The sequence below is a fragment of the Lygodium microphyllum genome, chromosome 18 (assembly GCF_053477565.2).
Source record: "Lygodium microphyllum isolate KBCC chromosome 18, Lygodium_microphyllum_v1.1.10, whole genome shotgun sequence".
Classification (NCBI taxonomy): domain Eukaryota; kingdom Viridiplantae; phylum Streptophyta; class Polypodiopsida; order Schizaeales; family Lygodiaceae; genus Lygodium; species Lygodium microphyllum.
The window spans coordinates 84286410-84358498 of NC_141152.1; the positions used below are offsets into that span (position 1 = coordinate 84286410).

The window sequence follows — 72089 nt, forward strand, 5'->3', positions numbered from 1 at the left end:
TGTCAGGAGTTGCCGACCAATGTGGGCTGTCAAGCCTGACGCGCAAAAATTTACAGCACTCGATTTGGACACCGGACGGGGAAATGGCTGGGAAATGGCCAACAAATGGGCAAGATTTGAAAAGATGGACTTCTTTTTTGCCAAATGGTCATGACCTTTGGGGGGGTTGTAGCATTTTAATGTAACATGCAAATCTTGGGCATCAAGATGAGGAAGAAAACGTGGGGAGATGGCGCCTGCATCATGCCGAAAAATGCACCCATTTGTTGATGATGCATCCTCCTCCCTGTGAGCAACCTACCTGATGGACATTGGGCCTTGATTCCCTCCTGTATGTTGATGCTATCGCTGCCCTTTGCTCGCGCAATGATGGCCTAGATGAAGATTTCTGATTTTATTCTTTCTCTCTCCTCCCTCTCTCTCCCTTAAGGGGCTGTTCTTATGTGGAAGAAGACAATGAGGAATGGTGGAGGAAAGCTTGTCCGGATGAGACCGGATTGCTTTCGAATGGATGAAGACTTGAAGAGTGCTGTTCTTGAAGATGCTGAGCATTAAATGCATGCTGGAAATTTGTCCCGTAATCAAGACCAAGAAATCGAGACCTGAAAATAAGCGGTAATGCTATTTTTATGAAGAAAAATGATCTTTTTATGCTATTTGCTTTATGAAATCTTGTTCATATGGGATGAAAGTTCATTATGACATTGTTTCCCATGAGTTTCAACTGTTTGCAATCTGAAAATCAGTAAATATAAGGCTACATGGCTAGAATTAATGTTAAAATACATGAAAAACACGCGTTTTAAGGGTAAAATTGGGTTTTTTGCTATATAAATGAGAGATATGATATGTCACACCAATTAAATCTGAGTTTTTGCTATCAATGAACCTAAGGGCCACAATCCACAATCAATTTTTATTTTCAGTCATTATTTATCAAAGGAAAATAGGAAAAATATACCTAAAAATGAAAAAAATAGGTTTAAAAGTAGAAAAAAATTAAAAACGGACTGAGAAAAATTAGAAAAAATTATATCTATGTTTGTGCAATGTATAACGATGGCAAAGCACGAGGTTGGCCTCGATTTGTCCCCGTTTCTATGTTTCGTATGTATTTATCGTTCTTTTAAAAGGGAAAAATACATAGAAACCCTATCTAACCAATCAATGATACAAAATGCTAAGAGTTAGATGAAGAGGGGCTGAAACACTTAAAGATAAAGAAAGATTTGATTTATGCATTACACTTGGCATATAGGAAAGGGTGTAAATAAAGAGGATGGTAGCATGAGCATATGGCTCGGTGCCTCCTTTCAACGCAGCATGTATTAGTGAAATTCATGGAAAAGAATGTTTTATGCACTATGTGCGATGCTGATTTTTCTTTTGTTTGAGCACATAGACATACACGATTTGCATTAAGCATAATAATTAAAAGGTATAAAAAAAAACCTCTTGGATGCATGACACATGTCCTCCTTAGGTTGAGACCAACGATGAGCGTGAGAGGATGTCCTAAGCTGTAGGTTAGTCATTGGGTCCTAAGGGGAGAAGTATAGTGATGAATGGTACATCCTGGAATGTACAATATTGGTACCTTGAGAGGAGTTTGTGCTCGTGTGTCTTATATGTTTAGCAGCGCATCAAAGGGTCAATCCCTGCGATGTAGGAGAGCTGCAGTGGGGCTCCAACTATTAATCGGTGGAGTGCCTCCTATGTGTGTGTGATGAGGCGTTATGCCTAGTACTTCGGGATCTCCCTCTGAGGAGTTTTAGAGAAATGTTGGACTATAAACTATAAATGCAAGAATTAAGCTTTAGGGCAGTTTGTCCTTTAGCCTTAGATTGACGCTCCTGGTCCGCGAGGCCGTGAGGGTGTTTGTGTATCATGAGCATGAGGTCCAACTAGTGCTATAGCCAGTGCCGGCCCATTTCAGGTCCCATCAGTGGTTTGTCTGCCGGGAGCCGCTTTAAGTGGAGGTTTTCGGATCTAGGGTTTCTAGGGACCAAAAGAAAGTTGGTTTATGTCCTCTGACAAGGACAGTCAAGTCGAAATCCAAAAAGCAGAACGTGCTGAGAGGGCTAGGTGGTGGTTAGAGATAGTAAGTCATTATTCTCCTCAAAGGAGTAGCCCAGTACATATAAGAAGCAGTGGTCTTAGTCACCCAACTGCTCCACATATTCCGTTAGGTGCAGGAGGAAGAGTAAGTTCTTCCTCTCCTCCACCAAGTCTACCCACTTCAAGTGGGGGGGTGAATTCACCCGTTCAAGCTCCTATTGTTAATCCGATTGTTACCATGGCACAACCCATTGCAATTCCTGCAGGGACGCCGGACTTACCAGCCTTAGGAGTTCCCTTGCCCATTTTTAACGGGTTAGCGGAAGAGGAAGCAGAATTTCACATTTGTGAATTTCAAAGATTGATGTTCAATTATCGTATCCAAGACGAGGGACATCTCATGATGTTCTTCAATATGACGTTAAAAGGAAGGGTTGTGGTATGGTATCACAGCATAGAGTCTGGAACCATAACCACCATTGATCAATTCTATGCATCTTTCCGAGTGAAATATGCCCCTGAAAGAGGTGGCCAATATTGGTTGCGGGTCTTGAATGTAACGCGCCAAGACCCTCATGAGAATGTGAAAGCATATGCCAAGAAGTTGAAGGAAGTATTTCATAAGTTACAAACTTACATTCCCATTCCGTCGGCTACTCAATTGCAATATTTTTTGCATGGGTTAAACTTTAATATCCAAGTACAATTGAGCAGTGTGGCCTTGGCAGATATAGACACCGCTGTTACGCGGGCAGAGGTAGTAGAAGCACGATTACAAACGGCCTACTCCTCTCGAATGAATGTTAATGTGGGTTTAGTACCTGGCGGCAATCCATCATTGACGAATGGAAGTCAAGGGATGCCTATGACTAACCCTAATGGGAGGGGGAGCGTGGTTCAGAATGTACCTTTACTGCCAGCTCCTCACAGTGTGACTATGCCTATGGCAAGTCATTTGTCTCCACCAAATGTTGAAGGCCAAGTTTCGAATTCTAACGTTGTTCCTATGGGTCAACAGCCAATGCCAAATCAGATTGTTAGGCCAATGGAACGACGGGTCGACGATTGAGGCTACGAGCCGAGTGCATCTAATATCCTTGGCGAAGTCAAGGATATGATGAAGCATTATATCGATATGATTTCTGAACAATATCGACAAATAGCCATCGACATTAATTTCTTGAAGAAGCAACAAAATCTGATAGGGAGTCGACGCCCTGAAGAGGGTGGACCCTCTAGATTCAGTTGTAAATGGTGTGGTGGACAACACTTCCCCAGAAACTGTCCAAATGTGAAATGTGACATTTGTGGGAAGTCAGGCCATTTAGCTGCTACCTGTTGGAGTAAGATTAGTTCTCTCCAACAAGGGAGTAAACAGCCAGGTCCTATGAATCATAGAGTGCAAGGAAATAACTTGCAACAGAATGATGCACCCAGGCAAATATTGCAGAGGGAAAAAACAGCTATAGAAGAGTTGCCACAAGGCAATGGAGTCAGCCTTATTGAGGCTGTACGAGTCAATGATGCTGAAACCTCTAACTTAAGAGCTGTGATAAGAGGCCAAAAGGCTAAAGAGGTTGACAAAGATAATACAAAACTGGTTGAGGCAAACCCTAAACAAGGGGATAAGGGGACGCAAGTCCATAGTCCTAGCATGGAAGGGGGACCGCTAAGGCCGGTTGACAGAAAAGATGACCCTAAGAAGGATGAGGAAGTGCCAATAAAGATGGCAATAGCCAAAAAAGAAGCACCAAAACCAGTCCAAATATCAAAAAAGAGGATGGTTTGGCGGGAAAAGAGAGCTTTGGCTACTTATCATGACTTTGATTTAGCAAGTTCTCTTTGTGAAGTCAAACCAGATGTGAACCTCTTGCGATTGATCAAATTATCTCCAGGAGTACGTAAGGAATTTAAGAAGATCCTGCGTATTGGATATATTGTAGAACCCTTGGGCATAGCACGAGTAGGGGAAGATTGGTTTGACCATGTTGAAAAGAATTGCCCCAGGGTTCCAACTTATGTGGATGGAATATTGGTGGAACATGCTATTGTAAACACTGGATCCTCCGTCAATATCATGAGTTCTGAGTTGATGGAGAGGTTGGGTCTAGGCATCCAGAAAGATATCTCCACCCTTCTGAGAATGGCTAATGATAGTCTAAGACAACCAAAAGGTTGTGTTACTAAGGTCCATGTTACAGTTGCGAGTGTAGAATGCTTCTTGGACTTTAGGGTGATAAGATTTGCAGGACATCCTAACTATCGAGTTTTGCTAGGTAGGCCTTGGATCTTACGAACAGATTGTCAAGTCGATATACCCGCCGGTTGAGTGGTTCTAGGTAGAGGTGCTAATCGAGTAATAGTCGATGCTTACCTTGAGTCTCCTCAAAGTGAGAGAGCTCCTTTATCTTCTACTGAATTAGAGACAGTAGACGATCCATCTGGTAGTGAGACATCATCCAGTGATGAATCTAAAGAGGGGTCCACTACATAGGATATTTATCAGATAACTCTAAATGAGCCGATAGAGCTGCAAGATAGGATAAGAGATGCGGATGTGATTGAGTTGGACCTTGGCATGCCAAATGATTCGTGGCCAATTAAAGTAGGTTCCATGCTCAGTTCAGCAGAAAGGGAGGACTATGTGTCATTGATTCAAGAATTCTGTGATATCTTTGCTTGGAGTTATGATGAGCTGAGAGGTATTCCTCCCAGCCTGGCTGTTCATACTATTTCTGTAAAAGAGGGTAGTCATCCTATGTGTTAGAAAGTAAGGCGTATGCCTTTTGAATTGAGGGATGGGCTGTTTGAGGAGTTACAGAAGTTAAGGAAAGCTAGTTTAATATTTTCTGTACAACACGCAGAATGGTGTTCACCAGTTGTTATCAAGAAGAAGAAAAACAACCAGATCTGATTATGTGTGGATTTTAGAGAGCTGAATAAGCAGATGGTTAAGGATTACTACCCGTTGCCATTTATTGACTAGATTTTGGATCAATTAGCGGGTAGGGAAATATATTCGTTTATGGATTGCTTTGCAGGATATAACCAGATGGCAATTGCAGAAGAGGACAAGTTGAAAATGACTTTCATTACTATCTTTGGTACTTTTGTGTACCATGTGATGGCCTTTGGTTTGTGCAATGCATCTGGATCATGGCAACGAACAGCAGACAAGACCTTTCGTGACATTTCCCCAGATAAGTTGAAAGTGTTTATTGATGACCTGGGGGCAACCACTGTAAGGGAAAGGATGTTGGTTATTTTAAGAAAGTGTTTTGAATGCTACAAACAATTTTGTATCGCTCTTAACCCATGGAAGTGTGTCTTTGGAGTACCTTATGGGCTATTGCTAGGCCATGTGGTCAGTTCAGTAGGGATAGCAACTGACCCTGAAAAGATCAAGGTCGTAGTTGCTATGAGTCCACTACGCACCCCAAAAGAGGTTCATAGCTTTCTGTCATCGATAGGGTACTATTGGAGATTCATAAATGCATTGGCAGAAAGGACATTGCCATTAACGAACTTATTATCCTTTAGCTGTCTATTTGAATGGAGCAACCCTTGTAAGGTAGCTTTTGAGGATGTGAAACAGGAGCTAGTAAAAGCACCAGTTTTAAAAGCACCTAAAAGAGGTGAGATGTTCTATATATTTTCAGCAGCCACCATGCATAGTATCAGCTGTTGTTTAGCCCAAATTTGGGAGGACAAGTGGTATCATCCGATAGCTTTTGCTAGTCGAAAATTGGGCATTTCAGAGATCAATTATACCTATATGGAGAAGTTGTGTCTTGCGATGATCTTTGGGACTAAGAAATTCAGGCACTACATCCTCTATGAAAAGGTAGTGTTCTATACGAAGGCGGAAGGGCTTCGATTGCTTATGAACAAACTGCAACCGCATGATCGTTTGGCAAAGTAAGCCACCAAGGTTGCAGGGTATTGTGGAATGCCTTGTGGATTTCGGGGAGCCGAAAGGGACTTTGGCTGAAGGGAGTGATATTGAGAAAATGTTTAAAATTGATACAGCCTCTATCCCATCTTGGTATGCTGCTATTACGCACTATTTATCAACAGGAGAGACTGGAGCTAGTCTATCAAATTCTGAAAATAGAAAAATCAAATAACAGGCTTTGATGTTTTCCTTGATCGTCGCAGGGACATTATATCGGCAGGGTGTTGATGATATCTATCGCCGATGTATGATGTCTGATGAGGTTCCTTTCATCTTGGAAGAGTGCCATGACTCTGCATGTGGAGGGCACTTTGCAGGATGGTTGAGGACATAGAAAGCTTTAAGAGCTGGATATTGGTGGCCGTCCATCTTCCAAGATTCCTTTGAGTATGTGAAGTAATGTGATACCTGTCAAAGACATGACAGTAGAGAGAATAGGAAACACCCACTCACGCCTATTATGGCTATCCTTCCATTTGAGAAGTGGGGCATTGACTTTGTGGGTCCTATCACCCCATTGTCTACTACTCAGAAGAGATACATTATAGTAGCCACATTGATTATTTTACAAAATGGTCAGAAGCGCGGGCGGCGAGGTAGGACAATGCAAAAGAGACTGCAAGTTTCCTTTTAGAGCAAGTTATCTGCCATTTCGGAACACCAAAGGAATTAGTGTTAGATCGTGGAACTCATTTTTTGAATAAAGTGATGAAAAGCTTGACTGAAGCTTGGCAAATAAAGCACAACAAAATGACCCCCTATAATCTGCAAGCAAATGGGCAAGTTGAAAGTACTAATAAACAGCTTGTGGGGATCTTGTCTAAAATAGTCTCTGAGAAGAAACGAGACAGGGACAGGAAGTTATATGTGGCAGTACGGGCGTACAATACAACGTTCAAGCGAGCTACTGGCCATACTCCATTCAAATTGGTTTATGGGAAAGAGTGTGTGTTACCCCTTGAAATTGAGCTGCCAACCATACGGTTTGCAATTAACCACTCTTTGGGAGATGAGGATTCCCTTTTTGAACGTTTCACGACCATAGCCCACCTGGATGAATTGAAGTTGCAGAGCTTATTACACCAAGAGGTAGCTAAACGTCGGATGAAGCAGTTGCATGACCTAAGAAATATACCTTTAAAAAATGGCAATTAGTCCTCTATTACGATGCGCGTAGGGAGCTGTTTCCAGGGAAGCTGGAACCTAAATGGGATGGTCCCTACAAGATTGTAAGGTTAGGGAAAAATAGGTATACGGCTCTATTAGCTTATCTACAGGGCATCGAGTTTAAAAATAAGTTTAATCTTAATAAGATTAAACCTTATTATTTCTAAGTATGCTAATACAAAGAAAATGCATTGCATGTCCATGCTGGGGATGATTTGAGACCTACAAAAGAGCTTAAAGCCAGTTGATGGGTCAGTTAATCCCTTATTTGGAGCACCCATATCTGGAGGAGAGATACCATCAGGGGAAACTTATCTGGTGGAGTAAAGGATACAAAGTGATTGAGCAAGATGACAGAACCTTTGTGTGGGAGATCAAAGTCTTCTACCATCACTGTTTACGACTGTTGACGAGTATCCCTGTTGAGTTCAATGAAGAAGGTGGGATGGAGCCGTCAGTTCATCCTCTCAACATGCTAAACTTTGATTACCATAATTACGAATAGAGGAGTTTGTGATGGCGGGCTGTGTAAACCCATTGTGGACGTACACATTATATTTTGACGGAACGTTCAGGGGCCCTAATAAAAAAGGGAGTATGGGAGTAGTAATCTGAGATCCCCGACGTAGAGTTACGATGAAGTTAGCTGCTTATCTCGGGGTAGGATTCACTAACAATATGGCGGAGTATAAAGCCTTGATTATGGGACTGCATATTGCCAAGCAAGATGGTATAAGTCGGTTGTTAGTAAAAGGGGATTCCCAGTTGATCTTGAATCAGCTAGATGGGACATACACAGTGCGGAATCCCATTCTCTGTATGTATCATCAGACTGACATGACCCTACTTGAAGAGTTTGAGAGTGTCTTTTCAGCCAATTCCACGTTACTGGAATCAGTTTGCGGATTCACTGGTCAATCTTGCTTATGAGGAAGACCTCTTCTTCCATTGTGGTCCTAGTTTGGATATTGTTATCAATGATGAAATAGGACCCAGTCGCTTGCGGGGAATGTTATCAAAGCATGCAATATATGGCAGACGATGGTTGATATGGGTGATGCAAAGAGTAGCCGAGACCAATCTACCGTTGTTATCTTGGACCCATAGGCTGATTAGACAACATATTATGCGTACACCTCTTGTTATATATACAGGAGGGATGGGTCATAACCTTATGCATTTAGTTTAGGGCTGTGAGCCCGTTTTTCCTCCTTGGAAAGGGGCATGTTATTGTACATTTGTGCTATTTCAGGGAGGGATGTGTAGGTGCTATTCTGCTTTATCTCGTTAGGCCAAGAGGGCCCGTTTTGCGAGGTTTTGAATGTTTTATTTCATTAGGCCAAGAGGGCCAATTGTTTGTTTAGTGCAGGTACGGTTAATGGTTTCTTGTTTTAGTTTTGTGCTAGACAGGTTTGGAAGAAGAGCTTGGAAGGAGCCTTTTGTTGCGCGAAAGCTTCTTATGGCCCTATCCAGGTGATATCTCTCCTTTATGAGTACCGTGTTTTATGCTATATATGTCTTTGTACTTGTTAAGGGGTTTTTCTTGTCTTGTTGGGGACCAGAAACCAAGGCATGAAGTCCGAGGTTTAGGTTCAGTATGTCTGAGGGAGGTTTGAGTAGTCGTTGCCTCCTGTAAAGACATTGCCACGCATTGAAAGACCTGTTTCAGAAAGTAGTTCTAGTGACCCTGTTCTACTAGCCTGCTAGGCAGCTGTTTTAGGAGTTCTTGTTAGTTGTGAGGCGTTAGAGAAGCCTGCCAGAAGAAAAATAATGATGATAGAAGGAAAAGAAACCCTGAATATCTTGAGAGAAAATAAAAATATATAGAGGTGTGTAAAAAGGGGTTCTAACCCCTATAAAAATAGAAAAGAAAAGAAAGGAAAATTTATAAGCAGTTAATCATCGCCTTACGAAGGCCTGGTAGGTTCCTAGGGATGAGTCAGACCCAGGGCCGATGCCTTATCTTCTTAGGGGTGGCATATTGCTGGAAAAGAAGAAATTAAGGAAGGTTGGAGCAAAAATAAAAGTGAGCGTCAGAAAAGGATTAAGTGTCGCCTTGCGAGGGCTTGGTAGGTTCTTGGGTACCGAGACAGGACCTGAGGCCGATGCCCTGTTCTCCTTGGGTCACTACGCTCAGCTCCCTCCTTTTTATATGCCCAAGCATGGAATAAAAACCCTAGAAGAGGAAATATGCTAAAAGAAAATACTTCTTGATCAGCCTATAGGAGTCCTCGCCTAGTAGGAGCTCCTGGCTGTGTTGTCCTTAGTTAAGTAGGTAGTTCAGACCACCACTTAGAGCAACCTCTTTGATAGTTCGTTTTAGTTTGGCCGTGTTGAAGCAGTCGATTAGTGACTAGCTTCGGACCTTCTATCAGATTATGCTAGGCCTACTCCTTGTGGATTTCATGCCTTGGTTCTGTCAGGGGGTAGGGTGAGCATTGTGCTGTGTTTAATATGTATCTATTTTGTATCAGCTTGATGCTTCCTTTGGTTGTTTTGTGCAAATCTATTGTGGGATTTGACGAGCTGAGTCGCCCTATCCCGTGGTCGCCAATGAGAGTAGAGTTTTGATGCCGATAAGTGCTTAAAAATAGCTAAAAATTACGAATATCAAGGGAAAAATATTCAACGTCGAAGGTGGCGGCTCCAACTAGGATGATTTTAAGCACCAAGTGAAATACGACTCTTAAAAGGCGCTCGAGTGACACTTGTTGATTTTTGATATTTTTTTAGACTACCATGCGGGTTGTCAAGATTTTTCGGCCAATGCGGGATGTCAAGCCAAACGCACAAAAATTTATAGCACTCGATTTGGACACCGGACAGGAAAATGGCCAACAAATGGGCAAGATTTGAAAAGATGGACTTCTTTTTGGCCAAATGGTCATGACCTTTGGGGGGGTTCTAGCATTTTAACATAACATGCAAATCGTGGGCATCAAGATGAGGAAGAAAACGTGGGGAGATGGCGCCTGCATCACGCTGAAAAATGCGCCCATTTGTTGATGATGCATCCTTCTGCCTTTGAGCAACCTACCTGATGGACATTGGGCCTTGATTCCCTCTTGGATATGTTGATGCTATCGCCACCCTTCGCTCGCGCAATGATGGCCTGGATGAAGATCTGTTCTTGTGTGGAAGAAGACAATGAGGAATGGTGGAGGAAAGCTTGTCCGGATGAGACTGGATTGCTTCCGAATGGATGAAGACTTAAAGAGTGCTATTCTTGAAGATGCTGAGCATTAAATGTATGTTGGAAATTAGTCCTGTAATCAAGATAGGAAACCAAGACCTGAAAATAAGCAGTAATGCTATTTTTATGAAGAAAAATGATCTTTTTATACTATTTGCTTTATGAAATCTTGTTCATATGGGATGAAAGTTCATTATGACATTGTTTACCATGAGTTTCAACTATTTGCAACCTGAAAATCAGTAAATATAAGGCTACATGGCCAGAATTAATGTTAAAATACATGAAAAACACGCGTTTTAAGGGTAAAATTGGGTTTTTTGCTATATAAATGAGAGATATGATATGTCACACCAATTAAATCTGAGTTTTTGCTATCAATGAACCTAAGGGCCACAGTCCACAATCAATTTTTATTTTCAATCATTATTTATCAAAGGAAAATAGAAAAAATATACATAAAAATGAAAAAAATTGGTTTAATATTAGAAAAAAATAAAAAACGGACTGAGAAAAATTAGAAAAAATTATATCTATGTTTGTGCAATGTATAACGATGGCAAAGCACGAGGTTGGCCTCGATTTGTCCCCGTTTCTATGTTTCGTATGTATTTATCGTTCTTTTAAAAGGAAAAAATACATAGAAACCCTATCTAACCAATCAATGATACAAAATGCTAAGAGTTAGATGAAGAGGGGCTGAAACACTTAAAGATAAAGAAAGATTTGATTTATGCATTACACTTGGCATATAGGAAACGGTTTAAATAAAGAGGATGGTAGCATGAGCATATGGCTCGGTGCCTCCTTTCAACGCAGCACGTATTAGTGAAATTCATGGAAAAGAATGTTTCATGCACTATGCACGATGCTGATTTTTCTTTTGTTTGAGCATATAGCCATACACGATTTGCATTAAGTATAATAATTAAAAGGTATTAGAAAAATCCTCTTGGATGCATGGTACCTGTCCTCCTTAGGTTGAGACCAACGATGAGCGTGAGAGGATGTCCTAAGCTGTAGGTTAGTCGTTGGGTCCTAAGGGGAGAAGTGTAGTGAGGAATGGTACATCCTGGAATGTAAAATATTGGTACCTTGAGAGGAGTTTGTGATTGTGTGTGTTATATGTTTAGCAGCGCATCAAAGGGCTAATCCCTGCAATATAGTAGAGCTGCAGTGGGGCTCCGACTATTAGTCAGTGGAGTGCCTCCTATGTGTGTGTGACGAGGCGTTATGCCTATGTACTTCGGGATCTCCCTCTGAGGAGTTTTAGGGAAATGTTGGACTATAAACTATAAACGCAGGAATTAAGCTTTAGGGCAGTTTGTCCTTCAGCCTAGATTGACGCTCCTGTTCAGCGAGGCCGTGAGGGTGTTTGTGTGTCATGAGCATGAGGTCCGACTAGTGCTATAGCCAGTGTCAGCCCATTTCAGGTCCCATCAAATGGATTTCCTTGCCTGTTATAACTGATCCAAAATCTGATCAATAAATGGTAATGGATAGTAATTCTTAACTGTTTGCTCATTAAGCTCTCTAAAATATACACAAAGCCGAATATGATTGTTTTTTTTCTTTCTAATAACAAATGGTGAACACCATTCTCTGTGTTGAACCAGAAATATCCAGGCAGCTTTTTGTAGTTTTGTCAATTCTTCGAATAGGCCATCCCTTAATTTGAAAGGCATATGCCTTACTTTCTGTTGCATAGAGGGTGGCTACCTTCCTTTAAGGGGATAGTATGAACATCTAGGCTGGGAGGAACGCCACTTAGCTCGTCATAACTCCAAGCAAAGATATGAAAAATTCCTAAATCAAGGACACATAGTCCTTCCTTTCTTCCAAACTGATGATGGAAGACCCTAATTAAATTGGCCATGAATCATTCATTGTACCAAGGACTAGCTCAATTACATCGGCACCCCTTATCCTCTCCTAAGCTTCTATTGGCTCATTCAAGGTTACTTAGTAGATATCCTCTGTATAGTGGACCCCTCATTGGATTCGTCATTGGACAACGACTCACTATAGAAGATGGAGCATCTAATGTGTCTAACTCTGACAAGGATAAAGGAACTCTCTCACTTTGAGGAGATTCAAGGTAGACATCTACTACTACACGTCTAGCACCTCTATTAAAGATCAACTGACCAGCGGGTATATCAACATGACAATCTACTTGCAAGATCCATGGCCTGCATAGCAATACTTGATAGCTAGGTTGGCCTGCAAACCTAATGACCCTAAAGTCCAAGATGCATTCCACATTGGCAACTGTCACATGGACTTTAGTAATGCAACCTTCACGTTGTCTTAAACTATCATCAGCCATTCGGAGAATCATGGAGGCATATTTTCTTATTTCTAATCCGAACCTCTCCATCAATTCCAAACTCATAATGTTGATAGAGGAACCTGTGCCCACAATAGCGTGATCCACTAGTATTCCATCAACATATGTTGTTACCCTCGAACAATGCTTTTTAGTATGTTCAAACCAATCATCTCCTACTCACGCTATTCCCAAGAGCTCAACGATATACTCAGTGCAAAGAATCATGAGGTTTACATGATTAACCGGCTGGAGAGAACTAATCTTTCTCCAACAGGTACTAGCCAAGTGGCTAGACTTTCCCACATATGTCACATTTAACATTTGGAAAATTCCTAGGGAAATATTGGCTACCACACCACTTAACAATTGAATCTTGAGGGGCCACTCTCTTCAGGGCATCAACCCCTTATCAAATTTTGCTGCTTCTTAAGGAAATTAACATTGACTGACTATTTGCCTGTATTGTTAGCTAATCATGTCAGTATAGTGCTTCATCATATCCTTAACTTTGCCAAGGACATTCGAGGCACTTGACTCATAGCCACAATTATCTAGTTGTTCCACTAGACTAACTGCTTGATTAGGAATTGGCTACTAATTTCCTAGAACAACGGTAGGATTTATCGTTTGGCTTTCAACATTTGGTGGAGCCATCTGACTAGCCATAGGCATAGTCACACTAGGAGGAGCTGGCAACATGGATACATTTTGAATCACACTTCCTCTCCCATTAGGAGGACTCATGAGTATTCCTTGACTACCATTCGTCAATGCCAAAGTATTTCCAAAACCTAGACTCAGATTCCAGTTTTCCTTAAAGGTATAGGCCTCTTGTAGTCGTGATTCTACCTCCTCTGCTCTTGTAATAGCCATATCAATGTCAACAAGAGCAACACTACTCAACTGCACTTGAATGTTAAAGTCTAGGCCATTTAAAAAGTACTACAACAACTGAGCAGTAGATGAAATGGAAATATAGGTTTGCAAGTTACAAAATACTTCCTTCAATTTCTTGGCATACTCATGAACATTCTTGTGAGGTTCTTGACGTGTTAAATTGGGGAGACGTAGCTATACTGACCTCCCCTTTCAGGGAAAAACTCTCTTTGAAAGGCCGCAAAGAAGTCAATCATAGTTATGGTTCCAACTTTTAGGCTGTGATACCATACTGTTGCTTGTCCTTTCAAAGTCATATTAAAGAACATCATCAAGTGCCCTTCATCTTAAATTCGACAGTTAAACATTAACTATTGGAATTCATTGATATGAAGTTCCATATCTTCCTCTACTAACCTATTAAAAATGGGTAGAGGAAATCCTAAGGCTGGCAAGTCCAACATTCATGTTGGGATTGCAATGGGTTGCGCCATGGTAACAACCACTTGGCATACACTAATAAACTGGTCCCTATTGACCAAGATTAAAAAACCGTTACTTATTAGCGGCTCTTGGAAAGTGCACCACCTTTCGCATCCTAAAATGGGATGACACTGGCTCTAAGGCACTATTCGGTCTCTCTACTACTCACCTAAAGCCACTCCACACAGCCTCGTGGCAACCAAGAGCATCTAAGAACTTTGCATTTTTAGTCCAACGAATAATTATTTTCCCACTGCTTAGAGGGAGTCCCTAAACATGTTGGTATTATATAGCACGTAGCACACACACATGGAGCACCCCTAAGTTTATCACCGTGGCTCCACTGTGGCTCTCATACACCTTAGGGATTGGCCCCAAGATGTGTCGTGAACATTAAGCACATTCGAAAAAAAGTCCACTCTTTCAGTTAAACGATCCAAGAGATGATAAATAAATCTCACCAAATAACTCCCAAGGAACCGAATATCTAGCTCTATGGCGTGGGATACCTCACACTCTCAGCGTTGGTCATCACTCATACAACCATGTGCTATCCATCCACGATATGATACCATATGGTGCATCAATGAAAGTGTGTATATGACCATCGTGCTCAAACAAATCTATTCTTTGAAAATCAACAATGTGAAAGTACGGAGACAATTCTTTTCATGATTTTTTTTTCCTACAACAGTGCTTTGTTGCTTAGGGCTAGTACCGAGCTTCCTCGTGCTAGTCCCTTAAATTTTTAGACTACCACGAACTCTATATGATATGCACCATGAAACATCAGCATCTAACGTAATTTATCCAATCAATAACCCCCTACTCGCTACTGTTTAAAATTTTGCATGCGTTGATAGGTATAAGGCGTGGTTTTTAATGAATTTTTCCTTATTGAAAGTGATAAAAACTCACTCTAACAAAGTGATAGGTTTGAACTCAAGCTAAACCTCATGCTTCAGCCCTATCATACATTCACACATATAAATCTTATTTTTTCTTATTTTTTTATGCGAAAAATATAAAATTTTCTATTTATTTATAGAAAATTACCAATAATTAACTGATTTTTTTGATATAGATTGATTTCTCTTATGGAAATTTATTTACTTAGCATGCTTCATTCCATGGGAACTGTAAATGCACACCAAAAATAAAAAACCGCATATTTTCCCTTAAACCGCCTAGTCTCGGGTTTTGCATGTTTTGCATAAAATTATTATACGACTGGTCAATCAGAGTATGGCCAATCAAATAAAATCATTGCTAACCATTTCAAACAACAATTGATCATCATAAAACAATAAAATCTACCTTTTTCTCATAAGACCGCTCATTATGATGCATGTTTTTCGAACTTGAAGGTCCGTTGACACTCTTTCACAGTCAGTGATGGTCCATCCAACCTCGATTCATGTCTCTTTCCACTCCCACATCATCACATGATAAAAACGCCCATCTCAGCCCATCCCCCTCTCTTTTACATTGATCCATGAGAACAAACCACAAGAGGAGAGAGGAGAGAGGAGAGAGAAAGACTAAAATCAGATCTTGCTATAGAATGCATCATTTTCAATCATTTCTAAAGCGATGGAGGGCGAAGAATTGATGCATCTTACTACCATGAGGATTTCTGACACGATCAACAACATGAAAATTGATTTTTTAATCATGAAAGGGGGCGTCGCTTCCCCCCCCCCCCCCTGTCCCCCCTACATTTTGCAAATCGTGGCTTTTCATGCCACAAGCTTAAGCTAAGCTTAAAGCCGTGTTTTAAAAAAAACAGGTTTAGTATTTTTGTGTTCATACAGTGGTTTTTTCACTTTTGGAAGGGCAACTGAGCTCGGATTCAAGATCCGTTTAGACGATTGGCTTCGTGACATAGAAATCTATAAAATCGGCCACCATGATGCACTTTTTAGCTCCCAAATCATATAGTTGTTTCATAATGCCAAACCTTGCAGGATTAAATGGGGGGTCTCCGATCAACGAACCGAGACTTGCGTTGGGTTCTTGGCATCAAAGTCCATCTAGGAAAACTCCAATTCATTGATTTGCAATTGTTTCATTTTGCATGAAATTTTGGTCTTTGACAGCCTCCGAGACTCTTTTTCACTTCAAAACTTCAAAAATAGCCTTTAAAATCCGCTCTCTCAGTACCATTAGCAAGTGTTACATTAAATATTGCAATTTCCACAAGGGGACTCTCCCAAGGTTGCAGCACTGCATGGTTGAGACCACTTATACTTCCACTTGTATCCACTATTCCTTTCCTAAGTTGTATCTTTAGATGCTACTGGAAGCACTATATGCATTTCACTTCCCTCCCAGAATGCATTAATCTATAAGAGACCAACCCTAGCGAAGGTATCACACTTGGAATGTGGGTGTCATTATCTACCTCCCTTGGTGATGTCATTCTCTCTTGCAACCCATGCCTTAAATGTACTCCACAACCCTCAGTTTTGTCTCATTCACTGCCCCAACAGCAATGACACGTGTGTTGATAGAATGACTTCTAGTAGTCTTGCATCAACCTCATTGGTTGTATTCCTCCTAGGTAATTGAGTGTCCATCTCTAGGTCTAGTTGTAACAAGATGGGTTCCTTTGGATGGATGTGAGGTTCCTATCCTTGACTAGTTGCTGATAGTATGTAAGTTGGGGAGGAGGGTGGCTCTACACTAGACATCTCTTGATCCTCATAATCTGGTATTGATTATCCAATGTGCACTTAAGCTTCTTCAACCCATTTTGTCACCTTCTCTATGATCTCCATTTGGTGTCTTGGGTTAGCGTATTCTTGTATCTTAGCACTTCCCTTCTTCTCATTTTTTAGAGCAAAGGTTTTAGGTTTTGCATCAAGCACTTTCCTCCTTAATGCTAGTGTTGTAGCACTGTCACTCTTCATATTAATCTTCCCTTTTGCTCTTTTCTTTTTCTTCTTTTTGTTCTTCTTGCCAATGGAAAAAACACCCACATTGTTAGGCCCTAGTCCTAGCCTGTTTGGCTTTTACCCTAATCATCACATTAAGTGGTATGGGCTTGGCATCATCATCAAGAGCCTCAATCCCAAAATAGTCCTAAGGGCACTGATGGTATGCTTGAGCCACTTTTTGATTGCTTTCTCCTAGGAAAATCTATATACAAGTGTGTGACACCACACTTAGGGCATTGCAACTCGGCTTTATCTTTGTTAGCTCATTCTTTCTCATGGCATCGAGAGGAGATGTGTCCAAGGTGACCACAATTCCAACACATCACTGATTCTTGAGACTACATTCCTTCAGATCCTCATCCTCTTTCTTTGCCCAATGCCATCACCGAGATGGACCTATAGTCTATAAGGACCGGGTTTCCCTCTTCATTGTATGAGATGTAAGGGTTCACATAAGGCTCCTCCTTGTGTTGTTCCTCTACATAATGCACAAGAGCATCACTCTACAGTAAGGTTATGATTGGTGCTGGGGGTCTAGGTATGATGGTTGGGTTGGTGCAACTAGCCTTTAATCACCGGGATGGACCTATAGTCCATAAGGACCGGGTTTCCCTCTTCATTGTATGAGATGTAAGGGTTCACATAAGGCTCCTCCTTGTGTTGTTCCTCTACATAATGCACAAGAGCATCACTCTACAGTAAGGTTATGATTGGTGCTGGGGGTCTAGGTATGATGGTTGGGTTGGTGCAACTAGCCTTTAATCGTTAGGTGCAGGTAGAGCTAATGGGGCTCCTTGACCAACTTGGTATTGATTATTCATTGAGTACTATGGTTGGTAAGGTTGTTGGTATGAAAAGTGTCAAGGCAATCTACAATGGGTAGCTTCATGCCCGTACCTACCACAATTAGCATGTGTCTTAGATCTTGGTTCTGGGCATTCTACTAGCAAATGGTTACCTTTTCAATGCATGCACTAGATGTTGGTTCTAATAGGACTTCGCAAGAAGGCATCTTGAAGTTTTGACAATTTCTAGCTTGATGTTAGATATCTCTTGAGAGAAATCCACTCCCTTGCCCTTATCCTATGATTCAAATATTGCTTGCTCACTATGAATGGTGGATCTTTCAATATGAATAGTCACGATTATTGTCGAATATGTGGCTCTGTTGCTCCTTTCCTTAATGAGATCATAAACTCTTATGGCTTCATCAAATAAATTTTCCAATACATTTCTCTACAACCTCAAATTACTAGCTAGAGTTTTATAAAACTCTTCATTTTTTATCCCATTAATGAATACAGTTGACACATCCCTAGGCATAGGGATGTGTCAACTGTATCTCATTAAAACTCTTCATTTTTTATCCCATTAATGAATACAGTTGACACATCCCTAGGCATAGGTGTCTTTTAGGTTTTGGGATCCTCTTGTAGAGACTCCTTACATGGATAATGTAGTCTCAATTTTCCTCTTTATCTTTTTGGCTCACATTCATGAACTTGATGATTAGGTTATCAAAGTATCCTCTTTTTGAGAAATGTTTGATAAACAAGTTCTTAAGAGTGTTAAAGTTGTTATTTTCAGTGTTATCTAGGCTTGTAAACAATGTTCTACCCTTTTCCCCTAGACATAGCTTAAATGAGTGTGCTCTCTTGTCAACATCCATGACGTTGTTTGCCTCATGGACTTGTTCGAACTACTCAATGAAGTTATAAGGGTCGTTCCCAACCATATAGTTGTCAACTTGTTTGGTGACCATTGGTATTTTTGTTTGACTCCTAGATCTTGGTGCTACTCCTAATCCAGTCAAGAGTGGTGGCTAGAGCAACATTATCCTTTTCTATTGACATTCAATCCAATAGGCACTTGAGAAGAATCTTGGAGGGACTAAGAGTGGCATTGAATGCCTTAGCATCCTCTACATCCTCCCTAGTTGTTGTCCCTTTAGCTAGGTCCAAGATTCACTGGATCTGATTCAACTCAATTTCTTTCCTTCATTTCTCAAGTCTCTAGTTTTGTGTGAATTGGGCTATTTGCTTTACAAGGTCTTTCCCTAGTCTCATTTTGGCTTCAACATCTACCAAGATTCACTGGATCTTATTCAACTCAATTTCTTTCCTTCATTTTGTTGAGATTCAAGCTCATTAGTCTTCTGTCAGTTGTTTACCTTAGTGAATAAGGTTAAGTCACATTGACTTAACCATGGTTAGATCTAGGTCATTTTGATCCTTAGTGTGTATGGTACATAGTTGACTTTGGAGACTATGTGTATTAATGATGGAATGGAATGAACTGACAAGGAGCATGTCTGCTACCCTTGAAGCTTTAGCCTGTGTCTTGGTCCATTTCTCTCTCTCAGAATCTTAATACATTTGTCGAGTCTCTAGTTTTTGTGTGAATTGGGCTATTTGCTTTACAAGGTCTTTCCCCAGTCTCATTTTGGCTTCAACATCTACCAAGATGTCTAATATTGGTCTTCTTGAATGTTTTATTCTCTTGATCATAGAAGGTGGGATCAACTATTGGGACATCCATGGGGAATTCAATAGCATCTAATTCTATTCATTCAGCTTGAGAACCTAACCTTGACATGGTAGCGGGTTGTTATTGGTTGATAGTGCCTAAATAAGGCTAATGATCTCTGACAAAGAAGTGGGGGTTCCAATTGAAATCTCTAGGGAGAGACAATTCTCTCTTCATTTTGGTTTAGAAGTTTTTGAGGCTACAACACTTGGAGTGCTATGGTTGGGTTGCCTTCATAACCATTGTTAGTTGTACAAGCACCAATGCTCTAATTCTTAGGGTATGGTTGAAAATTGTGCTTTCTTATAAGCACCTTTTGCATGTTGTCCTTGGTCTTGTTGTTTCCCTCTCAATATTATTCCTTGCAAGTACTTGAGTGTTTCTCTCGTACAATTTTTAGTCACAATGTTTTGATGAGTATAACATTGTGGCAATCTAATCACTCTAATGTCACAATGGTTAGGGTAATACTCGATGAACAACCTTATAGAAAATTTTGAATAGGTCTATAACTATTGTAAAGAAGCCACCTATTCCAATGGTCAATGTGTTGGAGGTAAAGGCGGCTATGCCTAGTCGTCCGTGTATTAGTTACACTGACAGTACCCACATACCAACACACCTGTACACTACAGGTGTTGGCGGGCACGCATCACTGTCACTTCATTCTTTATTCTTTCAGTGACATTTGAATAAAGGGAAGGCTGATCACACACTGTGACTATTGGAGTTCCCACATCTTTTGTGTGTGTATGTAGCTGGTACGACACAGAGTGCAGGGAAACCTGGCTCCGTCTTCAACAGGACGCCAAGCACGGGGAATACACACGCATAAACAGGCACGCTTGATCTTCCGTCGTCTAGTGCGACGGAAGAAACGAGCCTACCTCTCCAAAGTGGAACACGAATTCTACCAACTATTCTTAGGACAGGACAGCAGAGAGGCATGGAAGGCGTTTCAAGAACCCCGAGCCCAAACGCCCATCACCTCCCCAGACACTTGACACGCATATGCAACCTCATTATACCAAGTACCCAAGCAGCCCTAGCTACCCCGGCCCCCAGGGAGCAGACCCAGATCATCCACATTCTTCAGCACGGGGCGGGTTCGAGATGCCATTGATAGAATCCAAAATGGCCGTGCCCAAGACCACGAAGGCTTGGTAGCAGAGCATTTGACCCATGCCAGAGACATACTGGCACCTCTCCTAGCACACATGTTCAGCAGAGCCCTATGCGAAGGCTTCCCTGCCAACTGGTCAGCCAACACCATAATACCTATCCTGAAGATCGGAGACCCCATGGTTCCCACGAACTACCAAACAGTCATGGTTGGCCATGTACTAGCCAAGCTCTATGGATCCATACTGGACCACGAGCTGAGCAAGTGGGCAGAGCAACACCAACATCGGGCGGCAGGACAAGCAGGGTTTAGGAGGGGTTTCTGCATCCTTGACCATATCCTCACACTGAGAGCCATCATAGAGGAGGGCAGAGCACATGGAAGATGGGTGTACTGCTGCTTCGTGGACTTCCGCAAGGCCTTTGACACAGTCCCACGAGCCAGGCTCACGCAGAGACTACAAGAATTGGAGGTCCCAACCGAAATGCGATGGGGGATACTGGCACTATACGAATCGGTAATGGGCCAAGTCCAGGCATCAGGAGGGCTGTCAAAGGAGATAACCAGCACCATCGGAGTCAAGCAGGGATGCCCACTCTCACCCACCCTATTTGGCCTCTACATTGATGAGATCTCAGAGTACATAAATAGATTGGGTGAGGAGGGATCGAGCCTGGGAGGGACACTGATACCCATCTTACTATATGCAAACGACATAGTCCTCATCTCCAGCACACCTGAAGGGCTACAACGCCAACTAGACGCACTACAGACCTTTTGCCAAGACAAAGACCTAACGATGAACCTGGGGAAAACCAAGGTCATGGTGTTCAACACGTCAACCCAATGGCTCCGACGGTCGGTACCCCCCTTCACATACGACGGAGAGGCCGTGGACGTAGTCCAAAGATACGTCTATTTGGGGACTACATTCTCTGGACCGAGATTTACCCTGAGAAAAGCAACATAAGATAAACTAACCCGAGGCTATGCAGCCCTCGGGTCAATGGAGAACCAATGTGCCCGCATACAATTCTAGGAACCCCGGACAAAGCTCTGGCTTTTTGACACCTTGGTCACACCATCCCTCCTGTATGGGGCTCCCATATGGGGGTCCAGTCTCTACCACACGTGGAGGGCCCCACAGGACCAACCACACTGCCTAAGGAGGAGGCCACCTATAAGGGATGGGAGAAGATGGAGAGACCCTTAATACTTATGATCTCACGGATGATCTGAAGCAAGCCCTCCGTACCACACGAGGTCATCCACATAGAGCTGGGGGCACCGCCCCTCGTGGCTGAGGCCCTCTTCTAGACCGTGACCTTCTTGCACCGAATATGGGACCTGCCCTGGCACCGGTACCCCAGACTCGCCCTGGAGTCATCCAAACAGCTAGCAACACAAGGGGACACTGAGTACTGGTATGCCCGAACAGAGACTTGGCTACGGCTCCATGGCCTGCACATGGACCACCTCCCCCCACTACAATACAGCCTAGACTGTCCACACCTGGGGCTCAGCCGAGAGGAGGTGAATCGCATCATCAGAATGGATATCATCCAGACAGACACAGCCAGGACATGGGTGACCCCCACGTTGGAACTAGGAACCAAGAAGGCTTTCTACCGAAAGCACTTCTTGCACATCTCCCCGGATGGCTTCATCACTCACCCAAGCTACATGGACACACACCTGTCTCACGGGGTCTGAAGTGCCATCGGACAGATCCGCACGTCCTCACACCAGCTACGGGTCGAAATGGGCAAATACGGGGCGAACCCTCTCCCCCAAGAAGACCGAATCTGTCAGCTGTGCCATCTCGAGCCAAAGACAGAGGAACACTATATATGTAGATGCCCAGTGTACTACGAAATCTGGGGACACTTCCACTGCCTATTCAGTGAAGGATTCGGACCACTCTCTAAGGTGATGGAATTCAAAGACCAGAGATGCTTGGGGCTCTTTCTACTGGAAATACGACGCCACAGCGACCATCTCCTACGAACCACGGAGCAAAGACAAGGAGCCACCAACCAACACACACTCAATGAATTCTACCAAATACCAGCTATCCTCCCCACCACCGAGCCCCCACCAGCCCAATTGGCCTCCCGACCCCGGGGGACCACCTTAGAAATAGCCACAGCGAGAGGCAAAGCCCGGTGCCCACGCCCCGCCGGCCCCCGTCCCCGCAGAAGACACATGTCGAAGATACAAGGGATACTACGCCACCATCGGAGGGCCTTGCCCCGCCGCTTTAGTCTCTCCATGTTACATGCGGGACATCCTAGGATGAACACTCTAGGAGTAGTTCCACACCGCACTGGGAGTACCTCTAGATTGTATCTAGTCTAGATATCATTTTGTACCTACTCAATGTAGTTCAACATAGCATAAACGTTAGCTTCACTGGGACTTTTGAAATCTCCCAGACATTTTGGTCTCATAGGCCAACTTGGCCTATTGTAGACGTTAATATAACTTTCTTCTTCTTCTTCTCTCTCTCTCTCTCTCTCTCTCTCTCTCTCTCTCTCTCTCTCTCTCTCTCTCTCTCTCTCTCTCTCTCTCTCTCTCTCTCTCTCTCTCTCTCTCTCTCTCTCTCTCTCTCTCTCTCTCTCTCTCTCTCTCTCTCTCTCTCTCTCTCTCGCTCTCGCTCTTGCTCCTTTCACCATAAGTCTTGCATCCACTCCATGCTTCCACTTTAGGATTCATACCCTTAAACTAGTATTAGAGCTATCTTTCTTGAGAGCTTGGCCCCAACCCAACATTGCCTCACCTTGCATTCGAAGGTTTCTTCATTGGTGGTAGTCATGGCTTCTCATTTGAAGGTATGCTTTTGATACTCTGTATCTTCTAGGCTACTTCCAGTTGCATTGGATCTCTTCGAAGCATTCCTTGGAAACCCTTGGAGCTTGCCTTGCCCTCCATGTTCCTCAGCACACCCTACAGCACCCCCAAGACACAAGCTGTGTGATTTGCGTATGGCCTGATCTCCTGCTTTTCAAAAGTTGTTGGCACTCTTGGCAATGTTGGTGATCATTGGCAACACCTTCTGGCACTTGTATTCGACACTGGCCATCAATCTTGAGCTCTACATTCACTATCATTGATGTTTACAATTTTGGGACAACCTGCCCTAAGTTCTACAATGCCTCTACATGCATGTGATGCTTCTATTGATGCCCATTGGTATTGGATCACTTGTGGATGTTATGTCAATGCATTGGAGATCACTTTGGGCTGATGAAAGCACTTCATTTGCTTAGTTGGACATAGATTTGTTGTTGTTTATAACATAACTGAAGCTTATTTTATCAGTGAAACCATATGCATGTTGCTCCCGAGTGCTTAGTGACTACTTGGGTTGATATACTAATGCTTATGGTTCATGTTACATGCTTGGTTATGCTCCCGGATTGCTTTTGAGCTAAGATTAGAGCTTTGAATCTTGACATTGACTATCATTCACTATTATGTATGGTTCTTTGATGCTATAGTAAGAGCTTTACAAGTTACTTGGATCTGATGCTTTTTTATATATACTACTTGGATCTTGGATGCATGGATGTCTTTCACATGATGTTTTGAGCTTTTTTTTGCTCATATGGCATTCAACTTTTTTTCTAGTGGGAGCCACTACTCAACACTTGGATATTGCATTGAGTATTTGGTTACACTATTGAACTTGAGGGTCTTACATTGAGACCATGGAAATTGATGATATATACATGCTCTCATCATGCTTTATGTACACAAATGATGCTAAGTGGGCTGATTTGACTTTACTTTTGGGCCGGCACCTATCTCTGTCATGATGTTATCAGTGATGTATGTGTACTGAGCTTCTGTTACATTGATTAGTTCATTGTGCCTTTGGTTGGTCTCTTCTGTTACCCATGAGACCCACTCTATACATGATGGTTATGCCTATGGGATGTATCTCAGTTTGACACACTGATTCTTTGATAGTTCTTGGTACCCGTCACATATTCACTCACTGCTAGTTGAAGCTATTCCCTGGTAATTGTAGTTTGTCTTATATTAGTGATGGCCCCTCTTTGGCATTGATTTTTTACTTATGTAATTTATTTTTAGCTTGTTGTAATTGTAGTGTTTGCATTGTTTATGCAAGCAATCACCTTCATTTGATAGTTCTTTGCATTGACTTTGTGGACAATTCATTACTTCATAAGTTGATTTGGCAATGGTTTTACCACTATTTGCAATAATTACAACAGCCTACTTTGATAGTTTGTGCACTTTTTGGCCTTCATTATGGCTAGTGGCTCGAGTGATAGTGCTATATTTAATATTGACAAGTTGAATGGCACCAACTACAACTATTGGAAGGCCCAAATCTAGCAAGTTTTAGTCTAAAAAAGTTAGGCCTTTGAAATATAAAGGTGTCAAGCCTAAACTTATTGATGTAGAGGATTGGACTAAATTAGCTAAGCTGTGTAAGTCCACCGTAATATTATCCCTCTCTAACCATGTGTCCTATAATGTTGTCCCTAACCAGGTGTCCATAATATTATCCGTCTCTAACCAGGAGTCCTATAATGTTGTCTTTAATGGGCATTCCACATGGGAATTATGGGAAAAGATTTGCTATGTTTATGACAAGCAAAGCTTTGCTTCTCAGATGTATTGGCCAAAGCAACTCAAAGACCTTCGCATGGAGGGCACTTCTATGTCAACTCACTTAAATGAGTTTCATTCCATTATTAGTCCTTTGTCTTTGCAGCAAATTGAATTTGAGGACACTCTTCTTTCCTTGTTTCTCTTAGTTACACTACATGAATCATGGGATACATTTTGTATTGCTATGTGTGCCAACATAGCTACCAATGGGTTACAATTGTAGGATATAGAGGGTGCACTCTTGATTGAAGGTTAACAAAAAGAATATCGATGCTTCCCACACCTCTCATGCTTTGATAGTTAGAGGAAATAATGGTAGGAGCAATAATGACCAATGTGGGAGAGACTCTCAACAGTCTCACTCTCAGTCACGTGGTGGACAACCTCGCAATAAGTCCCATGGTGATAAGTCATCATTGATTTATCATTAATGTGGGAAAGCAAGGCATATTCGGTCACATTGCCATAAGATGTATGAGGACGAGTGTAAGGAAAATCAAAAGGGTAAAGTACAGGACAAAAATAATGATCGTAGCATTATCCCTAGCAAGTCAGGCGTTAAGATTGAAGAGATTAATATTGTGCAAATTGATTTTGACGATGATTTCATACTTGCATATCCTTCTCTTAGTACTTCACAACTAACTAATGCTTTGTCGGGTTATATTTAGTGTTGGCTGATAGATTTTGGGGCCTCCTTTCATGTGAACCCTCATAGAGAGTGATTTCACTACTATCGTAGTTTGACTGAATCTATCCATTTGGGTAATGACATAGCACTAGAGGTTAGTATTAGTGATGTCCAACTGCAGTTTGGTTCAAGTTGTATGCTTACTCTTCATGATATATATCATGTACTGTCTTTCACGAAGTGCCTTATCTATCTTGGCACTTTGGATTATACAAGTTATGTGGTTTCTTTTGGTGATTCCTCGTGGAAGATTATCTGTGGGAATCTTGCCATTGCACATGGTGCTAAGTCCAACACTCTCTATCCTTTGTTTGCATCTAGGTTAGCTGACCATATTTTGGCAGTGGATACAGTTCCACATGTATCTCTTTGGCATCATCGCCTTGGACATATGTTCTTGAAAGGAATAAAATGCTTACTTATTTACAATATCTTTTATCCTTTGGCTATAACTGCTTTGAGTCTTGTAATCATTATTTATATGACAAGCAAACACATAATTCATCATGGAAGATTGCTGGTGGGAATCTTGTCATGGCACGTGGTGCTAAGTTCAACACTCTCTATCCCTTGCTTGTATCTGGGTTAGTTGACTATGTTTTGGCAATGGATGCAATTCCACATGTATCTCTTTGGTATTATCACCTTGGGCATATGTTCTTGAAAGGACTAAAAATACTTACTCGTTTACAATATGTTCTTGACTATAAGTGCTTTGAGTCTTATAATAATTGTTTATATAATAAGAAAATATGTAATATGCATAAAAAGTCTAGTATGATATGCATGGGTGAGCCATTGGCTCTCATTCATTCGAACATATATGGTCCCATGCCCTACAAGTCATTAGGTGGTGCAAAGTATTTCATTACCTTCAGCTATGACTACTCTGGGCATATCCTATCGAGAAAAAATCAAAAGTCCTAGCTACATTTCAACGTTGACTTGCTTTGATTGAGAACCAATTTGGGTATAGTTTGAAGTGCCTAAGATCTAATAATGGGGGTGAGTATGTCTCTAAAGCCTTTAAACAATTTTGTGACTAGAGAGATATTAAATGTCAATTGACCACCTTGTACATCCCACCCCAAAATGGTATAGCTAAACACATGAATATGACAATTCAAGAGTGAGTTTGCAATATGCTTAGCCAAGTAAGCTTACCATAGCATTTTTAGAGTGAGAAAGTTACTACTATTGTACACTTGATAAATCAGTTCTAGTGTATTACTCTTGACTGTCAGGTTATAGAGGAGGTATGGTTTGGAGAACCTCGCTCATATACTCATTTGCGTATCTTTGGTTCTAATGTTGATTCAATAGTTGACACAACAAGAACAACTCTCTCTATTCATTTGGAACTTTAAATATATATGGGTTTTCTTAGATGGATACCCTTTTGCCTCTCTTGTCCATATACAATGCTCGACTTATGTGGCACCACCATCTTCAATACAAATTGTTAAAGAGTTTGATACTCAAATATTCAAAAAATGCTTGAAAAAATAAAACTAATCAAAATTTATGTGACACTGTCTTCATATATCCTTGTGATGTATGCATCAATATATATGTTTGCTATTTGTGCTTCTAGTCCTTTCTTTTTGCTCTATAGCATTTTTTATTGTTTTGTCAGTGCTTTGCAAACTTGGTAGCAAATAGCCATTTTAATGAGTACCTAAGTAATGATAGCCTCAGTCTCCTTTTGATAATCACATCTACAACGAAGCTCTTGGCATAGCCTTTAACGTAGTATTAAACAGTTATTGTTATAGAGAACTTTACAAGAGACAAGTTAGTGGCACCATCCTCATGTCTACTTGCCAATGCATGCATCAACATTCTTGTTTGCTTCTAGTCCTTTCTTTTTGCCCTTACTTATTGCTATTGTACATTTGTTTCTCCTTAGCTTCATTCTCTATTGTTTTTTCATTGAACTAAAGACTTGGTAACAAATGGCTATTATAATGACTACATAATTAGTCATAGCCTCATACTTATCATTTCACATCTAGAGAGATGTTCTTAGCATAACCTTTACCATAATATTAAATAATTTTTGTTATAGAGAGCTTTATAAGAGGCAAGTCATTTGAATATCATCATCATGTGGATGTTTGATTGTGCAATGTGGAGATTCAACATCCTTGCATGAATGGCCATTAAGTTGGAGCAAAATGCATGTGGATGTTTGATTGTGCAATGTGGAGATTCAACATCCTTGCATGAATGCATGAATGGCCATTAAGTTGGAGCAAAGTGAGTATGTCTACTTTTAGCAAAATCTATCTACCCATAAAGTTAGATAGCATTTGCAAAAAGATATCTACATAGACTTATCTCCCATCTCTATTTTTAGCATGTCACCTTCCTTCATTGTAATCATACTTTGACGAGAGCTTTTATTCCTCACATATGTATCCTCCCAGAGTTACAAAGGATGTGCACTCTTGCAATGCTAACATGTGTCAAGTGACAAAATGTAGCACAAGGGCCATTCACAACCTATCAAGATACTTATGGCAATGTTATGTTGGTTCTTCTCATAATTTTGAGCACATAAGTACATTTTCAATTTTAATTGTGGCCTACATTTCAACTTACTTGTGTTTAAGCTTCTTCGCCATGCATACCTTTGTCATCCAATTACAAGAGTCATAGCTTGAAGATGCTAAGTTGTTGTGTAATACAATAACATTACAAATGAGGATCACATTGAGATAATACATTAGCATGGGTTGATTTACAAGGAGAAGCAAGGCACTTGAATCATATACCCTCATCGATAAAAACAAACCAAGGTAGCCGAGAAGCAAGGCACTTGAATCATATACCCTCATCGATAAAAACAAACCAAGGTAGCCAATTGCCATGAAACAAAAAGACTCAACATCTTGCTTTTCCATATGGCATCTATGAGATAGATTCCATTGTTACGCCTACACTATTGATCCAATGAAGGATCTCCCCATCTCTCACCTAAACTACCCATTTTATTAGCAAATCTAATCACATATTTGCAATTATGCAACAATTCATTAGTTGTCTTAACTACATAATTTTAAAATCTATACGAGCTGAGATCATGTCTTCCCATTTAAATTCTTCTATATCCCCTTGGTAATTTTAAAATCTATACGAGCTAAGATCATGTCTTCCCATTTAAATTCTTCTATACCCCCTTGGTCAATTTTGCTTGGTGCATCCAATGTGTGATTATCATCGAGTATTGGAGTTCGACATGTCAAATTTAAGATGGCATCATGAATGTCTTCCATGCAAAAAACCATACTAATCTCTATGATTATCACTGACCATCGAATATTGGAGTTTGACATGCCAAATTTAAAATGGAAGCATGAATGTCTTCCATGCAAAAAACCATACTAATCTCTATGAATTTAAACCTTTTAAGGCAACTGCCTTTGCAATCTCCTTGTAGCATACATTTAACATTTAGGGCCTCAAGCCATGTAACATTAGGTAATAGGCTGAGGCCAAGCTTAAGTCTTAAGGTAAGAGATTCAAAGCTACTAAGCTTCATTGGCTTGGATTATCTTGAATGTTTTTTGGCTTGTATGCCTTGGTATGCTCCTTGGAAGGAAGTGTAGCTAGACACCTCATCTGCAGTCTCCTTGTAGCATACATTTAACATTTAGGGCCACAAGCCATGTAACATTAGGGTGTAGGCTAAGGCCAAGCTAAGGTGTTCCTTAAGCTAAGGTGTTCCTTGTGGCTTGTATGCCTTGGTATGCTCCTTGGAAGGAAGTGTAGCTAGACACCTCACTAACACTCAACATTATGGGGGGAGCCAACATCCGTTCCTAGCCATTGGATTAAATGTGGCCTTTAGCTAAGTTCGTTATCTAGAGCATTTTATTTGTATGCATTTCAAGTATGAAGCGATGCATTGGAAGAACAAGATTTTGAGTAGTTAAAATGCAAGGGGCTACACTAGTGGGACATTGGCAGGCCAAGGTGTGGGGCTTACTGTAGATCCCCATAAAGGAGATCCAAGTCTAAGATGTTTTAACCTTAACACACAACCCAACTGCTTACATACACGTTTAAATATGCATGTGAAACACACGTCGAGATGTGACCAATTTTTCATTGAGATTGATGTTAAGCTTTGAGACCATTGTGTTTTTCGATACCCACACACACGCACACACACGTATAGAGAGAGGTTTCAGATTCATCAGTACAAAATCGCTAGTTTGTACCAGCCTTTATTACAATCTGTAATTTACGTATCATATCAACATTTAGTAGCGAGTGAATCTGGGTCTGATGCTTACAGGCAAATTTCATACTAGTGTTGCAAAATTGGCAAGCTCTGCATTTTGGGTCAACACCTTAACCCAACAAGCAATGAAGCAGCAGCCGCAAGTAATGCCGTGCTAACGGTATTATAGGAAGTGTGTGTGTCACCTGCCCACATGAAAGGCGTTACTGTCAGTTCCTTTAACAGATATCAGATAACAAGCATTGAGCAACCAGGAGACTCAAAACACATGAGAAGAAAGATTTCTATGCTAGAATGTCATTCTGGCTCAACCTGCAGCTTTTGTGCTATTCTCATGTCATCCATCATTTGACATGAGCCAAACCGGTGAAATCAATGTATGAGGATTCCCTGAAGGAACTGAAAAGGTCAGCCGACATGGCTAACCTTCAGGTACTATAGCACATTATAGCTGGGATTACTGCATGTGTTGTGACCATTCTCGGCCTAAAACTTCTGAGATTCTGCTACAGACGCCCTCACACAAGATTTTATACAAACAGCTCAAAAGGGGCTTTTTTCATTTGTTTTGCCCTCCAATGTTCAACATCATGGGCTTCTGCTCTGGAGGCACCACATACCTAGATAGGTGCGGTTGGGGGCAGGGGACTGCCAGCCCCTGCTCCAGGCCAGCAGCCCCCTGCGCCCAATTGCACTTAGCTAGCTAGGTATGCAGTCGCTCCCTCACAAAAGCTCGTGATGTTGCCACCATTCACAATTTGGAATTATAGTGGGAATTTGTCTAAAACTTCTTGTGTCGACTCACAATGTAAGTGGCTGGCATGTGCCTAGCAATACTAACCAGAAAGACTAGGCAATATCATTCTAGCTAGCTCACAATTATGATCTCATTTCTCAAATCCCAGCTGTAGCTGATGATGACAATACTTACAACCAGGCTCTACCATCCAATCATAACACACTGTACTAGCTTGCAGTAACACTAAGGAATGGACTTTCACAGGAAGAGTAGGCACTGTCATTCCAACTGAATTTACAACCATACTTTTTAGAGTCCAGATATAAATGATGATGACAATTATGCTTAGAGCCAGGCTACCATCCCATCATAACATATCATACTGGCTTGTGCAGTGAAGCTAGGGGATGGACTTGTACCTTTATTTGTGGTGATTTGATTCGATGAGCTGGGGCTCGGACTTGTACCTTTATTAGAGTTCTGACTGGATGACACAGGAGGGGGTGGAGGAGGCGGAGACTGAAAGAAGCCTCCAGTAGATATATTCAAATTTTTACAGTCAGCTCCTAGAGAACCTGTGAAAAAGCCCAAATGTGAAATCCTTCTGCTTTGAATGCTATCTGAGAGTTGAAGCTCAAATATGGGATAGATTAGGAGGACTTACATTCACGAAAGCAGTATCCATCCGACTTGCTGAATAGATTGACATATCCATCATAACACTTGCATGTATAACTGTCTCCAGAGGAATTGGTTATGCAGTTGCCATGTCCACACACGTCGAGTGAGCAAACTGACACAACAAGGGGGGTGTAAATCAAGAAGAACACTAGATCTGCTGAGATCTAAGAAGAAAGAAATTTCAGTGATTGCCCAAATTCTATGTAAAGCCGAACATGAAAATTTTGTTGAACTGAGATTGGCCAGCAAGCTGCTATTCTGCCATCTACTACCCTTGACCTCATCACTGACGGTGCATATAACAAACTTCTGGTTTTTGTGTTACAGACAACGCATTACTTTCACAGGTTAGGTTAATTTTTGGCTCAAAACCACTAGTTGTACTTAGAAATGGTATTGAGGTTTTCCATCCAATCTCTGATTGGAAAACCAGAAACAATTTAAGTTCATCTCTTCAGTTATTGAAGTTCATGTGTTGAGATCTACTTACCATTACCACCAGATGAAGGGATAGCAGGGGCTGGAGAAGGGGCTGGACTAGATGTATTGGAGCAACCCGCATCGAAAGTGCCTACAAATGGACCAAGAGATTGTCAGAATCAAACCACTTCTGATAGTACTTTATTGGATATTCCACGTCTTTAAGTCTTCCAAATGAAATTGTTGGGTTTCTGAAGCTTGATCAAACCCAATTATTCTTCAAGCATACAGGTTATTCTGTAGTGGTTTTATCCCAGGCATTGTTCTGATTGAATTCTCATTGCCACTACAGTTTTCATTCATAATCCCTTCAGATTTTCAAAATCAAACCATTTCTGATTGTACTTTATTGGATATTCTACATATCTTTTAGCCTTCCAAATCAAATTGTTGGGTTTCTGAAACTCGATCAAACCCAATCCTTCTTCAAGCACAGGGGTTATCTTGCAGTGGTTTTATGCCAAGGCATTGTCCTGACTGTATTATCACTGCCACTACAGTTATCCTTCATAATCTCTTCAGCAATTCTTCAGAAAAAAGTCTAAACTCTTCAAGAAAGGTACTTACAGTTCGGTAGAACACAAGGCATCCAAGTCGCATTGAAGGGAGATTTCCAGCCCTGGTCGCATTGGCATTCATAGAAGGGCAGTATAGAAGAGTTTACACAGGTGCCTTTGATGCATTTTACCAAGTCACAAGCCAGACCTACAGTTGATCAGGAATCAAATTCAGTATAAAGTGTTCATCAATGGTATAAAAAAAAAGAACCAAAATTGGCGAGCTTATCATGGTTGATTAAGTGTAGTTCGGGCATTAATGGTCGAAATCACTGATGGGCTGAAAATATTAAGCCTCTGCTTATCATGTTAACTAAGTTATTCTGAATCTTAATGATTGAAATTACTCATGGACTGAATTCCATTGAATATGTCAGTAGGTAAAGCTATGATACACGAACAGAAGTTGAGTTCTGTGACGATTTACCATCAAAGATTGAAGCCTTGGAATCAGCGAGCTCCTGCGAGGTTGATGGAAGGAAGAAGAAGGAAGAGAGAGCAGCAAGGACGAGGACGGAACAAGAAAGGGAAGCCATGATAGTTGTCAGCATCAACAAACGAATGGATCAATGAGAAGAGCTCTCTCTCTCTCTCTCTCTCTCTCTCTCTCTCTCTCTCTTTGTGCATCCAAGAGTGTGGCGTTTGGTTAATGATTTTGATAGCGTTACTCTCTCTCTCTCTCTCTCTCTATTTTACTCTGAAATTTGTGATTCGCATCAGCGCTGCTTTCTGCTTTTAACTGAAGAGGAAAAAGATTTGTCTGCTTTTACCTAGTTGAGTAAAATATAGCTCTTAGGATATGGAAGACCATTCGAGCGGCTCAAAAACGCAGAGAGAGAGAGAGAGAGAGAGAGAGAGGAGGAGGAGGAGGAGGAGAAGAACAAGAAGAGCGACCCGGGGGCCGGGGGGAGAGAGGCATTGATTAGTTTTTCCTTGCGAGTAGGTGAAGTAGGTTTGAAAGAGAAACGGCCCTTTTCTAATTAATTAAGCAGGACGCCGCCCACTTAGGTATTTCACGCCACGGCTTGGAAAGAATGCCCTGAATGTCACACCTTCAACCGTTAACATCATTACTTCTAAGAAGATATTTGTCCCTTGTTTTCTTATCCCGTTCTTAAATTCCATCATTCCAAACTTGGTTTCTCAGACCAATCCTTAGTTTTGAAAAAATAAAGCCTGCACTAGCTGGCCTACCGGCCCGCAGCCCACCATCCACACTTTGGACACTTGGTGTTATTGTGAAGCTCATAAGGTTGCGCATCGCTCGCTTTTCGTGCTCTTATGCTCTAACACTTGCTTATCACATGGTTGTTTCACTTTGCTCACAAAAAATAAAACAAACACGATACCACAATATGGCTACTGCTTCTTTGCTTGTTGCTTCGGCCCGACTTCCCCCCCCCCTCAGAATGCAAGTCTACTTCAATAAAGCTATGCTACATACAATACAAAGTATATAAAGACTCTATTCCACCATGAATGTCCGTTCTAAACATTGCGTTTACTCTAGCCCACACTATAATGTGCAAGGGAACCGATGTAGAAGTTTAGGGTGGTGATCAGGTTTTTTTAGCATGCTTATAAGGTGAGTTGGCAGTGCATTCAAGCTATGGAATAGGTCCATTTAGAATTCTAGGATGGCGTTGTCTAGGCAGTGTAGCTTCTGAATTCCAACTCAATTCTCAAACAATGATGGGTGTGCATACTATGGAATTTTGGAATGGTGATCATATTTTCGACTTGAGTTTTTTTCCAATGTGGATTGAGTATGCATGACATGTTCATTGACTTGTATATTTTCGTTTAGGTGTTGGATGTATCTGACTTGCTCACTGATGATATTGTCTAGGAGTCCATGTAATCTAAAAGTGTATCTGAGGAAGAGTCTAACAATTGCGCTTGTGATGGTCTTGGTGGTAGGGATGAAATGTGTCATTTTTGTGAACCTATCCCCACCACAACAAGAATAGAGTCATATTTGTCTGATTTGGGAAGATCTGTTATGAAATCCATAGACAAAGAAGACCAAGGTCACGTTAGAATGGGCAAGGGTTGCAAGAGGCCATGTGGCTTGTGACGAGGTACCTTGGCCATATTGCAAGTATCACATGATTTTATATATTCCTTAACTTCTTTCCACATCTGGGGCCACCAAAAATCTCTTGAAATAAACTCTAAGGTCTTATTACCTCCAAAGTGACCTACTGTTGGGGTGTCATGGCATTGTTGGAGCACCTAGAGTTTTGGCTTTCTTGGAGGGATGTAAAGTAGATCCTTATAGTATAACAATCCATTAGTTTCTTGAAACTCACAAATTCATTTTCTTTTCCCTCTTGATTTTTTCTCTTGACATTGTTGGCCAAATCATCATGCAGCACATGGCTTCATGGATTTACTGGATCAAGGTAGGGTCATCTTGGTGACAACAATTGGAGATGGCTGCTAGCTAGAGGTGCTTTGGCTTGAGTAGCATTGCTCATTTGTTGATCAAAAGCTTCTTCTCCCTTCTTAGCTACAGGTAGGATCTTCTTGATAAAGCATATGATTGGCACTATTGGTGTCCTCCTCAAGGGCGACAGATGATGACAAAGTCAAACCTAGATAAGAAGTTACTCCAGCGGGATTGTCTTAGATTGAGGATGCAAATTATCATAAATTATTCTAAAATTTGGTAATCTGTATAGATGATAACTTTATGGGCTACACCCTCTAGATGATGACGCCAAGTATCAAAGGTATCTACAATGGTAATGAGTTCTTTGTCATGGATCTCATAGCTTATCTCTTGAGGGGAGAACTTCCTTGAGTGGAATGCCACTAGATGAATATGACCATGATCTCCATGTTGGGACAAGGTGGCTCTTAAGGCATAGTTTGATGCATCAGTCTCCAAGAAAAATGGCTTGGTAGAATCTGGATGGACTAGGATTGGGGTAGTGGTGAAAGCGGTCTTAAGGGTCTAGAAGGCCTTCTCGGCTTTTGGGATCCATGAGAACTTTGAGTTTTCTATGAGTCTGGTGAGTGGTGTGACTATCTTTGAGTAATCCTTGATAAAAATAATCCTCTTCTCTCTCCACTTTCGCAATCTCGTTTTGCCTTTTTTATATTATCTACAAAGATATACTCATATTCCTTCTCTCTCCTCATTCAAGATATACTCATATTCCTTCTCTCTCCTCATTGTAGATCCTATAGTTGCATAAAGGCAAAAAGGTCTATGGTCTTGAAATTGCATGGAATGATACATCTCACACATCTTGCAGTCACTTACATCCTTTAGAAAAAGTACTTGCAAGTTTAGAAGAAAGTATTTGCATCTTTAAAAGGAAGTTCATCTTTAATTGTGGGTTGGTTAGATCAACTAAGTAATTCGCATGTAATTGAGTAACTTACATGAAATTCATAGAGATATGATTAGTTAGCATATGATGGTCACCTCAATGTGCTAGGTAGGGTTAAGCTATGATAAAATTATGCTTAGTATCGCACTTGGGATGCAGATTTAATATTTTCGATCTTAAAAGTTCTACCCACATTCACGAAATATTAGGGTTATCAAATCGCCCGTGTAAGAATGATCTAGGGTTCTCACCCTAAGGATCAGTTGACCAAATGCTAGACTTTTGCAAGGAATTTAGGGACCCTAGGGCCAAAACATTTATCAGCCTAATAGGATTAGGGTTTTTGATTGGGGTCAATAGGACTCCCAAACCCTATATCGTGATCAAGAAATACCATATGATGGGAGATATAATCCCACAAGTTAGGTATTGACACCTATCTCATGCAACAAGCTGCAACGTCATATGCCCTTGCGTCTAAATCACAAAATAGTACTGTTACACCTTAGACCCAGTTTGGCGAGTTCTAATTACAAGTCAAATTTCCTAGGAATTGAGTAGTTGTCCTGCTACAACACTCTTTCTTGGAGACTGATTTGTCAAGCTAGCGTAGTTATGAATCGCCAAGAAAGCAATTGACCATCCAAGTTAGGGTGACGGGGTTGTCCAGGATTTAATGACTATAATATAAGGAAACCTAAGGTAGTGACAATTTGGGTCAACATGGTATAAACCCTAACCCAAGGAAAAAGGGTAAACAAGCAACTCAGCTTACGAAACGCTTGGGATATTGCCAAGTCGTGAATGATCCAGGATCGAATGCTGGAAGTATTTGAGGAGAAGGAATTACACCTTAGCAATTGGCTGTACGAATGACCACTGGAATGCTCGTGATTGTACACTTAGGTGGACTGTTTGTACTTATTTGCTCAATGAACTAATTTTAGGAAAAACAACTAATGCTTCAGGTTAAAAAGACTGGAGGGAGAGGCAGTTCTAGTTATCTCCAACTGTCTGCCTGACCCTATCTAAGGGGGTTGTTAGCCGCGCTGGGTACGTGGACCAAACCCGCTGCGAGAGGTCTCTCCGTGGGTGCTACTTGGAGCAGGAGGACGCTTGGGTGCCAGGGGAGGCTCTGGCCATAAATTCCTTGCCTCCGGATCCTGCGCAAGAGGCTGACGTGACTTGAGATGGGATCTCGAGGCCCGCATACTAGTCAACGGGTGGAACTTGGAATAGTGATCCCTGAGGATTGCTGGGATAGCCTTTGGGCAGGTCATTTGATGTATTCCAAAGACTATGATAAATAAAGATCAAATGTTGAAAAAGAAACTTGCTTGACATTGTTTTTCTGTGTCAGTGCCTAAGTTACGTGAAGGAACCAGTGATTAATTGGTTAATTAAGGAAGCTATTTTTGCTTGTCAAACTAAATGTGATAGGTATCTAGATAACTAAGCAACCCGAGGAAAGTGCGATGGACGTGACTCTAGGTCCGTCCTACGGAAGGGTGGTCCCGGTTGGCCGGGAACTTTTCTTGAAGGAATTGACAGTGAGGTAGCAATGACCTAGAATCAATAGAGTTAGAGACCTGATTTATGCTGTTTTAGGGGAATGGAATGGGACTAGGCCTTACGGGCAGAGAGGTCAAGCTTCGCATCCCTCTCGTTTCCCATTCTTGTTGAACCAAGTGTAGTATAAATCTGCTTCAACCTTGATGTTTCTGTGCAGAGTGGTTCGTCTGGGGCTCGACGCTAGCTACTTCCTAGAAACTTGACTATTAGGAAAACCCTGATACAGGTCGGTCCTAAGTGGGAACGGCCAGTTGCCTTCGCTTCGTGGCTTATTCGGGAAGACCTTGATTGCAAACCCTGTGACATTCCTTGTGAGTGTTGGGCGGTGCTTTCTAGACTCTCTTCCCGATGGGTTGCTAAGGCGTGTCCTACAATTGGACGGGGGGGACACGTTACTGTTGGTATCAGAGCGAACCAGTGGGATCTACAAGGGAACTTAACGAGGGGAAGTAGAGCAATGTTGCCACTAAGAACATTTCCTTACTTACTTATGGATGTTGGGCTGCAGAGTCACGAAGCATAGAACAAATTCTTGGTGTTCCAGGTTATGTTTATGACTGCAATGCGTGCTTCCGATTATCGATAAAGTCTAGGCATAATGAATATTCTTAACTGCATCTACAATCCTTCACCCTTGTACGTGGAACGGAGATAGATGGTTGAATGAGGGATATATTACATAGCAGCCCACCGACTTGCGTACCTTCAGACCAACTTGAAGAGAATCAAGTGGATGGAGGATTTAAAAATCGTGAAGCTGTTCATCTTTGTTGAGGCTCACGCAAATGCAACCCTGCATGTCGGCAGTCGGAAAGTCAAGCAGAACAAGTACGTGCACGAAGAAATGACTCGAGTAATCCCTGCCGACAGAATCAAGGTGCTGGGATATTATGAGAAGAACGGGTATCAAAGGAAGGGATACCCCAAGCTTCCTATGACCTATCGATTCCTGAAAATCCATGACCCATCTCCATATTATTACTCAGTCCCCGTGGCCGAATATAACACAATCCTATTTCCCCAAACTGATGTGCCAATCAGCTTGTTCTACCTTCCCAAAATAAATGTACTTAAAAGGGCTAATGTCCACATGAATGAATAAGATTTTTTATCACTATCTATCATGGCTGTAAGTGTTGGTAAAGGATTTAAGTGATTAGGTCACTTGGCTAAAAGCTGAAATGGTCATATTAATGCAATGTGAGAAACGTTTAGTAAGTTTTTAACGTAAAGAATCGTATTGCCCAGACGCAACCTCAAGTGTAGATTCCTAGTCCGACCCCTACACTAAGTACAGCTGAAATTCAAGAGAAGAAGTTCCTTCACAAACAAATCAAGCCACCTAAATTCGATGGTAAGGGAAGGACGATTCAAACTGAAGCTAAGGTCTGGATTGAATCCATGGAGGATTATTTTGAGGCAGCAGGAACTGCACCCGCTAACCAAGTTATGCTTGCCAAATTGAAGCTTACCGGCGAAGCAAGACTTTGGGGGAAACAATGGTGCAAAGACCAAGGGATCTCGGAAGGATCAGTTACCTGGGAGAAGCTTAAAAAAGCTATGCGAGGGAGATATCTACCACCTGTCTACCGCACACGGAAGATGAATTAATTTTATGAATTAAAGCAGCTTGGACTATCCTTGGATGCATATTATTCAAAGTTCGTCTCTCTCTTAAAGTAGACATCACAAAATATGACACAACAGGTGTCAAAGTTTTGTGCTGGGTTAAATCCACCCATAAACACCCGCTTGGAATCAATGCACCCAACGGACCTACAAGATGCGCTCATTCGAGAGCTGCACTGATAATACAGGAGGTGTAGACCAAGCCAAGGAACAACAGGACTTGGTCTTACAAGGATCAGAACAAGGGAATGTGTAGGTCTTAAGCTAAGAGAGCGCATGGCCAAAACCGGGGACAAAGGAAGAAAGCTAGGGCGAACGCTGTCAACAACTTCGTTCCTACACAAGGTAATGGCCGCAATCTCCGTTGCTTCCATTGCAATGAGCCTGGACACTTCAAAAGGCAGTGTCCCAAACTTAGCAGAGGACAATGCCAAGGGCCATTCCAAGGAGCTGTCCATGGCCAAGGAGTCATCGTCAGGGCCAGAGGGAGAACGTCCAGTGTTGCCAACAAGGAGCTGGGTGATGAAGAAGATCCATCCATGGAAGCAGACATTGAGAGGGCAATGGTTCATGCCGCTCTTCACAAGAAAGGCCCGAATCACCAATTCTCGGTGATTCAAACTCCATTTCACGAGTCAGTGCAAAAAGATTAGGAATAGCCACAAAAGATGCACCTACCTTACTTGTGGAATTAGCAAATGGTCGAGAGGTCTCTTGTACCAGGCAAACTGCTAAGGTGAATTTTCTACTAGGAGGAGAGTCAACTTTGGTCAGATTCTAAGTAATGAACCTAGGTGTCCACGAATGTTTGCTCATAATGGATTGGCTAATACCTAATGATGCCCACATTCACTATGGAAAGGGCCAAGTCTCCTTTCGAAATTCTGAAGGGAAACTAGTCACAACTCAAGGAGAGGCTTCTAAGCCAAAAATTCAGCTGGCAAAAGCAACACAGATAATAAAAGGAGTAAGGAAGGGCCTACCTGTCTATTTGATTAAACTAAATAAGCTAGATTAGAATCAGGAATTTAGGGAAGAACCTTCATGGTTAAAGGAAAATGCAGACGTATTTCCTGAAGAGTTGACAGAACTTCCTCCTCAAAGGGAAGTCGATCACGAAATCAAGTTGGCGCCAAGAGCTGCACCAGTCGCAAAGAGACCATATAGGATGTCCATCCCGGAAGCGATTGAGCTGAAGGAGCAACTCAAGCAATTGTTAGACCAAGGCTATATCCGTCCTGGCAGTTCGCCATGGGGAGCTTCAGTGTTGTTCCAGAAGAAGAAAGATGGAACGCTTCGACTATGCATTGACTACAGAGGGTTGAATCAATCGACCATTAAAAACAAATATTCCATTCCAAGAATAGATGAACTTCTTGACCATCTTCAAGGTGCAAAGATCTTCTCCAAGATAGATCTCAGGTCTGGATATTATCAGATAAGGATCAGGGAAGAAGATATTCCGAAGACCGCATTCAGCACAAGGTATGGACACTTTGAATTCCTAGTCATGTCATTCGGGCTGACAAATGCTTCTGCTACCTTCAATAGGTTAATGCAAGATATCTTTAGGCCTTATCTCGATGACTTTGTACTCATCTTCTTTGACGATACCCTACCCTAGTCTACTCCAAGCACGAAAAAGATATGAACCCCAGCTTCGCATTGTCCTTGAAACAATGAGAGCACACAAGCTTTATGCCAAGAAGAAGAAGTGTGCATTTTTCAAGCGACAGATCGAACATGTGGGATTCATTGTATCAGTCGAAGGAATTTCAGTAGATCCGACCAAGGTCAGAGATGTTCTGGAATGGCCAACACCAACTTCTGTCAAATAAATACGTAGTTTTCTTGGATTGACAGGATGGTACAGGGTCTTTATCAAAAACTATGCTTTGATTGCAATGCCTCTAACTGATCTACTAAAGAAGCAAGTATCAATTGTATGATCACCTGTTGAATAGACCAACTTTGACAAACTAAAGCAAAGCTTGGTATCAGCACCCATCCTGAAACTTCGTGATCTTAGTAAGGAGTTTGAAGTGATAACTGATGCTAGAACACTTGCCTTAGGATGTGTACTCTTACAAGAAGGTCACCCCAAAGCATACTCTTCAAGGAAACTGAAGAGCCATGAAAGGAACTATGCTACCCATGATCTGGAGTTGTTGGCTGTCATCCATGCTCTCAAACTTTGGAGACACTACTTGCTGGGTAACAAATTTTCCTTAGTGATAGACCGCAAAAGTCTTAAATGGATTTTCACCTAGAATGAGCTCAATATGAGGCAACGCCAATGGATCGAAGTACTGGAAGAATATGACTTCAAAATCAAATACTGGCCTGGAAAGGAGAATGTAGTTACTGATGCACTCAGTTGCAAGGCATTTCTAAATTCTCTAATTTTGCAAGATCAATCAACAGCAACATCTCTAGCCACAAAGGTATCCATGCCAAACAACCCAATTCTTGAGCTAGCTAGAGAAGAGGCATGTCATGACCCAACCTATCAGAAATTGCTAAGGGAGATCCCCATCAAAGATCAAGACCCGAAGCTAGAAACGAAGTATCAAGAATTCTCTATCAATAGTGGACTTGTCTACTTTAGGACAAGATTATGTATCCCGGCAAGCCAATCACTCAAGCAGAAGATACTTTGGGAAGCCCATGACTCCCCTTTCTCAGGACATCCTGGCTATGCCAAGACCCTTAATGCGGTCAGGAAGAGCTATTATTGGGACAGCCTCAAAGGTGACGTTCTCAAATATGTCATGGAATGTTTGTCCCGTCAACACATTAAGGACAAACATGTCGAAATTCCAGGGAAATTGCAACCACTGGACATTCCCAAATGAAATGGGAATTCATTAGTATGGACTTTGTTGTTGGCCTGCCCCAAGTTCAGGGAGGATACAACTCCATTATGGTCGTGGTAGATATGCTCACCAAGATTGCACATCTTATCCCTGTTAAGACAAACTATAAAGCCTCAGACATCGCAACGTTATTCATCAAGGAGATATTCAAACTGCATGGGTTACCCAGAAGAATCATTAGTGATCATGACTCTCTCTTCACCTCACACTTCTGGAGGGCTATCTGCGAGGCCATTGGGACTCAACTCTATTTCAGTATAGCTTACCATCCCCAAACTGATGGTCAAATGGAACGAGTCAACCAAGTCATTGAAGATATGATTAGGGCACACTGCTGCCGCAAACCCAAAAAGTGGATTCAATATTTGCCACTGGTTGAGTTTTCCTACAATGCTTCTTACCAACAAAGCATTCAGATGACCTCTTTTCAAGCATTGTATGGGCACGATTGTCATACTCCTTTGAGCTTTTCAGATCCAACCTTGAGGGTTGAAGCTTCAAAGAAAATGCTGGAAGACATGGATGACCAAATCAAATCAATAAGTCAAGACATCCAAGCCGCCAAGGACAGACATAAGGCTTACGCAGACTTGAAATGGCAAGACAGATCCTTCGTTGAAGGTGATATGGTCTTCATTCGCGTACGTCCAAAGAAGAGTTCCCTATCCTTGGGTGAATGCAAAAAGCTAAGTCCAAGGTATTGTGGACCCTATAAGATTCTCAAGTGCTTAGGGCCTAATGCCTACAGACTTTAACTCCCTGAAAACCTAAAATTTCATAATGTATTCCATATCAACGTATTGAAAAAGTATGTGCCTAACCCTAGTCACGTGCTTGATGATCAACAAATTGTAATGCCCAGCCAAGGAGTCCTTGAGCTACGGCCTGACAGAATCTTAGATATTAGGGAGAGGCATTTGAGATCCAGGACCTTGAGAGAATACCTCATCCAGTGGAAAGATTACCTCAAAGAGGATGCCACTTGGATGGATGAAAGTACTCTCAACCAACAATACCCCCCGATCTTCTCAAGATGAGGACATCTCGATTCCTCTAAGGGGGAGAGAATGTAATATTTCTACAACGAAATATTAAAGACCCTAGATCCCGCTCAAAAGCAATTCTAAGAATTCTCCCGCAACAAAAAAACTTTGGCCTAAGTACTCCATCCTTGTGTACTAACAAACACCAGCCCCGCATTGTGCGTAGGAAATTGTGGCTCAAAACCGTAACCCACCACGGGAACTCCCCTTCAAGGAAAAAAGGATAATGAATTACTTGCAAATTTTTTTATAAACTCCCTCCCCTTCACCCATTGCATGGCGGGGAGAGGGAGTATGTGTAGGGGCATGGGGAGGAGGGCATGCAATCTGCCACCTGTGTGGCCACCCCCCCCACACCTTCACTCTATAAAACCCCCCTTCCAAGCTTGGAGGGGGCATCGTGAGGAGCTACCCGCCGTCAATCTGCTACCATCGCCATACTGTTTGCGCCGCCAGGCTGCCGCCACCGCCAATGTCATCATCATCATCATCATCATCATCATCATCATCATCATCATCATCATCATCATCATCACTCCAATCCTCTTCACCATCACACATCATCCCTATCCATCCAGAAGCTTGAGAAGCTTCTAGACCAACTTCACCCACGACTCTCGGGTTTTTCTAGACCGTGTCTTGCAAGGCCTGTTTTTTGCACAAGGAAGGAGATCTCGGGGCAGTAGTAACCTCGAAACTCATAAGGGAGCCAAGGGAGAGTTTGCTGAGTCGAGATTTACTTCGTCAATGGCTCCTAAGCAAAAGTCGAGAGGAGCGCACGCGGGAGCTTCCACCCAAAGTACGAGAGTGGACAACGCCCCGATATTGAAGGCCCAGGTTTCGAAAAATATCCCCGCATGGAAAGGATGCATAAAGAATTTTTTTAAAATTCACATAAGGAAACTTAAATGCATTAGAAAATCTATATACTTATTCGATTTACAAAGTTCAGTTGCATGACAAGTACTTACATTTGCTTGCACTTCCATGGTCAAGGGTAGTCGCATTTTTGAACGTAGGATGCATAAGTTAAAAGATGAACTAAGACCCCGTGTTTGTTGCATCACGCAAAGGATAGGGCATATAACACATAATACACTTATGTAATAAATTCCTGGTTGTGACTTGTGTATAGGATAATCGTACGATCATTAAATGATGTCTAAATACTTGCAATGAAAGAAAAAGATTTATGAACTTTGGCAATAAAACATATATTATGCAATTCACATGCAATGATAGTTACATTTTAGGTTGAGATAAGCGATAAAAGAAGGATTAAATCAATGATGTATTCATTGACATTTGGTCATGAAAGAATGATGCATCCATGCATAGAGTTCTTTTATCAAAGTTCGAAATCGGAAAAGGATGCATCTTCATTAAAATATTAAAGCTTTGAATTCGATGCATCAACGTAGGGTTTATAAGAGTTAGTTCTGAATGTCAATCATTATAGTATAGGGCAAGGAAAAGAAAGATCACTGTAGATCCTATAGTTGCATAAAGGCAAAAAGGTCTATGGTCTTGAAATTGCATGGAATGATACATCGCACACATCTTGCAGTCACTTACATTCTTTAGGGAAAGTACTTGCAAGTTTAGAAGAAAGTTTTTGCATCTTTAAAGGGAAGATCATCTTTAATCATGGGTTGGTTAGATCAACTAAGTAATTCGCGTGTAATTGAGTAACTTACATGAAATTCATAGAGATATGATTAGTTAGCATATGATGGTCACCTCAATGTGCTTGGTAGGGTTAAGCTATGATAAAATTCTGCTTAGTATCGCACTTAGGATGCCGATTTAATATTTTTTATCTTAAAAGTTCTACCCACATTCACGAAATGTTAGGGTTATCAAATCCCCGTGTAAGAATGATCTAGGGTTCTCACCCTAAGGATCAATTGACCAAATGCTAGACTTCCACAAGGAATTCAGGGACCCTAGGCCAAAACGTTTATAAGCCTAGTAGGATTAGGGTTTTGGATTGGGGTCAATAGGACTCCCAAACCCTATATCGTGATCAAGAAATACAGTATGATGGGAGATATAATCCCACAAGTTAGGTATTGACACCTATCTCGTGCAACAAGCTGCAACATCATATGCCCTTGCATCTAAATCACAAAATAGTACTGTTACACCTTAGACCCAGTTTGGCGAGTTCTAATTACAAGTCAAATTTCCTAGGAATTGAGTAGTCGTCCTGCTACAATACTCTTCCTTGGAGACTGATTTGTCAAGCTAGGGTAGTTATGAATTGCCAAGAAAGCAATTGACCATCCAAGTTAGGGCGATGGGGTTGTCTAGGATTTAATGACGATAATATAAGGAAACCTAAAGTAGTGACAATTTGGGTCAACAGGGTATAAACTCTAACCCAAGGAAAAAGGATAAACAAGCAACTCAGCTTACGAAAGCCTTGGGATCTTGCCAAGTCACGAATGATCTAGGATCGAATGCTGGGAGTATTCGGAGAGAAGGAATTACACCTTAGCAATTGGCTGTACAAATGAACACTGGAATGCTTGTGATTGTACACTTAGGTGCACTGTTTGTACTTATTTGCTCAAGGAACTAATTTTAGGAAAAACAACTAATGCTTCAGGTTAAAAAGCCTAGAGGGAGATGCGGTTCTGGTTACCTCTGAGTCTGCTTAGGTGCCAGGGGAGGCTCTGGCCGTAAATTCCTTGCCTCCGGATCCTGCGCAAGAGGCTGACGTGACTCGAGATGGGATCTCGAGGCCTGCATACTAGTCAACGGGCGGAACTTGGAATAGCGATCCCTGAGGATTGCTGGGATAGCCTTTCGGTAGGTCATTTGATGTATTCCAAAGACTATGATAAATAAAGATCAAATGTTGAAAAAGAAACTTGCTTGACGTTGTTTTTCTGTGTCAGTGCCTAAGTTACGTGAAGGAACCAGTGATTAATTGGTTAATTAAGAAAGCTACTTTTGCTTGTCAAACTAAATGTGGTAGGTAATTAGATAACTAAGCAACCCGAGGAAAGTGCGGTGGACGTGACTCTGGGTCCGTCCTACGGAAGGGTGGTCCCGGTTGGCCGGGAACTTTTCTCGAAGGAATTGACAGTGAGGTAGCAATGACCTAGAATCAATAGAGTTAGAGCCCCGATTTTGCTGTTTTAGGGGAACAGAATGGGACTAGGCCTTACGAGCAGAGAGGTCGAGCTTCACATCCCTCTCATTTCCCATTCTCCTTGAACCACGTGCAGTATAAATCCGCTTTGACCCTGATGTTTTCTGTGCAAAGTGGTTCGTCTGGGGCTCGATGCTAGCTACTTCCTAGAAACTTGACTATTAAGAAAACCTTGATACAGGTTGGTCCTAAGTGGGAACGGCCAGCTGCTTCCACTTCGTCGAGAAGGCGTTGATCGCAAACTCTGTGACATTCCTTGTGAGTGCTGGGCGATGCTTTCTAGACTCTTCCCGATGGGCTGCTAAGATGTGCCCTACAATTGGATGGGGGGGACACGTTACACTATTTCCCATCAACTATTCTCTAATGAGGATATTCTAAAGTTCTTACAGAAGTAGACCCAAGATGCCATGGATCCTAAGTGGGTTATCACTACTTCAGGTGTTAGTGTGTCCATGATTTCTAATCATTTCTGAAAGAAATTGCATTGGTTCCTTTGGGATAGGTTTATGCTTGCCAAAACCCCTTCAAATTATCTTTCGAAGGAGTCATTTATAGCTTCCCGCATGGTGCTAAAAGGTATTATCATTGATTGGAGTTGTTGGGGGTATTACTACACTTATAGTACTCGTGCCTGTACACTACAGGTGGCGGGTGCCCATCACCATCACTTTATTCTTTGTTCTTTTAGTGATAGATTAATAAAGGGAAGGCCGATCACACATTGTAACTGTTGGAGTTCCCACTTTTTGAGTCTCTCTCTCTCTCTCTCTCTCTCTCTCTCTCTCTCTCTCTCTCTCTCTCTCTCTCTCTCTCTCTCTCTTGCTCTTGCTCTTGCTCTCCCGCATAGCTCTCTCGTGCAAGCTTTAATCCTTCTCACCTTTCAACTGGTATTAGAGCATGGTTTCTTGAGCACTCAAGCATTGCTCATGACTCTATTAGCATCCCATTGAATCCCTACACCATTGGTGCATTCTTCCGACAGCCATATCCGACTCCTTTGAGGTCACTCCCCGGCTTCCCGAGCACCTACACGACCCATTTGGGCACCCTCAAGGCATTCCTTCAGAGGTATTGAAGCATTCTTTTGAGTGTTTATTTTAGTTTGCAAGGTAGAGCAGGAAGGGGAAACCCAACCATTGGAGCTTTCCCATTTCATATCTTGACTCTTGCATGATTAGGCTTGACAAGGCTTTGTGTAGGCCTTCTTTAGGCCCTACTTGAGTCCCCCCTTCCACCCCATTAATGTCTGGTGGACCAACAACATACCCAGCAACATCAGCCCTATTTGTGAAATCTTGAAGACCTGCAAAAAAATTCATTCTTTACTTCAGCCCTCCCTTGGCACTCATTGGCAGCTTGAAAACACTTCATTTGGCACTTGGGAACATCCCCTTGATGCTCAGCATTGGTGCTTTATCATTGGCATTGATTTGTGGACTGATTGACTTCAGACTTCAGACCAGGACTATTTTCCATAGTCCATAGGCAGCCACAAACAATGTCACATCGGCACTTTATGTTTATGCTTGGTAACGTTGGCTATTTGATGCCCGAATGCCTATGGTTGATGATGGATGTTTAAGGAATATACATCATGCCTACTGATTTGCCATCATTTTGGGCTGATCTTGAGTTGAAAAATACTCAGTTTTATGTAGTGAATGTATGTTGGAAACTTCAAGGCTGAAGCGGTTTTGTCAGAGGTTTCTTGTACCTATTGCAATCGGGTTATGCCTTGGAAGCTTTACATGATGTATTGATACTTTGGGGTGAAATAGAGCTTGAAATTTCACTTGGATGTATTGTTGAGCTTGAGGTCCACCTTGGTTAGCATTTTGGATCTTAGTTTGGATGTACTTTGGCATGTATTTGTCTATGCTTGACCGCCTTTGACATGCTTGATGCTTATGCCACCTGCACATGCTAGTTACATTGTTTGGACTTAAATGCTACTGAAGTTTCGTTTGGGCTTGACTTTGTATACTCTAGATCTTATTTTTTGGTCTTGCCTTGGCTCACTAGAGATTGATTGGGATTGTCTTCATGACATTAGATGCTATCATTGGATCCTTGACCATTTATATGCTTCAGATATCTTCTTGGTGTATGACCTTAGTTACTCCATCACTAGTGCTCTTACATGCCTTGTTTGAGCTTGGATGCTTGATTGTTATGGCTTTTGTGCTAGTGGGAGAGTTTATATACATTGTCATTTGACAGACATTGAGCACGCGGGTTATGTACTTGAGCTTTTGGATACTTGAGAGTGGGATCTCCTTGTGGATGATGTATGGCTGATATGCCTTGGTCCGTGTAGATGTACTTGGGTTGATTTGACTTTGTATTCACTAAGCAAACACTAACTTGTGCTAGGTCTTGATAGTGGTATGTACATTTTTCCCTGTTGATTGGGGGGTGTACTTACTTTATTGACGGACTTTCTCTGATATGGTTGGGTGTTGGCTCATGTCAGTTTGACTGTTACATGCTTATTGATGCCTACTTGATGTTGGTTTTGGATTGTCAGTTATTTAGTGGTTGACTTGGAATATTGTTTTTAGCCTATTGTCAGCTCTCATTGTACATTGTTGCAAATTATTACATCAAGCATATATCTCTAGACTGTGATGTATTTTTCATGCTGAATCATCCTGGTTTGATGTACTTTTGATGGTACTTGGTGGGTAGCATCATTAAATACTCATTTCTCGCCATTTTGCCTTGGTTTTTGTGAGTTTGCGGTAATTTTCTACAGTTTACAACAAGTAATTTTAAAGTGTCTGCACTGTTTCAGCTTGCAATATGACATCTTCTTCCATTGACAGTGTTATCTTCAACATCATTAAGCTTGATGGTATGACTTATGCCTATTAAAATAGCCAAGTTTGGGAAGTATTGGTGCAGAAATCACAGATAAAGCCACTAAGGTTGAGTGTAGAGCAGCCTAAAACTATGACTAATGATGAATGGATGGAGCTTGATGAGTTATGGTAGTCCACCCTCATCTTGTCTCTCATTGAACATGTGCATTACAATGTGGTTGAGGAAGCACAGAGTGCTTGGCAGCTTTGGGATAAGTTCAAGAACCTCTATGACAAGCAAAGTCCTGCAAGTCAAATGTATTGATTGAAACAGCTTATGGATCTCTACATGAAAGAGAATGTTACCATGTCATCTCATCTGAGCCAGTTTCATGCTATTCTTAAGAACTTGGTTGTTTCGCAAGCCATTGATTTCAAAGAGGATGTCACTCCATTGTTCTTGCTTGGAACTCTTAATGAGTCTTGGGATGTATTCCGCATTGCCTTATGTTCTTCTACCACTAACATGAAGCTATCTGATATCGAGATATCTCTTCTGTAGGAAGAGATAAATCATAAGAATTTGGATACCTCTCGCATGTCTCATGCTTTGACAATTAGAGGCCGACATGATGGAAATGCAAAGAATGACTGTGGTAATGGCTATGGATGGGATGAGCAAAAATCTCGGTCCAAGTCGCATAGTAAGTCTCATGGTTGGGAGAAATGCAAATTTGACTTGTCAACATTGTGGGAAGAAAGGCCACATAAGGTCACAGTGTCATGAATTGCGCAATGAAAGGTGAAAAGACAAGGGGAAAGAGAAAGTGCATGAAAAGTCTTCTGATCGCAGCATAGTACCTCCTAAGTCAAGTGTTAAAATTGAAGAGATCAATGTTTTGCAACCTGAGGATAGTGATGGAGATTATATCCTTACAACAGCTTCATCTAGTGCTTCGCAAATGACAGAGATACACTCTATGTATACACAACATTGGCTCTTGGACTTAGGTGTGTCCTTTCATGTGACACCTTGTGCTGAGAGTGGTTCCATTCATACCATTCTGTTTTAGGTTTTGTGTGCTTGGTTGATGACAGGTCTCTTGAGATTGTTGGCATTGGTTATGTTAGGCTGCAGTTTCCTTTTGACAGCACTTTTGTTATGCATGATGTACATCATGTACGTGCATTGACATGCAATCTCATGTCCGCTAGACAGCTTGATGGTGCAGGATATCCTGTATCTTTTGGAGACTCTGCATGGAAGATTACTCATGGCAGGCTTGTCCTTGCAAGTGGTGCCAAGGCTAGCAGACCCCTTAGTTGTTTTTGGATCTATAGCTGATCATGCTTTGTTTTTGGGGTCTTTACCTCACGTATGTTGGATGAGAGGGGATGAGACAGAGTGGAGTGGAAGATGAGCCTCAGCTCATTGTTGTTGTTCTTCCATTATTCCTCCATCATACTCAATGAAAGAGACTTACACACATAGGTATGACTAACCAAGACTAATTGTGGTTAAGCCACTGACTACACCAACTTATTGAATGTCACACATGCGTACAGCTGTATCCAGCTAATGTCAGCAATCACACACATAAAGATAGACTGATTGAAGAGTAATGAGAGCTTGATATTTTAACACTCCCCCTCAAGCTCAAAACATCTAATAAACTCCAAGTAGCTGTCGAAAGTATATGAACTTTTCTTTACCAAGAGACTTGGTAAATATATCTGCTACCTGGTCTTCAGTCTTCACATGAATCAAGTCAATTTGCCTTGTAAGAACCATTTCTATGATGAAATGGTAGTGAACCTCAATATGTTTGGACCTAGCATGGTAGACATGATTGCTAGCTAACATAACACTACTGAGGCTATCACAATGCAATCTCACTGTGCTTTCTAGCTATTCCCAAGTCTTTCAGTAGTTTTTTTCAACCAAACTGCTTCTAGCCACTAAGGCAGCTCCTTTGTACTCAGCTTCTGTACTAGACAATGCAACAGTAGGCTGTTTCTTACTCTACCAACTGATCAAGCTGCTACCCAATCCAAATGCATAATCACTACTTGACCTCCTGTCATAGGCACAACCAGCCCAATCAGCATCAGTAAACCTTGTCAAGTCAAGGGATTTTCCATATGCATAAAATAGTCCATAATCTGTAGTACCCTTTACATATCTCACGATCCTCATGACTGCATCTAAATGTGGTTTACAAGGCTTCTGCATGAACTGACTAATCAGCCCCACTGCATAACATACGTCAGGATAGATAATAGTCAAGTTTATCAAGCTGCCCACCATCTGTCGATACATGGTCACATTCTCTATGTCATTCCCAACATCAATCTGCAACTTGACATTCTAATCAAGAGGTGTCTCCATAGGCTTGCATTCAGCCATACCATACTTCTGTAACATGTCATGAGCATACTGCTTCTGTAGCAGCCATATACCTTGAGATGTAGAGACTACCTCAATCCCAAGAAAATACTTTAGTTCACCAAGGTCTTTGACTTTGAATTCAGCTTGTAAACATGTTTTAATTTCAGCAATGCCCTCTTCATCATCTCCAGTGATGATAAGATCATCTACATAAACAACAAGAAAAACATATCCATGATCTATTTTCTTCATGAATAGATAGTGATCTGCATCACCCAATCTAAATCCATGTTGATGTAAATAACTATTGATCTGAGAATTCCATGCTCTAGGTGCTTGTTTTAGTCCATATAAAGCCCTTTTTAGCTTACATACATGTGTAGGAAAGTCTGGGTGAACATAGCCTTTAGGCTGCTCCATATATACTTCCTCAACCAAATCACCATTCAAGAAAGCATTCTTGACATCCATTTGCCATAATTTCTAGCCTTTGCATGTTGCCAAAGTAATGGCAGTTCTGACTATTGCCATTTTAGCCACCGAATCGAAAGTCTCCTCATAGTCAAGGCCATACTGCTGCGCATACCCTTTTGCAACTAGCTTGGCCTTATAGAGTTCTAACGAACCATCTGACTTGCACTTAACCTTGTACACCCATTTCCAACCAATGGGGACTTTGCCTTCAAGCAACTCAACCAATTCCCATGTCTCATTTTCAGCCAGGGCTGCATACTCCTCATCCATGGTAGCACACCCGTTATCATCTGTAACTGCATCATCAAACTTTGTAGGTTCTTTGTAACTTGTCACACTAGCCATATATGCATAACGGCGGGCTGAATAACTAGTGTATGCAAACCTGTCAATTGGTTTTCTAACTTTCTCAGATCTCCGTAATTGTGGCTCACTCTAAGCTTGCCTCTCATGAGGCAGTACATAATGACTTTGCCTTGCTCCAGGCATCATAATAGATGGAATGCCCAACTCACTATCCAAACTATTGCTGTTGGATGACTCATAACCTGCTGTAAGTGGATTTGTCACATCCTCAAGCATATTTTCTTTTCCCTTATCCAATCTCCCCCTCACTGACATATTCGTGTCAATGGACGTAGGAGTACGACTTTGCAAGCATCCTAACCAAGGACTTACTGTAGGTGACCCATCACCTATAGGATCACTCATAGATGTACTCATTGTAGGTGTATTTTCAGCATTACTAGTGCTAGCTGATCCATCAGTAGCCACTGCAACAGGATTACCATATCGTGATGCTAGCTCATCAAAGACAACATCTCTGCTAATCAATGTCTCATGTGTGGATGGTACATAACACTTGTAAGCTTTCTAGTCTTGTACATAACCAAGGAACACACTCTTGATAGCTTTAGGATCCAATTTCTTCCTCTTTTCATCAGGAACATGCACATATGCAATGCTACCAAATACCTTCAAGTGTGAAATGTCAGGCTTATGACCATACAACCTCTCATATGGAGTTATATCATGAATCCTTGCTGTAGGGGTTCTATTCAACACATAGACATCTCTCACTATTGCTTTATCCCAATAACCATTTGGCAAACTCTTCTCATTCAGCATAGCTCTTGCCGATTCCATTAGTACCCTATTTTTCCTTTCTGCTACACCATTTTGATACTGTGTATAGCTGCAAGTTAATTGTCTTCTAATCCCATGTTTAGAAAGGTACCTGTCAAAGTAATTAGAGACATATTCTCCGCCTTCATCTGATCTAAGACATGAAATTTTACAGCTCAACTCATTTTTAGCATGCTTCTTGAAGTCCTTGAATGCATCAAACACATCATCCTTATGTTTCAATATGTAAAACTGAGTATACCTACTGAAATCATCAATGAAGGATACATAGTAATGAGCACCACCAAACAAAGCATTATAGATGAACCCCATACATCTGAATGTACCAAGTGCACAATGTGTCCATAATGTGTCTATTCGATTGATCATTTGTCCATATCTCCCCTTGCCTCTAAAGCCGCCAAATCCACGTTGGCCTTGTGTATTTGTGCCATGCCAAGCATTCTGCTGATGCTGTCCAGAAGCATTTCGAGTGTCTCCTCGACCTTGAAAAGAGCCACAGCCTCTGCTGCCTCTACCACGCTGGCTAGAGTAAAGAACAATGTCTCTACTTTGAGATGTACTAGAACTTGTATTCAGCCCAAGCTTAACTTTCTCATGCAGTAATAAAGCAATCAGCTCATCCCAATCAGGGGATTCAGCTCTCATAGAAATAGATGTATCAAATGCTTTATACTCTTTGCCAAGTCCATTCAATGTCACTACAATCATATCATCCTCAAACACTAAAGATCCAATGGTGGCAAGCTGATCCGCTATGTTCTTGATCTGTGTAGTGTAGGCCTGAATGCTTTTGCCATTCCTAGACATGTTATTGAACTATTGCTTTAGTTGAATCTTTCTTGCATGTGTTACATTTCCATAATTCTTCATGAGTATGTCCCATGCATCCTTTGGAGAACTGCATCCAGTAATCTGTATAACCATAGCATCTGATATACATAAGGAAAACCAATGTAACACCTTGCATGCTCTCTCAATCCATAGCTTACAAGCCCTTTTTTGATCATTTGTCGAATTCCTTTCATGTATTTCAGGTTCAGCCTCATCACCTATACACAAGTCCCAATAACCTCTGCCAACCAAAAAATTCTTCTTACGAAACTTCCATAAAGTAAACTTTTTGTTGTCAAGCTTTTCTCCCACAATTTGAGTGATATTGTCAGTGCCTTGAGCATTTGCCATAGTTGCAGCTTAGGTATTCAGTGATGTATACAATCTGTAAGTATTTGACTCATTTTCCTACAGTTCAAGACCAATTTCCTGCTATTCAAGACAATTTTCTGCAATTCAGGACAATTTTCTTGACAACCTGCTTGCTATAAAATGTATTCCAACAATGAAAAAACACAGTCAACTGAGCATAAACTAAGCTAAAAATCAGTTCAAAACATTCTATGGTAGTGGCAAAACGTCCCAGCAACAAACTATGTCCATACAAGTATCAATGTTTGTATTGTATGCAAGTAGCAGTACCAAATACAACCAACCCACTGCTATAACCAACAGTATTTTCTCTGTTAAAAAAAGAGTATTTAGACCTCAAAACAACCCCAAAACATCTCATTCAGTTGCCACTCTGTGCAAGAGTTGATACATGTCCAATTGGTTAGAATATATTGCATGTATGTCAAGTGAAGATGATAGGTATCCTTCCTAGAGAATATAACTAGTCAATACCCTAGTATAACTAGCAAAAATCAGTCCAAACTTTGGACTTTCAGCACTCAAAATATCCCAAAAAGCATCTACCACTCAAGTGGTATGATCCAAGCATTTGTCAGTAGCAAATAAGCATAACAGATACTTCAACCCTGTAGGTATATTGTATCCAAATTCAGGAAATCAACCAGTTCACTATTTCTTGTTGAGAGAGAGAGAGAGAGAGTACGAGAGAGATACACAAGACATGCTCCCAAAGAATGATTCATATTGATGTAGAGTTAGTATATATAGGTGAGACCCAAGTCAAGTGAGAGATAATATATATAGTTGTAACATTTCTAGCCTGCAAATAAGCTCCAAAACTGAGCATTTAACACTCAAATATCATGCTCAAATGCATGATAATAAGGGCATATACATTGTTAGGATGAAAGCCACCAGTGCCCTGGAATCACCTATTATTTACTGCAGTAAACAACCAATATGCATAGGTCTGTGCAGAATATCTCAAAATCTGTGAGGAATTTGAAAAAACTTTTTTCTCCAAAGTTGTAGATTACGTTGAAACGGTCAAAACCAAGGGCCATTTCTCCAAAAACTATTTTTGTAGCAAGATATAACTCCTGCAAAAAAACAGGCTGCAGACATAGTCTCCTTTGATGACGTTTTCTTCAGATCTGATGACTTGATGTCAAATGCTCATTGCCAAGCCTTCAGGCTTCATGCATTCAAGCTCTGATACCATGTTGGAAGAGAAGGGAAGAGACAGAGTGGAGCAGAAGATGAGCCTCAGCTCATTGTTATTGTTCTTCCATTATTCTTCCATTATACTCACTGAAATAGACTTACACACATAGGTATGACTAATCGAGACTAACTGTGGTTAAGTCACTGACTACATTGACTTATTGAATGCCACACATGTGTACAACTATATCCAGCTGTTGGTCACACACATAAAGATAGACTGACTGAAGAGTAATGAGAGCTTGATATTCTAACAATGTATCTCTTTGGCATGCCCATTCGGGGCACATGTCCGTTAAGGGAATGAAAATGCTTTTTGGTTTGCAATAGTTACTGTCCCTTGACTATTCTCATTTTGATTCTTGTGATCATTGTCTTTATGGTAGGTAGACTAGGTCTACGCATAAGAAGTCTGGTATGTCATGCATAAGTGAGTCCTCGGCTTTGGTTCATTTTGATGTCTATGGGTTCGTGCCCTATCAGTCTATGGGTGATGCAAAGTATTTTGTTACTTTCATAAATGATTTTTCACATAAAGTATGGGCTTATCCCATAAAGCAAAAGTCTGATGTATCGGCATTTTTCAGAGATGACTTGCTTTGGCAGAAAACCAGTCTGGGCATAGGCTAAAATGCCTAAGGACAGATAATGGGGGTGAGTATGTCTCATGTGATTTTGAGCAGTTATGTGATGAGACAGGTATTAAGCATTAGTTGAGTGCCCCCTACTCCCCTCCCCAGAATGGTAGTGCTGAGCGGATGAATAGGACCACCCATCTAGGAGAGGGTTCGCAATATGCTTAGCCATGCAAGCCTATCCCAACACTTTTGGGCTAAGTCAATGATGATTGCCATGCATATAATTAATAGATTCCCCTATAGTGCCATTGATTTCTAGGTTGCAAAGGAGGTATGTAACGTACCCGCCTCGATTTCTTGATGGATAATGTTTTAATAGTTGCCTAGAGTTTACCTTTTAGCTGTCGCTATCCATACTCTAATAAGAATGATCAGATTTTGTCCGGATAGTTAACCCTTGGTCTATCCTGCAAGGGAAGCATCCTGCCGTTACCCACAAAAGACCAACTTGAAGGTTCCTAATTGACCTAACAGTCACCTATCAACAACTAACTCACATCCGGAGGTGTCCATTGAGAGGCTTCTTGTCCGGAAGAAGCGACTGCCATTACCCTTGGTTCATGGAGTACAACACGTTTTTCTAGTAGCAAACTAAGGATTTATGAAATCCCTCGCAATGCTTTGGCGACAAGTCGCCGTACCCTTCCCCTAAGATAATTTATAGTGCGGGTTTTGAGACCAAACCCTAAGTCAGCAAATCGGCCCTTACTAGAGTTTCATCCTAGTGTTTGTTTTTGGGAAAACCTCTCGACTAACTGAGACCACCTTGCCATAGGACTTGATTCGTCAAGGATCTATCCACCCGCTTCCCTCTATGAAAGTTCTTAGTTATCTAATTACCTATCACATTACGTGAAATATATAAAAACGGTTTCATTAATTAAAATCCTTTTATGCACAGTTGTTCATTTACTAATTTACTCATAGACGTACAATCAAAATAAAACAATTTTATTGATTATATTTCATAATGTGTGTTCTCCCACCCATATATTTCATAATGTGTGTTCTCCCACTCATCTCCACATCACCAATATCAAATCCACCTATAGCTAGCGTTTATAGGTGTCCCAAGTAGAACTCTGGCCATACAGGGGACCAAGTAGTTCCTAGGTGCGAGAAAGGGATTTACTAGCTAGAGCCCCCTGGCACCCTATCCACCTCCTACTTAATATGATCCTTGTTGGGAGACCTCTCGCCATCGGAGCCGATCCATGCTTCCACGGTGGTAAAAACATCCCCTCTTGGTATGGGGATTCAACAACTATCCTTGGGGGATGTATAGGACTCCTAAAATTTTATATGTTCCAATAAATAATTCAATCAGGATCTAATCTAGAAGATCACAAACAAGATTGATGTCTGCAAGCAGTTATGACTTCAATCAATCATGCAACTTTCAAGTGATGCTTATTCTAGTAGCAATTGACACTTGAGTTCCAGATAATGAAACTTCCCCTTGGAATTTAACTAGGGGTATCTAGATTTTGGGGTCTCTAACTTCCCAGTTCTTGTAACCAAGTTTCTTGGACTTAAGTTAGTATTTCTCAAGAAACCTATCTTATTTAGATAGAACTTTTTTAGAAAAACTTGTGGTATTGTGATTGGTAAAGGGTTGTTATTTGCGCCCGTGACTCCATTAGTGACTCCCATGCTCGCAAATCCAATTGTTGCTTCCACAATAGTAGGGCCATTCAGGATTGGTGCTTTTGAATTCTTTTTCTTTGGGACCAAGATGAAAATATGATTTGTAGAAGAAGAAGAAGAACATAGCAGCAATACTGGTTGGTAAAGGTATAAGACTCTTGATGATGATGATGGATATTGCGGGATTCAATGATGTAGGCCTCGTGGATGTTTCTTCTTGCCTTGTGGAGAGCAATACTTCACTCTCTCTAGTAGATGGAATAGAGACAGAGTAGAGGTATGATAGAATAGGATATAGTTCTTCAGTGTCTTCTCTTCTCGGATCAGAGTAGAAGAGGATGAGAGACCTTCACCATATCCCCTTCCTTGGGTTGAACGGAATGATGTCTCTTCCTCTCGTGGAATTGAGTCTCCTCCTTCTGGATCAACATCCTGTCCTGTCAAGATTGCTCTTGTTTCTCTTTTTGGTCATCCTCAAGCCCTCAATTTATAGTTTTGCAAGGGGAGGGGGATAGAAGAGAGGACGCTTGCTTTTTTAGTGTTTTCTGATGACATTATCGATGACAAAGAGAGAACACTTTCTTTTAGTGCTTCTGATGACATCATTGATGTCGTTAGAGAGGGAGATCCATTATTGTAGAGTGAATATAAAAATTTATGAATCTATCGGCGAGCACTCACAGTGCGTCATCGGGTGGCCGTCACTCCAAGAACACAATATTAGTGAGTTTGGGAATCTCCCAATTCCCATTTTTTGAATACTAAAAAGGTGGCACCCGGATAACATATCCAAAAGTTTCTCAAAACCATATGATGTGACCTATCATTGGAAAGCACTTGAAAAATGGAATCTATTAAGCTATAGAGCGCTCGCTTTGGAGTTATAGTGTTCAAGTTATGACAATTCCAAAGATTTGACCATGTGTCCCAAACTTATGGAAAATTCCCATATTTTTCAATATTCAAGGCTCATGACCAAGGCAGTGCTACCAAGGCATACTTGGCAACGGGCTACGAAGGCTTCATTAGCTCTATTGGTTACGCACGAGAAGCTCCCACTAGCTTGTAGGAAAATCTTCTTGGGAGGTAACCCATCTCGGCACTGTTGTCATCCAAGTGCACTTAGCTGCCAAATGACTATCCACTAGGCTAGTTCTTTTTTTGTTGTTCTATATTGCGAACATAGTTTTAATAAGCTAGTATTGGGAGGGTCTCCCAAGTCTTTCTTCCATGAACTGGCATATAATACCTCATTAATTATCTTCATAGTGAGAGTCAGTTTCATAATTAGAGCTAGTATTCTTAAAAAATAATAAATGTGTAACATGAATCAATTTTCTTTGGAATGTATACGCACACTAAAATAAACTAAGTAATGGGGACATTACATTCTTCCCTCCTTAGAGAAATCGAGATGTCCTCATCTTGAGAGAAATTGGGGGTATTCTTTCATTAGGGTTACCTCATTGACCCAAGTGGCATCCTCTTCAGGACAATCCTTCCACTGGATGATATATTCTCTAAGGGTCTTATTCCTAAGGATTCTTTCTTTTACATCCAATATTCTATCAGGTTGAAGTTCAAGTAAACCTTGGCTTGGCAATTACAACTTGTTGATCATCAAGAATATGTTTAAGACTAGGTTCATAGAGATTCAAGATATTTACATGGAATGCATAATGAACTTTTAGGGTTTCAGGAAGTTGCAGCTTATAAGCATTAGGTCCAAGAGCCTTTATGAATTTGTAAGGTCCACAGTATCTTGGGCTTAGCTTCTTGAATTTTCCCAAGGATAAAGAACTTCTCTTTGGGCATACACGTATAAAAACCTTGTCTCCTTCTTGGAAGATTCACTCTTTTCTCCCTAGGTCAGCATAGGTTTTCTGCCAATCCTTGGCAGCTTGTATATCTTCTTGATAGTTTTGACTTGTTCATCCATCTCTTAAGAATCTTCTCAAAGGCTTCAACCTTCAAGGTAGGATCGGAGAAGTTTACCAGGGCTAGGCATTCTTGCCCATATAGAGCTTGAAATGGGGTCATTTGAATGCTCTGATGATAGGACACATTGTAAGCAATTCCACCAAAAGTAGATATTGTATCCACCATCTAGGTTCTTTGCAACAATATGCCCTAAGTATGTCTTCAATGAACCGATTTACATGCTCTGTCTGCCCATCAGTTTGAGGGTGATAAGCTATACTAAAACAAAGCTGTGTACCGAGAGCTTCAAATAATCCCTTCCAAAAATGAAAAGTGAATAGAGAATCATGATCGCTGATAATTCTCTTTGGTAGTCCATGAAGTCTAAAGATTTCTTTGACAAATAACTTGGCAAAATCTGAGGCTTTGTAGCTGGTTTTGACCGGAAAAAGGTGGGTAACCTTAGTCAACATGTCCACAATTACCGTGATCGAGTTGTATCCTCCTTGAACTGAGGGTAATCCAACTACAAAATCCATACTAATGAATTCCCATTTCATATGAGGAATATCAAGTGGTTGTAGCTTTCCTAACTACATTGAGAGTTTTGGCATAGCTAGAATGTCCTGAAAATGGGGAATCATGAGCTTCCCATAGTATCTTCTTCTTAAGATCTTGACTTGAAGGAATACATAATCTTGTCCCGAAGTAGACAAGCCCTTCGTCAACAGAGAAGTTAAGATACTTTGTCTTAAGCTTAGAATTTTGTTTTTTATTCTGAATTTCCTTCAACATTTGTTGATATTTGGGATCATTATTCTCCTTCTCCTTGGCTAGCTCGATGATGGGATTGCTAGGCATTAATATAATTGTAGTTAGTGTTTGATCTCTAAGAGGTTCCTCTGAGATAAGTGCATTGAGAAGTGATCTGTGGCTTAAAGCATGTGCAATTACATTCTCTTTTCCCGGTCTATATTGGATCTCAAAATCATACTCTTGCAAGACTTTGATCCATTGATGTTGCCTCATATTTAGATCTGGTTGAGTGATGATCCATTTAAGACTTTTATGGTTGGTTACCAGTGAGAATTCTTCATGAGTAGATAATGTCTCCATAACTTAAGAGCGTGGATAATTGCAAGTAATTCCAAGTCATGAGTAGCATAATTTCTCTTGTGAGTCTTCAATTTTCTGGAGGAATATACTACTGGACATCCTTCCTGCATGAATATGAATCCCAAAGCAAGAGAGATCGCATCGGTCACCACTTCGAAATCTTTGTTAAGATTGGGTAGTTTGAGGATTGGGGCTGTGACTAAACTTAGCTTGAGCCTTTGTCAAAGCTAGACAGTTTATCTTGGGTCCATTTAATGGAAACCTCATTCTTGAGTACGTCAGTGAGGGGTACTGCAATCAAGGCATAATTCTTAATAAAGACCCGATACCATTGTGTTAAACCCAAAAAGCTACGAACTTCACTTATAGTGGTTGGAGGCTGCTAGTCTTGTACATCCTTGACCTTGGCCGGATCTATTGAAATTCCCTCTACTGAAACTATAAACCCTAAATACTCGATTTGCTTCTTGAAGAACACACACTTCTTCTTCTTAGCATATAGCTTGTGAGTCCGCATTGTCTCAAAAACTGTCTATAGTTGTGACTTGTGACTTCCTTCATCTTTAGAATTTGTTAAGATGTTGTCCAAGAATACAAGGACGAAATCATCAAGATAAGATCCAAATATATCTTGCATTAATTTGTTGAAGGTAGCAGGGACGTTGGTTAATCCAAATGACATTATGATAAACTCATAATGACCATATCTTGTGCTAAAAGAGTCTTTTGGGATATCTTCTTGCTTGATTCTGATATGGTTACACCCTGGTTTGAGATCAATCTTGGAGAAAATCTTAGCTCTTTGTAGTCGATCAAGCAGTTCGTCGATCCTTGGAATCGAGTACTTATTCTTGATTGTTACTTGATTTAGCCCTCGATAATCAATGCAGAGACGGAGAGTCACGTCCTTCTTTTTTTGAAATAACACTGGAGCTCCCTAGGGTGAGTTACTGGGTCTAATGTATCCCTAATCTAAGAGTTGTTTGAGTTGTTCCTTTAGTTCTATGGCTTCCAGTATGGACATTCGATATGGTCGTTGTGCAATTGGTGCAACTCCTGGTACTAGCTTGATTTCGTGGTCGACTTCTCTCTGTGGTGGAAGTTTAGTTGATTCTTCAGGAAATACATCAGCATATTCCCTAAGCCATGGCGGTTCATCTTTGGCTTCTTTATCCTGTTCAGTCTTATTTAATTTGATTAGGTATACATGTGAGCCTTTTCTTAAACCTTTGGTGATTCGGGAAGCTTTCACTAATTGAATCTTTAATTTTCTTGCTTCTCCTTGTGTGGTTACTTGTTGTCCTACAAGATTCAAGAATGTGACTTGGGCCTTTTCACAATGAATATGAGCGTCATTGGGAATTAACCAGTCCATTCCTAACAAGCATTCATAGGTTCCCAGGCTCATCACTCTAAATTTCATGTTGGTCTGATTGCCACCCAGATTAAACTCCATCTTATTTGTCTGTTGTGTTGAGGAAACTTCTTTTCCATAAGCTAACTCAACTATGAGCCCAAGTGCATGCATTGTGTCTATGCCTAGTTTTCTAGCACACCTTGGTGATATGAATGAATGTGTGCTTCCACAATCAATAAAAATTTTGAAGGGTTTACCGTTATAGGTTGATGGTGTCTGTATCACTGAGAATTGTCTATTTGGTCCCTTCTTGTTGAGAGAGGTGTGAATTCTTGCTTTCTCCATGTCGATTTCCAAGGTGGGACTTTCATCATCTTCTACTTGAGAGTTATGCCGGCAACTCTTCCTCTAGCTGTGGTTTTCTGGCTCTGATTTTTACAAAAGTTGCTTTAGTTCTCATTGTGTCTGAGTTTTGGCATCGCCTTTGGATGTGGCCAAGTTCGTTACAATAATAGCACTTGAAAGTATCCTTATTACCACTAGTAAAGTTCCCCACCATCGACGTCTTAGCCTTCTTGCTATTAGCAGATTGGAATTGACCTTGGGCTCTTTTTGTATATCCCCTAGTTATATTTCTATTTTGGAACTTATTATTCCAAGGCTTATTGTTTCTTAGTTTGGACTGGAGTTCTTGTACAATCGGTCGTGCTCTTATCAATGCAACTTGGAGGTCAGATGGATGCATTGCTTCAAGCAGTGTGTTCAGGAGATCATTCAATTGGTGGAAAAGCTTGGATACTTGCTGCACAATTTCCATAGATGGTGCGTACTTGAGAAGTGTTACAAAATTCGATTAATAAGCTTCTAGTGTCATTCCAAGTTGCTATAAACCAAAGAATTCATTCATCTTTTGTGTGTGGTATGCTGGCGGATGATATTGGTCTCATAATGCATCCTTTAATACGTCCCAACTAACAAACGATTCAGAGATTCCTTGGCCTTTACACCATTGTTTCCATCGAATTCAAGCTTCTCCTATTAGCTTTAACTTGCCAATCATTGCTTGATTAGTTGGGGTAATTCCTACAGCAATGAAATAATCTTCCATGGACTCAACCCATATTTGTGCTTCAACCTCGATGTTTTTGCCTTGGCCATGAAACTCAGGTGGTTTGATTTGCTTAAGCAAGAACTTGTTTTCTTGGATCTTAGTAGCATCAAGGGTAGGAATAGCTTCCTGTGGTATCGTAAGATTTTCTCTAGTTAGCTCTATGAATGCTATCATACAATTTGCTCGTATCTTTTCAAAAGGAGAAATCAATTCAGAAGGATAGAAATGCTTTATATTAAATTTTCAAAGAAGGTTACATCATGATAGAGTTTTTTGAATGAACTTAAGGAATCTAACCATGGATTTTAGATATATCTATTGACTCATAGTTCTTAATTGCTAGAATGGTAACCAATTTCATATTTAATGGATAGACAAAATAATTTATTTTGATGTAGGGGATAAATACATCGTTTATTTTGGGATGGCTGGTTATTTGGGAGAGAAGATTTCCCTAATACAATTTAGGCATGGCATTTGGATACATCCATTAGGTAATAATCGGGCTTTAAGAATGGATATCAAAAAATCGGTACTTTAAAGGAAGATTAGGAAGTCCATCTTTGACGTAATTGTGACATTTAGAGCGGCCAAAAACTATGATTGGGTCTGTAGGGATGACCTTTGTCACTTCCTTGTAAATTTATCGATTTAATTTAACCTCCGGACCTCTAGTGAATAAAGTTAAATTCACTTTGGCTTCATAGAATAAATAAACCTTCATGATTTTAAGGTTTTCCATCCATCTTATCCTCTTCAAATTGGTCTAAAGGAAGGCAAGACAGTTTGCATCGATATAACAAATTCCACCGCTTATGATCTAGCGTCTTTCCTGGTATAGTGGAAAAGGATCGTAGATGCGATCCAAAATCCGCATTACTTGCATTCTCCATCCATAATCCGTACAATGCATTGCCGATGTAAACATTGATCGAAAGACTAGACATTGCTTCCAATCTTCATCTCTTTGTGGTATGATTAAAAAAAAAACATATCAGTAAGAGAAAGGAAAAACATCTCACATCTCATGCTACATTTACCAAGTTTTTTGATTTCTTTTCGCTCTGATACAACTCGTAACGTACCCGCTTGATTTCTTGACGGATAATGTTTTAGTAGTTGTCCAGAGTTTACCTTCTAGCCATCGCTATCCATACTTGATGGGACCTCAAATGGGCCAGAACTGGCTATGGCACTAGCCGGACCTCATGCTCATGACAGACAAACACACCCTCGCGGCCTCGCGGACCAGGAGCGTCTATCTGCTGCTAAAGGAGAAACTGTCCTAAAGCCTAATCTATGCGTTTATAGTTTTGTAGTTTTTTAGACAAACATTTCCCTTTCTATAAACTCCACAGAGGGAGAACCCTTACACATTGGAAATAAATACCATGATAATCACATACATGGGAGGCAATCTCTAGGTAGAAACACCGGGGCCCCACTGTAGCTCTCCTACATCGCAGGGATTGGCCCCTTGATACGCTGCTTAACATATAGAACAAACGAACAAACTCCACTCTTTCATTTTTAAAATACTCCAAGAGATACCATGTGTCCTTTCCAAATAATCCCCCAAGAAACGAACATCTATCCTACAGCTTAGGATGCCTTTTCACACTCAAGCGTGGGTCATTGTCATTGAAAACAGGTGCTATGCATCCAGTCCTTTTATTCCGATACCATGGTTTACATGCACATGCAAAGCGAATGATCCTAAAGTGCTCAAACATAAGTTTCAATGAGACACGTGTTTGTGCATAACCAGGCTTTCAAATGCTTATTCCCTAACACGTTGTCGCGATGTAAGGATAGCGTCGAGACCACACTTGTGCTACTATCCTCTTAATTAAAATAACACAGACTCTATTTCATGATATGCATCAGAAAATCAGCAGCAATCAGTACGCAAATCACACCATTCAAACATCCCAACCCCCTACGTTTAGGTATTGCTTTCGTTTCATAGGTGTAGAGGTTCATTTTGTCATGTTTTGATGTATAAAAAGCAGTAAATCACAAACTTTGACAAAGAGATAGGGCAAACTGAGGCTAAACCTCATGCTCTGCTACTATCACACATCCACAAACAATCATTATATTTTTCCTTATTTTTCCAAGACGTATTTCTATTTTTCTCCTTATTTTCCCCATTTTCTTGATTTATTTGGCAGTAAAATATGCTAATTTCTGGTTTTTCTTGTTCCACTCACTTCAGTATACTAACATTCAATTTATCTTCCATTTTTCCCCTATGGGAATACCTTTTACCCATCCAAAATGGAAAAACTACCATTTTACCACTAAAAAACCGCATTTCAGGTTTACGGGAATTAAATAAAGCATGTAAATCATTGCAAAACCAAATTTTTTTGATAAACAATAATTACTCATAATGCAACCAGCACACAAACAAATTTTCATCCAATAAGAACATAATTATCATCATAAACTATCAAAAATCCTTTATTTTCTTCATAAAAATGGTCATAACGTGTTTTTACGTAACCCAAGACACCTTGAATGACTGCATAACCAGTAAACGGAGCCTCTATTGCTCTCAATCCAATGCTGCACTTCAATCTTCAGCATCTCCATCAATCTCCATCACCATTTCCTTCATTCTCCCTCCCCGGTTCCTCCTTCAAGATGGTGCACATGAATAGCTCATAGGGAAGAGAGAGAGGGAGGAGAGAGAAATACTAGATTCTGATCTCTTCATTCGGACAGCCATATCTCGCGTGAAGACCGTCGATAGAGTCAGCCAAGAGGGAGAAGTTGAGGCCCAATGTCGGTTGCATAGGTTACTTTCAGCCTGGAATCATCATCCATGAGGGGGAGGCGCATTTTTCGGCCGCCATCTGCTCACGCTTCTTCACGCCATCTCCATGATTTCTTGCATAAAATTTGAGGGGGGGAGTTAAAATTCCCAAAGGCCACCCCCCTTGGTCCTCTCAATGTCCACCTTTTCAAATCTTGGCCAATTTCTGGCCTCTTCCTCGTCCGCGCTCCGTTTCAGCCTCTGAAAAATCCTGCGCGTCCTTCTTGACATCCCGCACTGACTGGCAGCTCTTTGCAAACCGTATGGCAGGTGAAAAAATTATCAAAAATCCACAAGTGTCACTCAGGTGCCTTTTAAAAAGCTGTCTTTCACTTGGTGCTTAAAATCGTCCTAGCTGCAACCGCCACCTTCGATGTTAAATATTTTTTCCCTAAATTCTGGATTTTTTGACAAATTTTAGGCACATCCCAGTTTCAAAAATCCGCTTTCAATACTCTAATCAACATGATTGGATTTTGTTCAGCTGGTTAACCCCAGGTTTACATCACAAGGGAAGCATCCTACCGTTACCCATGGAGAACCACGACGTGAAGATTCCTAATTGACCTAACACTCACCTATCAACAACTAACTCACATCCGGAGGTGTCCTTCAAGAGGCCTCTTGTCCGGAAGGAGTGAATGCCATTACCCTTGGTTCATGGAGTACAACACTTTTTTCCAGTAGAGCAGACTAAGGATTTATGAAATCCCTCACAGTGCTTTGGCACAGCCGCCGTACCTTTTCCCTAAGATAATTTACAGTTCGGATTCTAAGATCAAACCACCCTAAGTAAGTCAGCGAATAGGCCCTTCCTAGAGTTCCTTCCTAGTGTTTGTTTTTGGGGAAACCTCTTGGTTAATTGAGATCACCTAGGATTGGATTCATCGGGAATCCATCCACCCGCTTCCCTCTATGGAAGCTTTTAGTTATCTAATTACCTACCACATTATGTGAAACATATAAAAACAACTTCATTAATTAAAATATGCACAATTGTTCGTTTATGTAATTTACTCACGAACATACAATCAAAATAAAAAAATTTCATTGATTATATTCCATAAGGTGTGTTCTCCTTCCCATATAGGAGAAAAATTACAATTTCACGTGTTGCCTCATCTAGCGCATTTGCACGTCAACAAGATCAAATCCACCTATAGCTAGTGTTTATAGGTGTCCCAAGTAGAACTTCGGCCATACAGGGGACCAAGTAGTTCCCAGGTGCGAAAAAGGGATTTACTAGCTAGAGCCCCTCTGGCACCCTATCCACATCCTACTTAATATGATCCCTACTAGGAGACCTCTTGCCATCAGAGCTAGTCCATGCTTCCACAGTGGTAAAAACATCCCCTCTTGGTATGGGGATTTAACATCTATCCTTGGGGGAGGTATAGGGCTCCTAAATTTTTATATATTCCAATAATTAATTCAATCAGGATCTAATCTAGAAATTCACAAACAAGATTGATTTTTGCAAGCAGTTATGACTTCAATCAATCATGCAACTTTCAAGTGATGCTTAATTCTAGTAGCAATTGACACTTGAGTTTCACATAATGAAATCTTCCCCTTGGAATTTAACTAGGGGTATCTAGATTTTGGGTTCTCTAACTTCCCAGTTCTTGCAACCAAGTTTCTTGGCCTTAAGTCAGTATTTCTCAAGAGAACTATCTTATTTGGATAGAACTTTTTAAGAAAAACTTGTGGTATTGCGATTGGTAAAGGGTTGTTATCCGTGCCCATGACTCCGTTAGTGAGTCCTGTGCTTGCAACGCCAATTGTTGCTTCCATGATAGTAGGGTTATTTGCAATTTTTGATTTTGAATTCTTTTTTTTGGAGCCATGATGAAAATATGATTTGTAGAATAAGAAGAAGAACACATCAGTAATATCGGTTGGCAAGGGTGTAAGGCTCTCGATGATGATGATGGATATTGCAGGATTCGATGATGTATGCCTCGTGGATGATTCTTCTTGCCTCGTGGAGAGCAATACTTCACTCTCTCTAGTAGACAGAATAGAGATGAGAGTAGAGGTATGATAGAATAAGATAAAGTTCTTCAATGTCTTCCCTTCTCGAATCAGAGCAGAAGAGGATGAGAGACCTTCAGTGTATCCCCTTCCTTGGGTTGAATGGAATGATGTCTCTTCGTCTTGTGGATAGAGTCTCCTCCTTCTCGATTAGCGGCTCGTCCTATCAAGATTGTTCTTGTCACTCTTTGTGGTCATCCCCAAGCTCTCAATTTATAGTTTTGCAAGGGGGGATAGAAGAGAGGACACTTGCTTTTTTAGCATTTTTTGATGACATCATCGATGACAAAGAGAGAACACTTTCTTTTAGTGCTTCTGATGACATCATTGATGATGCCACAGAGGGAGATCCATTTTTATAGCGTGAATATAAAAATTTATGAGTCTGTCAATGAGCACCGCATGGTGCATCATTGGGCGACCGTCGCTCTAAGAGTCATGTCTAAGGCAACGATGAAGGCATAGACCTTGGGATCTTGGCCTTTACATACTTGGCAATGGGCTATGAAGGCTTCATTGGCACCATTAGCTACGCGTGAGAAGCTCCCACTAGCTTGTAGAAAAATCTTCCTGGGAGGTCACCCATCCCGGCAGTGTCGTCGCCCAAGTGTGCATAACTACCAAGTGACTATCCACTAGGCTAGTTCTTTTTTTTTTTGGTTCTATACTACAAACATAGTTTTAGTAAGCTAGTCTTGGGAGGGTCTCCCAAGTCTTTCTTCCATGAACCGGCATATAATATCTCATTAATTATCTTCATAATGAGAGTCAGTTTCATAATTAGAGCTAATATTTTTTCAAAAAAATAAATGTGCGACATGAAACAATTTTCTTTGGAATGTATACGCACATTAAAATAAACTAAGTAATGGGGACATTACACCCTCTTATGCGCATTTAAGTGTCTTTGGATGTGAGGCATTTTGTGATGTGCCCAAGGACAAGCGTAACAAGATGGATCCTAAGAGTGTTAAATGTATAATTCCTTAGCTATGGAGATGCAGGAGAGATGGGTTACCATCTATAGGATCCGCAAATGCGGAATGTCATTTGCAGCCCTGATGTAGTCTTCCAGGAAGACAAGATGCATAGGCAGCCCGAGAAGATAGTGGAGATATATAGGGTTATATTTTAAGAGGAGCTACGAGCTCCCGTACAGTGAGCTAGACAGCCTGCAGCAGTAAAAGGTACTCATGGCCAGGGTGTTGGACATAATGTTGAGAAGACAGTAGAGCCTACATTGCAACATTCTACTAGAGATAGACACCCCCCTGATAGATTTCAGCCCTTGATGCATTATGTCTTGGTTATAGATATAAGAGAGCCTTTCACTTATGATGAGCTATCCACAAGGGTGACAGTCACTCCTGGGAGAGGGCTATACAGTCTGAGATAGACTTCTTGCATAAGAATGAGACTTGGGATTTGGTTTCCTTGCCTAGTGGCAAGAAGGCTCTGCCATGCAAATGGGTTTACAAGTTGAAGAGTACCCGTGGACACCCCAAGCCGGCTTATAAGGCAAGATTTGTTGCTAAGGGTTTTAAACAAGAGCATGGAGTTGAATTTGATGAAGTTTTTTCTCCTATGTTTAAGATGACCACCCTCCACTTGGTTTTGGCCTTAGTCACGTAGCTTGACTTGGACTTGTATTAGAGACATCATTTTTACACGGGGATTTGCGTGATGAGATTTACATGGAGTAGCGTAAGGGCTTTGCAGAGCCTGGTAGGGAGCACCTAGCATGCAGGTTGAAGAAAAGTCTTTATGGCTTGAAGCAGGCACCTAGGGAATGGTACCATAAGTTTGATGCTTTTATGCAGTCATAAGGCTACATCCATAATGCTATGGATCCGTGCTTGTACAGAAGAAAGCCCGTGAGGGATCTTTGCTTATTTTGGTGCTCTATGTGGATGACATGATATTAGCAAGGAAAGCTCATGATGAGCTAGGTGCTCTTAAGGATCACCTCAAGAAGAGCTCTGAGATGAAGGATCTAGGAAAGGCCTCTTACATATACTTGATATGCAGATTAGATGCAACATACATCAGGGACTACTCTACTTGTCACAGAGGGAGTACATTCATAAAGTCCTTGAGCACTTCCACATGCAAGATGTGAAGCCTATTGGCTGTCCATTGCCTTCTTATGTGAAGGTATCACAGGTTGATTGTTTGCAGACATATGAGTAGAGGGCTGAGATGGCAAAGATTCCCTATGCATCCGTAGTGGGCAATCTTATGTATGCCATGATAGCCACTCATCCAGATATTGCCTTTGCAGTTGGTGTCGTGGCATGCTATATGGCTACACCTGGCAAGAAGCATTGGGATGTTGTAAAGGGTATCATGAGGTACCTAAAGGGCACTACAGATATGTGCATATGCTATGGCAGCCATGATACATGAGTCGTGGTGTACACTGACTTTGATTATGCAGGACATGTAGATAGTAGGAAGTCCACTTCTGGCTATGTGTTCATCTATGCTGGAGGTGATGTCTCTTGGATGTCTAGGGTGCAGAAGTGTACGTCTCTTTCCACCACTGAGACCGAGTATATTGTAGCCACTGAGGCTTGCAAGGAGGCCATATGGTTAGGCCATTTGGTTCATGATCTTGGTATTGATGCTATCCCTACACTACATTCGGATTCTATGAGTGCTATTTAGTTAGCCAAGAACCCGATCTTCCATGCGAAGATGAAACACATTGAGGTGAGGTATCACTTCATACGTGGGGTCATTGAGGACAAGTCTGTCTAAACGAAGCGCTTTGCCTTCCTCAATAGATTGATGGGCATGGGATGAGATGCCATCTTTCATCATCTTGTTGTACATGTGTACATGTTGTACTATCTTTTCTTATTCTTTTTCACTCCTTACTAGGGCAGATTCACCTTTAAGAGGGAGGTTGTTGGGGGTAAAGGTGCATTCGCCTAGCCACTCGTGTATTACTACATTGACAGTACCCACACTTACACACTGCAGGCAATGGGCGCCCATCATCGTCACTTTATTATTTATTCTTTTAATGACAGATGAATAAAGGGAAGGCCGGTCACACATTGTGATTGTTGGAGTTCCCACATTGTGAGTTTCTCTCTCTCTTGCTCTTGCTCTCCCACCATAGCTCTCCTATGTAAGCTTTGATCCTTCTCACCTCTTTCAACCTTCGATCCTTCACACCCTTCAAAGTTCATATCTTATGGCTAAAATGGATCAAAATTTTATCAGAGCCACGAGGGGTAATGTGACTAATGTCACATTAGTTCTTACCTTTATATTTTTCTGATATATGTTGCTCTTGTGCAAGAAATTCCCACACTACTAGTTGATCCTCCAGAGGTTCCTCCTCCTCCTATTGAAGATGATGATATTATCATTGAGGATGCTAATCCTCCCCCTCCTATGGTCATTTATTAGAAGCGTCTTAAGCGAGTGGCTAAATCAGTACCAGTTCCCACTCCTCTAGTTTCAATTCCTATTCAATCTTGCAGTTAGCTACTTGGTTTCCTTACAACGCCAAATCTTTTCAGAGCACATAGAGATGGTACTTTGGATATTTCCATTCCCTCTATGCAATGTTTGGTGTGACAGGAGATGTAATTCCCTGTTTGTGCAAAGATATCCAGAGCTCTATTGAACTCTCAGTTACTATTTCTATCCAGCAACTTTATTCTTCTTTTTATGAAGAGGTTCAACAGTTGAAGGAACAGTTGAATAATGCTAATATTGAGCTAACGTGTGGCAAATAAAAATGTTTTGACCTCTGTACATAGATGGATCAAGAGACTAGGATCATTGAGTTGATACACATAAAGAGAAGATACTTTGCAAGCTCCTTTGGCAAAGACTAAATCCCAAGTTGTTACTGCGAGACTGATGAGAGGGATAGGTTGTTGAAGGAGG

General features: G+C 41.1%; 1 protein-coding gene across 2 annotated transcripts; it reads right to left on the reverse strand.

The window, feature by feature from the left end:
* Positions 1–30086: 30086 nt before the first annotated feature.
* LOC148021101 (uncharacterized) lies at positions 30087–33584 on the reverse strand. 2 transcript variants are annotated; one of them, XM_087698944.1, is made up of 6 exons: positions 33121–33584; positions 32704–32841; positions 32147–32227; positions 31640–31768; positions 31395–31550; positions 30087–30421 (listed from the first exon to the last, which is right to left on the reverse strand). In XM_087698944.1, the coding sequence occupies exons 1-6, from the start codon at positions 33242–33244 to the stop codon at positions 30339–30341; spliced, it is 711 nt and encodes a 236-aa protein (XP_087555070.1). In that variant the 5' UTR covers positions 33245–33584; the 3' UTR covers positions 30087–30338. The 2 variants fall into 2 exon arrangements, with proteins under 2 accessions (XP_087555070.1, XP_087555071.1); XM_087698945.1 differs by having other exon boundaries at positions 30090–30421; positions 31443–31550; positions 33121–33579.
* Positions 33585–72089: the final 38505 nt, after the last annotated feature.

Coding starts and splice junctions, on each gene's coding strand:
- LOC148021101 (XM_087698944.1), bottom strand. CDS start 33,244: ATGCTGACAACTATCATGGCTTCCCTTTCTTGTTCCGTCCTCGTCCTT. Junction 32,842..33,120: donor CAAGGCTTCAATCTTTGATG/GTAAATCGTCAC, acceptor GATCAACTGTAG/GTCTGGCTTGTGACTTGGTA. Junction 31,769..32,146: donor CCCTTCATCTGGTGGTAATG/GTAAGTAGATCT, acceptor TTGTTGTGTCAG/TTTGCTCACTCGACGTGTGT.